Here is a 68,770-nt window from a genome sequence, read left to right on the forward strand (position 1 = left end):
AAGTCAATAACACAACCCCTTTTAATTCATTTTTTTTTTAATACTGCTTGAGCCATGTTTCTTTGTCCCCGAATTAAATTTGCAAGTTCATGTGTCCAGATGTTCACTTTTCCTTCTCTGAGTTAGTTTAAAATTCAGTGGTCCCATAAATCATAATTCAAAGACTTATTATGTCCACACATTTTACTGCCCATGTACAATTAAGGGAGATCTATGATCTTGCTAACATGCATTGCAAAAAGCAGGTGGGTGCCAGAATATTCATTCTCTCTGCAATAAAACTGGCTATCCTTCAAGCAAGCCTGGATTGATACCTCAGTGACTAGCCATGCAGGTGGACAATACAGCAGTGAGCTTTTCCTAGCAAAAAGATGGAAGGACTGGTTGTTGCTAGCCCTGTATTCCATCATTTATGATACTAAGTAGCCCTCCTGTTCTTCGCAAAACTATATGAAAGCATATGAAGCCCTAATTCATGGTCTTTAGATTGCTTGAGGCATTGAGTGCCCTTTTATGGGTAATTGCTAGCCTTACCAATAAACAGAATGTTGTACTTTAGTTTATCTTAATTGCAATCACAAACCATGACTATGCCCATCCCAAACCAAGCTCATCAACTCCCAAATGTCTGTAGATTGGAGTCGTCCTGGACTGTATCAGGAGAATAGAGTTTGATCTATCAGGCAGGCAACCACAGCATGGGGTTAAAAGGTCTGGGGACCTTGGTGCTCCCTCCTGGAGGCATCACCCTGAGCATATCATTTAACTTCTCTGGAACCCACTTTTGACTATTTCTGCTGACTATACAGGTGCCTAGATTGATGTCAAATGTTAGACATGACAAAGATATGATGGATTTTTATTAAGAGATGGGTCTTTTTTGACTGTTCTGTCCACTCTCCTTTTCCCTCCTGTGCAATTTTCCCTGTCCAAGTTAAGCCTCGAAATAGAGGGAATCAATAACTAGTATGAGAGTTTGTTTTACTGAGGCAATTTGGGGTTCAGTGACTTGCCCAGGGTCACACAGCTGGGAAGTGTTAAGTGTCTGAGACCAGATTTGAACTCAGCTCTTCCTGACTTTAGGGCTGCACCACCTAGCTGCCCCAACTATGAGTTTTAAGAGAAAAAAGAATGATTATCCTCTGTGTTTCATTTCCTTTCTGCTGGCAGAAAAAAAAACCACATATATTTCTGTCAATCTGTAAGCCCTGGGTGGGCTGGACTTCTTTCTATCACCTGCCAAAGAGGAGTGGGTAACCAAGAGGGGCTAATGGATACAGGGCTTCTCATACTCCTGGGCATAGCTTATATATCAGATAGGGCCTTCCTCACCTCTGCATATGGCTTGTCCTCTTGAATTTGGACCAGCGGGTCACTGCTTGCCAACAATTGGGCCACTTCGCTGGAAAAGCCCAACTTCCCCCAAGCATAATGCTGAACAGGGCAGGACAGCAGGAACACTGCAGGAAGGAGCAGAGGGTCAGCCCAGCCTTTGGAGCTTCATGGAAAGAAGTCAGGTTAGGAAGGACCTGGCCTTTCACGGGTCAGGCCCAGCACAACGTGCAGCTGCTTTCACTGGCTCTCAGCAGAGGGAGGAGAAGGCACTCGAATTGTTTAAAACATATTTTTATCCTTTGGGGGGCTTGGATCTCTTTGGCAATCTGCAGAAGCCCAAGGACCCTTCCTCAGAATGTTTTTAATGGCATGAAACACACAGGATTACAGAGGAAACAAATTATGTTGAAACAGTTATCAAAGGATCTTTTTCCAAAAAGTTCACAGAGCTCAGGTGAAGGAGCCTTGATTTATTTCCATGCCCTGTGGTTGAAGCCATATGGGCAGTGAACCAGTGATGCGCTTTGGAGCATAAGGTCTCCTCAGAGAAGGAGATTGTTCCCGTCTTCCTCAGCAGTCTCCCCAGTGTCCCATGGATGGGACAGGTGTGCAGCTGTCCAATCAATAACAGCAGAAGGGGTCACAAAACTGTGCTTGCTGACAACTCCTCCCTCAGCCCTCATTGTCCTCTCTGTCATTTCAGCCATACCACACAGTGGAAGGAGTCCAGATTTGAATACAGCTCTGGCAAAAATTCTTCCCAGCCCCTCAAGCAAAGCACGTTGATCCCTTAGATTCTAAATCATGAGACCTTAGGCTTCAGATTCCTTCTCTTAAAAAAAGGTAGTTGGACTGCACAGTCTGAAAGGCCCCCTCACTCTAATATATTCCATGATGATCATAACCTGGTTGTTCCCAAGATCATGTATGTTGTTGTCCCACCAATTCCAAAAGGCAGACCCTGCCCACCCACAGAAGGCAGAGAATGGAGAAGACCCTTGATTCTGGAATCATATATGAAGAATTCATGACTCTGGTATTGAGCATGATGGGGTGTGTGTGTGTGTGCCCCAGGATTTTTTTTTTTTTTACACATTATCTTTTTCTTTGTGAGAGTCAAGTCAGGAAGCTCTGGACTCGAGTTCTGCCTCTGGCAACAACTCCTGACTTCGGGCTCCTGGGGCAACTGCACAGACTCTTTAAGGTTGAAGAGAAGCTGCCTCCTGCATTGGTAGAGGAGTTTCCTCATTCTAGAGTGCCCTTACCCATTGGATATCACAGGTCCAGCCTCCCAATCTTTGGTTAGTATGTCACTTTTTCTAATCTCTCTTACTGTGGTTTAGTTGTTTATGACTCTTCATGACCCTATTTTGGGGCTTTTTTGGAAAAGATAGTGGAGTGGTCTGCCATTTCCTAATCCAGCTCATTTTACAGATGAGGCAACTGAGGCAAAGAGGGATTAGATGACTTGCCCAGAGTCTAGTAAGTGTCCAAGGAAGATTTGAACTCAGGCCTCCCTGACTGCAGGCCTACTTCCTGTACCACGGAGCTGTCCCCTCGTCGTCCTAATGATACTTTAAAAGATCTCATCACAAAGAACTCTGTCTTTTCAAATGACTTGTCTCCATTAACAGACACTCTCATGAGGTAGGGAGCTCCTTGTTTCCTGATGTAATTAAGTAGAGGCTGGCTAATTGCCTTTGAGGGGCACTATGGATATCCCATATTTTTAGGGCTGAAAAAAATCTTCCTTGTAGACTGCTCTCACCACCTGACTTTGTCCCACAGCTCACCTAGTCTGTTCAATTCAGCCTAGAAGTTGAGGCTCCAGACACCCAAGCCTTAGTTTATCCTTATGATCTTATCTCCCACTCCTCCCCTTTACAGACTTGGTGCTTGGGCCAAAGGCTTTGTTCATTCGGTTCTCACGCATGGGCTGTTGCTCAGACTTTATCTGCCATTATGGAGCTTTTAAGACCAAGAATGACCCCTGCATATCAGGATGGGATCTCTTCCTCTTAAAGTTTCCCTCACTGTGTACCCCTCCCCCATCTTAAATTCCAATCTGACTTTTTAATCCCAATTCAATGGGTTTCTTCCAAGAAGTCAACCTTGATTTCTTCCAGTATATAAATCACATTTCCCCCAGAATCTCACACTTACTGTGTATTAAGAGTTACAAGTGTCATCTTGCCCCTACTAGACTATAATTTCTTTGTTTGTAGGGACCATATGCTAGCAGAACCCGATTTTAAACAGATGATCCTTAAAAGGCCTTTCCAGTTTTTGAGAGCTTATGGTTTTATCTCTTCCCTCAGTGCAGGATCCTTCCCATTAATAACTACTTTAACAAATAGTTTCTGAAGATACTATTGAATATTTGAGACTGTACTGTCAATAGGAAAAAGGGCAGGAGTACTTGAGTTCAAGTCCCACCTTTAAGGCATACTGTTAGAACTTGAGGAATTCACTGAACATTTCAGCTCTAAGATTACAAATTATAAATTTGTAATATAAATTGCCCTGGTGGAAGGCATTTCTTCCAATTCAACATCCCCCTCAGAGACCCAGATGCTTCTGGGATCCCATCCCCTTGGTGAAGAAGCCTGATGAAGCCCCTTCAGCATGGCTCTTATCTGTATTCTCTTTTGAGTTCAAGTTGGCCCACAGGGGCTTCACCCCTGTAGATGCGGAGCCAGCATCCTGGCTAAGGCCTCTCTCTACAGATCCACATGAAGCCTCAGGAAGCAGAGTGGACACCACCTGCAGGAGGCTGGCGGGGCTCCAGTATCTGAGTCACCTTCACATCATAATGTGGCACCGAGGGCCGATTTCCTCCTCAGGATTCAAACATTTCAGGGTTTACTGAAGGAGGCAGGCTCTGGAGTGGAGTAGGGGAGGCCCAGCTTCAGTCCATTTAGAGGAAGGAGCTGCAGCTTCCTCCTTTGAAAATAGTCAGTGTGCTCTTGCTAAGGAGCAAGCCCCAGGACTGACCAGAGAATCAAACAAAAGTCATAGGACTGATTGTAACACACTGGCTTAGTGAGCTCCTGGAGGACACTGCCTTTGCCTCCTTTTGTATCTCAGCATCTGACACATAGTAGGCACTTAAGAAATGTTTACTGTATTAATATCTATATTAATGAAAAGCTTCCCAGTGCTGGGTTTCAACTCCACAAAACAAGTTCTCTCCTCTTCCCCCAACACAATCTTTCCCTCCTCCTTGTATGTGTGCTTTCCTTCCCGTAGGTTGTAAGCTCCTTGAGGGCAGGGGCTGGCTTTTTATTAATTGTATCTCCAGCACTTGGACCATTGAGTGGTGCAGCAGATATAGAGTGCCAGTGCTGGAATCAGGAAGATTCATCTGGTATAATGTCCAGACTATTCTCTGGAGGATCTCGGGGCCAGTCTTGGTCTTAGTGCAGGAGTGAAGGAGGCAGGAGAGCCACCAGGAAGATGGTCAAAGATGGAGTGTGTCTATTTCCAGTCCTCTCAGTCCTTAAATACCTCAGTATGATTACATCATTACAGCACACTGTGTGTGGACTAGAGAACCACCATCTCATTAATCACACTGTTAGCTCAGTGTGTAAATATCTTTGCATCAAGTATACTTTTCTCAGAGTTCCCCAATATCTGTGGTCCTCTACAATCTGGCTTCAAATTTTGGCTTCATTGTGTGACTCTGAAGCACTTAATCTGATTTGCATCACATTAATCAGATTAATCTCTAGAGGACCACACCTTAAATCAAAACTGGATTCTCAGGAATTAGCCACCCATACATAGTTCCCAGGCCAAATCCCATAGAGTCATTGTTTGGGTCCTGATTGTCTCAGATTAAACATACCCTGAGGATCTTCCCCCGCCAGATTCATCCATTTATTTAGGTTTTTTTGGACTAGGTGAAAGAGAAGATTCTTTGTCTCAATTGCTACTTGGCTGTAAGCACAGAATGGGTGACATTGCAGTCAAACTGAGCCCTGTAGAAGACTTTTAAAAAGGCCAGGCCTCCCACTGAATCCAGGGCCATCTCCAGTCCTGATCTCTATCTGCTCACTGACCCCAGATGACTTTGGAGGGGACAGTGAGGCTGGTGACCTTGCCCAGCCCCCCTCAGTTGAATCTACTTCACTTGCACATCATGGCATCAGTTCCCTTTTCAAAAAGGAAAAGCAAACAAGAAGTTATAAAATGAGCTTAAGAAGGGAATAGTCAACTGCTTCGGTATCCTTGCTTATGAGAACCTCAAATGGAATCGAGGGGGAAACTGGACAGCAGTGACCATGCCCAGCTCCTAGCATATAGCTGGGATGAGCTCTTGGAAGTTGGGTGTTGGTTAGTAGAGAAATTGATAAAAACTGATCCCTGAGGCAGACAAAGGCACTGATGGAGATCTGTTTAGTTTCATGTTCCCATCATCTAGGGAGGTGGTCCAGTCAGAAATCCAAGTTATGTTAGACCTCTGATACCCCCCTCCGTAGGGACCTCCAGCAGTCTCACCTTGCCATATCCTGTCCGAAATCCCAGTTGCATCCCTGAGATTAAAATTTTCCCTCTCAAATCTACTTATGGGCCATCCCATGGCTGCTGCTCTCAGTTGGGTCAGTCTATCCTGGCCCTCCGCCTCCGGGTATCTTTCTCCTTTCCCCCATGCCATCCAGTAGCCCTCCCCCCCCACTTCTACCCCATTTCTCCTTACAGCTAGCTAATCTTTAAGGGGCCAAGTCCCTTTCAGGATTTAGCCTGCCAGCTAAGGACATGTCCCATGTCTCATGGGGTGCTCCCTGTCCACTGGGTAATTGTGAGTTCCATGAGGAACTTGTCTTTCATATGCTTTCCCAATTCAATTTCATATATACCATTCCCTGTGACTATTGTATTCCATCATTTTGTAACTCCTCCCCCTAAATCTACCTTTTGCCAGAGAGAATGGCCATTATGAATTCTTCACATGACTTGAACCCCACTTTTGGTGCTGGTCATCAACTGGTGTCTCTAGCACATCAGTCAGCGCTTAATAACAGTGATTTAAGGTTGCAACGTGTTTTACAGCCTTGGGAGCTTGCCAGGTATGATCCCCATTTTACAGAGGGACACTGAGGCAGGGAGAGGGGAAGTGCATTGGCAGAGCTTTAGATCTTGCTCACTCCCCAAACTTTAGCTTAGCGGGTGATCGCGCTCCAACACAGACCCAGATCCTACCCAGGCAGTGACAGCTTCCCAGCTGCCCAGCTCAGTTTCCTTCTCTGTAAATGGGAAATGAAGATGGCCCCTGCTTCCCAAGGCCGCTGGGAGGTCAGAACGACCGAATATTGCTAACGCTCTTCGCAAACCTTATTAAATGCTATCCAGTGCTGCTTTCACCCTTGCGGAGTGGGACCGAGAGAGACGCCCCGCCTCCCTGCGCCTCAGTTTCCTCACGTGTGCTATGAGGCGGCCGGATTCTCTATAAGGTCCATCCAGCTCTAAACCCCAAACACCCCCGGAGCCCGGGACCGGGACGCCAGTCTTGCACCTCCTTCCCCGGAGATCGGCTCCAGCCCTTCCCCGCGCCCGGCCCTACCTTCCCCAATCCCTAGCCCCACCCCCCACCCCGAGGACTCTCAAGCCGAGCGAGAGGCTTTCCCCACCGAGTGCCCACTCCCTCCCTCCCTCCCTTTCTCTCCACCCCCGCCTCTCCGAGCCTTTAGGTCACCTCGCGGGTCGGCCATCGTCGCCCGGCTTCCAACACGTCTGGATTTCCCTAGAGCCGAGTGTTACGTCACCAGTCTGGTCGCAGGGCACTATGGGAAATATATTTTGTACTTAACCAGCCCAGGAGACTTTTTAAGAGGCGACAGGTAGGAGGAGGAGAGAAAGTAAGGAAGACGAGGAAGAATAAGAAGGAGGAAGGAGGAGGGAAGAAATAAAGACGGAAGAGGAGGGAGAGAGGAGGAGATGGGACTGTTCCAGTGGAGGCGTAGCTTTGGGGACCCTATGCCCTGACCTTGGGATTTCTGTTTGCTGAATGAACATATATTGTTCATCCCCTGTAAATGAAAAATGAAGAATCCTAGCTAGCATTTATAGCGTGCAAATAGTGTTTCATTTGCTTCTCATCACAACCGGGGGAGGTAGGTAGTATCATGTTATTACTGTATCATCCCTATTTTACAGATGGGGAAACTGAGGCAGTCAGCTGAAATGCATTGCCCGGGATCATGCATCTAGTAAGTGTCTGAAGCTGAATTTGATTTCTGCTCTTTCTGCCAAGATCAGAGGCTCTTTCCACTTTGCACTTAGTTGAAGGGGGAAAAAAGCATTTAGGAAATGTTGATTATGTTCAAAGCCCTGCGCTTTGGGGGTGTAAATTGAAAAAATATATATTGTTTGCCTTCTCAAGGGTGGTGGAGGGAAGGGAGGTAGAAAATTTCGACCTCACAATTTTAAAAATGAATGTTAAAAACTTTTAAATGTAATTTGAGAATATTTAATGAAATATTTTTTTAAAAAAATTAAAGTAATAGAATCCCTTTTCTTAGGAAACTTGATGGACCTGGAATCGGAAAGACCTAGATTCAAAACCCATCCAAATAACGATCAGCTTTGTAAACGTGGACAAGTCCACGTGGACGACTATTTTAAGTCATCTGTAATATGGGGCCAATATGTCCCAGAGTTTTTGTGAGGACCAAATGAAAGCATAATTGTAAAGCATTTTGCACATTTTAAATTGCTATGTAAATACTGATGAGATCCTGAACAGGTGTGGTAGGCAGAGAGAAACTAAAACATTGATATACAAATTAGTCCCTGTGACAGGCAGGAAGAAGATTCTGATAATCAAGATCAGTTTAGTTCTGTGATCCCATCCTCAGAAGGTAATCCAATCAGAAATCCAAGTTATGGCTAATCCCTGAGACTTAATTTTCCTTTTAAAACAGTTTATGGGCCATGGTTTTGCTAGTGCCCTCTGGGTCAGTCAGCCTGGACACTGTCCCTTCCCCATGCCATGTGGCATCCCTCCTATATATACTCTACTTCTGAAACCTACTTCTCTTTATAGCTAACTCTTCTGGGGTGCTAAGTCCCTTTAAGGATTTAGCATGTAATTGCTACAAGATATGCCCCAACTTCACGGGGTATTCTTTTCTCCTGGATAATTGTGAGTTCCACTAAAGAGCTTGTCTTTTATATGCTCTCCTACTCTTTCATATTTATTATTCCAGGTGTCTATTATATCCCATCCCGTCTGTCCCAACCTCTTCCCTTAAACCTACCTTTTGCCAAAGAGAAAGGCCTTGTGAATTCTTCACATGACCAAACCCTAACATTTGGGGCTTACCTTTATCTAGTGTCTACCTCAGCTACATCAAATACTGACTATTGATATTATTTTAATGGGAAAACCCGCATCTAGCAGGATGGAAAGGCCTGAGGGCCTTGAGCATGCAGCAGTATAGCAGATGGCATTGCCTCATCTTCTATGTCATTTGCACAGATCCAGTCATCCATTTCTAATGTGGACTTGAAGATGCTAATGTCTCTGAAGGCCAGAACTTTTTTAACGGGTCTTCAGGAGCTGTGGCCATGGCTGGAAGAGAAGCCGGGACGCATCCCCGTTGGGCTTATTCCCCAAGCTGAAGGTTGAAGCAGAGCTGCTGGTTTAGGTGGTGCTGCCTCTGCCAGGGCTCTGAGGCTCACCTGTCCTGGTCAACATCTGGTGGTTGGTCAGTAATTGGTGGGAGTGGTGGAAGAAGTGGGGCCCTTCTCTCCTTAATGATGAATGGGAGCCCAGCTGTCTGGAAGCAGTGCTGTTCTCAAGGTTCTTGGGTTCTGCCTGGAGTTCTCTCCCCGAGAAGAGATGGTGATCCATATGATGGCATTGCTTCGATGTCCTCAGTAGGGTACTGCTGCTTCAGCTAGGCCTGTTTGCCAACCCTCTGGTGTTTCCCAACTCCTCTTAATTCTAGTACCTTCCATTGATAATCTCCAATTTACCGGATCTTTATCTTTTTCCTACATAGTTATTTGCAAGTTGTTATTGTCCCCCCAGCCCTAATCCTCAGAATGTGAAGTCCTGGGAACTTCTTTTTCTTTTACCTTTCTTTGTATCCCCAGTTCTTAGCACAGATCTGGGCACATGGCAAGCACTACATAAGTTATTATATGCTTATTGACTTACTTGATTGTAGATAGCAGCAAATGGAGTTAGCTGTCTCCTCAACTACCAGTTAACTTCCCCAGGTGGAAGCAAACTGCCAGGTTGTTTTGGCAACTGGAAGCAAGACTGATGATCCGGAAGTAATGCTATTTCCATAGCTCTTGAGTCCAAGGAGTTGGTCTGTCTTTATCAAAGTCCCAAGGGAGGTGGTCCTTGAGGTGGGGGTACCTTGTGCAGCCCAAGCTGCCTCCTGCTTCTTTCTGGGGTTGTCTTGCTATTGTGAAAAGGGACTGAACCATCTCAACCAATAATATACTCAGCACATGCGATGTGCCCAGCCCTGTGTTAAGAATTTAAAAAAAATCAATCAATTAAACAAGAATTTATTAAGTGCTTATTATGAGCTAGGGATTGTGTTAGGTACCGGGGATACTTAGATTTTAAAAAGCTTTATACCTGCTCTCAAGGAGGTTATGGTTTATCTGGGGGTCTCCCACTGTTCCCTTAGACCAACCTTCCATTTTAAGACAAGCTAGTCTACCTCATCCCCCTTTCACTCTTTCCTACTTTGCAATTTTATGAAATGGCCTCACAAGCCATTCTCTCTGCCTTCTCCATGGAACCGACCCCTCTTGTAAGGATCAATTTCAAGCCCATTTCTCCCAGAAGCCGCCTTTCCTTGTCATGGGCAGAACCCCTGTCCATCTCTAGATCAAGTTAGATGTGGGAGGTTGGTTGGTTCTCTCCATATTCCCTCTCTGACCACTAGATGGCGGAGTGGACAAAGCCCTTGATTTGCCTGGGGAAGCCTCCTCTTCCAGAGTTCAAATTCAACCACAGAAAATGACTAGCTCCTGCAGCTGGACTTGAGTTCAAATCCAGCCTCAGATAGTTAACACTTCCCAGCTATGTGACCCTGGGCAAGTCACTTAAACCCAGTTGCCCTTCCTCCCCCCCCCCCCCAAAAAAAAAAAAAAAAAAAAAAAGAAAATTACTAGCTGTGTAATCCTGGGTAATTACTTTACCTTGTTGACCTCACTCCTCAGGGAAGAAAATGGCAAATCACACAGTGTTTCTGCCACAAAAGCCCCAAAGGAGTGCAAGAAGAGTTGGACATGAACATACATCTCCTCTCAGCTGCCAGTCCATCCTAGGATATACAGTCAATTCTCACTTATCTTTAGCATGGTATAGAGAAAACCTGCTCCTTATCTGGAGTTAAAAGGCTTGAATCCCGGCTGTTACTCATCATCCCGTGACCATCCCCAGAGCTATGGAGCTCGGTGACATCATTTACAAAAGTGCTGTGTGGTAGTGGGGGAGGGAATGTTGGGAAATCAGTCATCTGATAGTCTCTCTCTCCTTGTAATTCCTCCGGCACTTACTGACCCTGCCCAGTATTGCTGAGTGATCTTTTCTCGTCCCTGTACTGCTTTTTTTCGTTTCACAGGGAAAGCATCACAACTCGGAGGTGGTGAGTGGCAGCTAATAAATGGTAGAGCAGAGATTGAAGTCAGAAAGGTTGGAGGGACTGCTGAGATCAACCTGGGAATGGGCATCTCCCCTGTAGTATAGACAAGCAACAAGTACTCCAGTATTCTCCCAGGAGAGAATCCCTGCCGAGTGCTTGTGCAGTGCCTGATACATTGTAGCCATGAGAGATACTTTGTTTCTTTGTGATTTCACTTCAGCTTTTTAGTGTGTGTGTGGCTTTGGACAGCTAGAACAGTTGGGTGGGCACCAGGGGATGCTGGGACGCTAAAGTGCATAGAGCATTGGGTCTGGAATCAGGAAGATCTGGGTTCCAATCCAAGCTGTGTGACGCTGGGCAATTCCTGTTTGCCTCAGTTTCCTCATCTGTAAAATGAGCCGGAGAAGGAAATGGCAGATCACTCCAGTATCACTGCCAAGAAAACTCCAAATGGGATCACAGAGGGCCTGAAACAACAAGACTTTAGATCTCAGTTTCCCCAAGATTTTCCTGTAAAATGGCAGGGTTTGGGGCAGCTAGATGGTATAGTAGATAGAGCACCAGCTTGAAGTCAAGAGGACCGAAGTTCAAATCTGGCCTCAGACACTTAACACTCCCAAGCTATGTGACCCTGGGCAAGTCACTTAACCCCAATTGCCTCAGTAGAAAGAAAGAAAGAAAGGGAGAGAGAAAGAAAAGAAAAAAGAGAGAGAAAGAAAAAGAAAAGAGAAAGAGATTTTTAATAAAATGATGAGAGCAAGAGAGATCTTTAATAAAATGACAGAGTTGGACTAGATGGTCCATCATGATACATCCACTGTTCTTTGAATCTTAGGTTTTCTCCCCTTTTTCATCAAATCTCACTTATTCCACCACAATCCAGCAACCTAAACACCAGCTCCTCCCCATCTTACCTCTAAGTGCCAGTGTACAGAAATACACCCAGCTACAACACATGTGTGCTTATTGAGAAGGGGGAAGCCTTCAGAGGTGATTTTCAAGCATTTCTACAGTCTCTTAGCTCACACCAGAAGTTGCACAGCTCATCTCCTGAGTTTGGAAAACCCTTCTTCCTCATCTTTGCCTTGTAGAGTCCCCTGTTTCCTTCTAACCACAGGGCAGATGCTTCTTCCTCCAGGAAGACTTTCCCAATCTCCCCAATTATCTGTGCTCTTGTCACTTCCCAAATTATAGTTAGTTACCATTTATCTTGTATCTATGTATACATATTGTTTCTCCCCAGCAGAGATGTAAGCTGCTTTAAAAAACCAGATCCATTTTGCCCCCACTACGTAGCACAGCACTTGGCACATAGTAGGCATTCAGTTGTTGAACAGAATTTAATCTCTTCTGACTAGGGGCTTCCAAATGTCCGGTATGTGTTTTCTACTTCAATACAAGGGGATTCTTGGGCCCATCAGCACCATTACTGGGTCTGTATCCCAAGGAAATCATAAAGGAAGGAAAAGGACCCACTTGTGCAAAAATGTTTGTAGCAGCTCTTTTTGTGATAGCAAAGAATTGGTAAATGAGTAGATGCCATCAGTTGGGGAATGGCTGAACAAGTGGTATATGAAGGTAATGGAATATTATTGTTCTATAAAAAATGAACAAGCTGATTACAGAAAGGCCTGGAAGAGTTTTCATGAACTGATGCTGAGCAAACGAGTAGAATCAGGAATACGTTGTATACAGTAACAGCAAGATTATGCGATAATCAACTATGAAAGGCTTGGTTCTTCTCAGTGATTCAGGGCAATCCCAATAGACTTTAGATAGAAAATGCCACCTGCATCCAGAAAAAAAGAACTATGGAGATTGAATGTAAATCAACACATGATATGTCCATTATTTGTTTCTGTTTTTTTTTTTTTTCTCTCTCATGGTTTTTCCTTTTTGTTCTGATTTTTCTCTCCCAACATGATTCATAAAGAAAAGTGTATTTTAAAAAGTTAACAAAAAAAAAAAAAACTTAAAAATGCAGGGGGATTCTCTAAGCAAGGATTCTTAACCTGGGATCTGTGAAATTTTGTATTTAAAAACAAACATCTTTTTGATAACTATCTCAATATAACTGGTTTCCTTTTTAAATTATATGAATTTTATTTTGTGCATTTAAAAGCATGATTTTGAGAAGAGATCTATAGGCTTCCCCAGTCTGCCAAAGGGGTTCATAAGTTTAAGAACACCCTAGTTAAGAGCTGGAGTGTGTGACCCACCAGGCTTCCTCCATTTCCTCTTACACAAGTGGCCTGGAGACATCAATCCCCTGTATTAATCAAACTTAACACTTGTAGAATTCTGAGCCCTTTACATTCTCCCACCCTATAGCCCTCTCCTCCCTGCCTTCTGCCTATGACCACCTACCTCTTTCTAGCCCCCCCCCCCCCCATCTCCATTTTGCTCATTCCTCCACATGCCTCTATTCTGACTACCCCTGGATTTCCTGCTCACCTGTTGAATGGGTACCTCCATTCTTTGTCTTGAAGGAGCTGGTATGGAAATCACTTATACTCCATTCTGCTCATTCAGCCCAAGTCCCATGAAGTTCCATCCCCCACATGACGTCTTTTAAGCCAGTTGGTATTGAATAAATATTTAGGACTGGCTTGATGATTGATAGAGCTGTTGATAATTGACAAGCTGTAAATCAGTACATGAGAAGGACAAATGAGTGAGGACTCAATATCTTGCAAGACTCTAAACTCCAGGCTGTCACCCATTCCTCCTTAGATCCTACCTCTAACAAGGCCCTGAATTTTCTGGGGCAGCAGTTTCTGAACTCAACCTTGCATGCAAGATAGCTCTGATATATGCTCCTGTGGTAGCTGCCTTAGAAGAGAAGTCATCTGCAGGGACCCTGGACTTTTCATGGGATGCATCTTATCTCAGAAAAGGAAGGGAACTTTAAAATGCTACCACTTGGCATTTAAAGTCTTTCTGCCTTTCTAGCCACATGTGCCGTTGTTTTTCTTCTTATTACTAAAAAGCAGGATGATGTTGTATACAGAATTGGCTCTGGTGTTATGAAGAACTTGAGGATCTGCCTTTGACATTGTTTTAGGCTCAAATCTTCCAGAAACAACTTTGGTTTAACATTAATACAAATTCAGAGAGATGTCCAAATTGGCATAATCCCTCTTGCCCTCCCAGAGAGACATGACTTTGTTCCTTTAACATTTATAGGTATAAAAGAAAGAAAACCAAGAAAATCCAATTTGACAACCTACCTGGTCCTCTAATATCTTTCTAGTATTTTAACATTTTACTCCTCCCTATACACCTTGGAATCTGGAATAATAAAACTACTAGGATGTGATGACCACATTAGCACCCTGGATACTTTAAAATCAGCCAGAGTCAAGATAAGCAAAAGTCCTTGATTTTTATTCTTTATCGAAGGGAGAGGAGAGCTGGTGGACACAGGAATCTCCTCTTTCTTGTACCACTCAGAGTCACCTGGCTCGTCCTCCTCCAGATCTCTCTATAGGCCAACAGATCCAGCTAGCACAGAATGGTGGGGAGCAAATGCTAATAGAGTATTGTCCAATTGGTAATTAGCCTTAAGTGCTTAGTTATCCAAGTGCATCTGCTCAGAGATTCTGCTCTTTTCACTAGGATAGATGCTAGAAGTGTTAAAACTCAGTAACACCAGTCTATGCTGTTCCTCATAGAAGACACGAAATGTTCTAACTCTGACTTAGCATTTTCACCTTCCACCCCTCACCCCTGGAATTCTCTTCCTCCTCATCTCTGCTTTCTGGATTCTTCCAAAACTCAGGTAAAAGCCTTTCTTGACCTGCAATACTACTGCCTTTCCTCTGTTATCTCCACTTTTTCCTGTAAATATCTTGTTTGAGCGGGGTATGCTGTCTCCCCCATGAGGCCGTGAGCTAATCACACCTAATTATGTGTGTGTGGTGTGTTGATGATAGAGTGGGACTTTTCCTCCTTTTGGGGGAGGGATTGCTTTTCTTTGTATCCCCAATACCAAACACCATGTTGTTTTTTAAATTTATAATAATAAAAATAAATTTGTAATATTTATGATTTTAATCTTTGCTGACTTGACTTTTTCCTGGCTCTGCCAACGATTTGTGTAGGCCCTTCTCTGGACCTGTTTCCTCACCTGCCAAAGGCAGGTGGCCACGAGTGAACGAAATTGATATCCGGGTGAGTCAGACTGTAAAACACGAGCCACATATATACCCCAAGAAATGTTAAAGTTGCTCAATTTAAAAAACCACCCAGTTTTTTCCCACCCTAGTTTCCCTTCTCCGCGAAACATGCATAATCAGTCGGCTGCTTCTGCAACTTCAGCTCTTGTGAAGTCACACCAGAGCCACAGGAGGAACTTGGGTTTGGTTAGAGATTTCCCCAGGAAGGAAAGGGAGCAGACAGCACCTCCCCCCACTCTTGCACCATTTAAAAAGCTGCGATGGACACGCTCCTAATACCACAATAATAATAATAGCTTTCAGGTTCGCAAAGTTCTTCTGATCTTACAATAACCTGCGAGGAAGGCGCTTTTCTGACAGCTTGAGGAAACCAAAGCAGGGAAAGGGCAAGTGCAGGGTCGCACAGCCACCGCGTAGCTAAAGCTGAATTTGAACTCTGAGCTTCCAGAATCCACTGGCAGCGCTTGAGTCACCTACAGGGAAGGAAGGATGGTTCCTATCCTTCTTTAGGAAGAGGGCTGAAAACAAGGGATAAAGAAGGATTCCACTCTTCCCCAGACCCATGTGCTCATCCCCATTTTACAGATGGAAAAGTCGAGGCTCGGAGGTCACACGTCTAGGGAAGGCGTTAGAATGCGGATGCAGTCCGGAGCTACGGAGCAGAAGTCACAAAACCTGTGGGGAAGGGGGGGGAGGGAAAAGAAGAAGGAGGCACTGCGCAGACGCGGAACACCCGCCTATAGTAGGGAGGGCCCAGCCGAACGCTGTGATGCCACAAAGCCCGCCCCCTTTGCTGCTGCTCGCGCTTGCGCAGGCGTGACTTCCTCCCGGAAGTGGCGGGTCTCCGCGGAGAGAGCGGCAGAGTCCGAGTGCCTGGGCGGTCGTAGCGCCTGCTGAGCTAGTGGGCTCCCGCCCTCCCTTCCCCCACCCCTCCCACCATGTCTGCCTTCGACACCAACCCCTTCGCGGACCCGGTGGACGTGAACCCTTTCCAGGTATGGGGCATTGCCGCCGTCCCGAGAAGCTGGGGGGCTGCGGCCCGGGCCATCTCCGGGAGACGTGGCGCCCTAGTGACGGGCTCCGCACCCAATGAGCGAACCGGGAGCCCGAGGTTTGGCCAATCAGGGGTTGGAGGGCGGGACCAGCAACAGGTGGAACGGCGGCGGAGAGACGAGATTGGGGAGGGGAAGGAAGAAGGAGGAGGAATAACAAAAGTGCTTGGGAGGGGGACGAGAATGGTTCCCAGTTTGGGGGCGGGGCAGTGATAGTACTTTTTACAATACAAGGGGGTGGGGCAGGGAAAGTGGTTGCAAATGCTGTGGGGCCGCTAAGGAGTTGTGAATAAGGGCAAGGGGCAGGAAAAGTGGTTGTAAATGAGGGGGAAGAAGGAGCTCAGTATCGGCAAATGAGGAGGAGGAGCAGGAACTGTAGTAGTAAACAAGGGGGAGGGACAGGAAAAGTGTGTGTAAACTGGGGAAAGGCAGGGAACGTGTAAATCTGGGGAGGGAGCTAGGACTGTGTGCAAATGAGGGGAAGGGGACAGCTGAGTAGTTGTCCTTAAGGAGAAGGAGCAGGGGCTGTAAATAAGGGGGAGGGACAGGGAAAGTGGTAAACTGTAAACCAGGGGAAGGGGCAGTTAACATTGTGAATGAGGGGAAGGGGCTAGGGAAGTGGTTGAAAATGAGTGAAAAAGGACAATTAAATAGTTATAAATAAGGGGAAGGGGCAGGAAAAATGGTTGCAAATGAGGGAAGGGGCAGGCAGAATGGTTGTAAATAAGGGAGAAGAGCAGGGAAAGTTAATTGTAAATAAAGGGGAAGGGACGGAGAAAGTGGTTGTAAATTTGGGGAGGAGACCTGGCAAATGTGGAGGGGCAGGAAAAGTGGCTGTATGGGGGGAGGGGGAAAGAGGCAGGGAAAGTGTAAGAGAAAGAGCTGGAGTTGAAGAGAATTGATGAAGATAGTTTAAGGAGGCTCTGATGGAAAAGGATCAGGGAAGGTAGGGGAAGAGGAAAAATAGCTGTATATGTAAAGGTCAAAGGGGGATGAGAGCAGGAGAGGTGATTCTAAAGGACTTGGAGAGAGCAGGGAAAGTAGATGTGTGTAAGAGAGTAAAAGGAGGGAGCAGAGTGACAGTGGTTGCAAGGAAAATGGGCAGAAAGGAAAAGTGGTTGTAAGAGGAAGAGGCCCTGAAGGGGAATGGATAAGGAAAGTAGATACTGGGTGAGGAAGGAAGAGGAGCAAGGTCTTTTACTAAAGGGAAGGGGAAGGTAACTAACTAATGAGGGCCTTGTAGTGTTGTTTGGTAAACAGCTGAGACTCCCTTCCTCTCCCCCCCCCCCCCCCTTTCCTCCTTGGACATTGTGAAGGGAAATAGATAAAGAAAGGCTTGACTTCTGTCTATAGAGAATATTCTTCTTCCCAGACTGGTTGGGGAAATACACACCTAACCCCATCCTTATCTTAAGGAAGAAATGTTGGGAATTGAAGGGCAGAAATGGTGAGATTACGCTCAAACACAGACATGAAATCCAAGGCTTCCAACTTCATAGATTTGTAGTGTCTCTGCTGAATTTTGTACCTGTGGAATTAAGAGGTGGGAAGGGGTTATGGTTGTCTTTACACTATCCAAGTGGAATTAGGGAGGGAAGGGGAGAAGAGGAAGCCTGACCTGTTGGAACAATCGTTAGAGGTCTTCCTTTGAAGTCTGGAGAGGTCTTGTCAGAGTGTGGGGATTCTTGAGGTACAAGCTGGATTCCAAGACCTCTGTTCTGATCTTAACCTGTTATTTAATAGCTATGTGCCCTAAAGCAAGTTCCCCTGCCCCACCCCCACCTCCACTCTCTTGGACCTAGTTTCCTCATCAGTGGACTACATGACGGGGCAACCCCTTTCAGCCCTAATGTGGTAGCTTTGGGATTCTGAAGTAAGATGTACTTGCTTCACAGAAGGGATAAAGTGTTCCTAAGTAAGAGGAACATCTTCTTTGAAAATGCTTGACCTGGGCCATTTAAACTGGGGTCAGGGTCACACCAGATTTGCTTGGCTAGTGGGGAGTTTGGCCAGAATCAGGATTAAGGAGACAGAACTGTAGGAATTTGACAGATGGTCTTGAAGCTTACGCCTACAATTTACCTGGAGGTAGCCTGATCAGGATGGTGGCAAAGGGGACAACCTCGTGAGCTGGAATTTCCTCTCAACTAAAGTATTTTAGGTATGAATAATGGTTGTTCATTATTAGCAAACTAAAACCTTCCTTTTCTTTGCTGTTTAGAACCTTCTTTTGAACTGACTGAGCACAGAAGGGCAAAACTTGGTGGCCTCAAAGCCTACCCCAGTGCTTTGGACTTAATAAGTGTTTATTAAGTGTCTTTGGAATGGAATAGGAAGAAAGATTTGAACCAGTATCCAAATAATTGCTTATAGCCCTAGCTATAACCTACTTGTCCAAAAGGGATCTTTGTGGGCTGGAACCTGGGTTGACAAAGCTTCTTTTGGGACCAGTAGCTAAGGACTTAATTTGTCCATATGGCCTATGTTGATTGATTGTTCATTTATCTTAAGTTTCCTGCAGACTTTGCAGGACTCATTGTGTTGGTTCACAGGACTTTCCTCCTTTAGGTAGACATGAAGTGGCCTTCTGATTTAAGGAGGTAATAATAGGGAAGGCAGTAGAACTGTTGCTGATGTCCTGAATCCTTCCTGCAACTCAGCATGCCCTATGTACTTATTTCCCTCATTTCAGTTTCCAAGAATATCAAGTAATTATGTGATCCAAAGATACTCTAATGTGTGAATGTGAATGAAAGTCCTTGCTGCTGCTTCTGACCATGGGAGACTTAGCCAGTGGGAGGACACTCAAGTGTATATCATGACATGACTAGATTAGCTGTTTCCAGATCTTTCCAAGTGACAATCATAAATAAACTGCATTTTCATTGCTTATGAAAAGGGGGAGAAGCCTAGAAGCTAAAGAATGCTAAAGGAACCAGCCCTGCTGTCAGGAAGATCCAAATTCAAATCTGGCCCCAGATACTCGGTAGCTTTGTTATTCTGGGCAAATTTCTTAATCTCTGATTGCCTTAGTTTCCTCATCTGTAAATTGAGCTGGAGAAGGAAATGGCCAACCACACCAGTATCTTTGCCAAGAAATACTAAGAAATGCAAAGTACATAAAACATTCAGTACCTTGCAGCATAAGGTTATTTTCTGACATCTTATAGGAAATTTGTCTCCTAACCAAGAGCCAGTAAAATGGTTGATTTAAATGTATGTTCCACCCATTATTGCTTCTTACTGTAATTATCAGACTATAATAGAAGAATAAAAGTTGAGTTGGGTTTTACTGAATTTGTGGGAGACTAGGGTGGACAGGACAAAAGTTTACTTTTTTTTGGTCCTGTTGGGTCTAGAAGCAAGTGATTCCTTGATGTTCACCAGCCAGAACAGCCAGCTGTCCAAAGATGCCAAGGGATTATTTCCAGCCTTGGAGCTGGACAAGATGAGGAGCCTGAAGTCTGCTCCTTTTTCTTAGCAGTGCTTTGGAGGCATTATTCCAGGATCTCTAATGATGTGTCTATTCTCCAATCCCAGAAATGATGCTAACCACTCTGGAGGCTGCTTCTGCATTCAAGTGAAATATGGCACCATCCATTGTCATAGAAGTGTGAGGAGCAATGTCAGCCCACCAGGGTATGGGCAGGACAGGAAGCAGCCGGTCCCATAAGCAGCAGCATCTGCCTGGTGACCTTGTGTTCAGAGAAGAGGGAGACCTGTGCCGGTGCTCCACGGGTGGAGGTTAGAGAGGAAGCTCTGCAGGACAGGCACTTGCTCAGAGCTGTTCTCCTTCAGGCCCGTTCTCTGGCTGGGTGGAGGGTCTGCGCCCTTTCTGCCTGGTGTAGGGCCCAGGAAGCTTGGGTGTGAGTACTTGTTCATTTACTCAGGGTGGTGACACATCCTTCAAGGAAGGAACCAGAGAGAGAAGAGGGATTGTAAACTCTCTCAGCCAAAAAGGGAGATGGCCTTTCATGACTCTACTTGAACGCAGGAATGATTGTAATGATTGGAAACATCCAGGAAGAGGAACAGTTAGCATAGGACTCGGTCCAGGGTATGTTCAGAAGACTTGCCTTCTTTGGACAAAATGGGAAACTGCAGGTAAGGTGGTAACTTTCACCACCGCTGTGAGTTTCACTTCGCTGGCACACACTGATCCCTCCTTTAATTACAGTTTGTCTGCTCTGCACTTTCTGGGGAGGAGAGGACTTGGCCTCAGGCTGTCTCTGGGAGGCCTTCTGCCAGGTCAGTCTCTTGTTGGCTCAGAGTCTGGGACAGGGGGATGGGGGAATTGGGCGGTGGGGCATCGAGCAGTGGGTGTGGCCTGTTCCCCAGGTAAGCAGCCATTTGACCTGGCTGAGACTGACTTTGTTATAGGGCAGAGCTTCCAAATTTGGAGATGTATGAAGAGTTTTTAGGGATTTGGGGAATTTGGGTGGAAAAAAATTATAGCTTTATTTTCACTACTTCCAAGTTAAATTTAGACTTTCCTTCTATTTCTAATTAAAGACAAAAAAAAAAAAACAATCAAAACATACAGAGCATTCTAAGAAGATATATGTAGGCTTTACTAGATTACAGAAGTTCATGATATAGAAAAAGGTCAGCACTTCCTGATAGGATGATGAACTTTGATTTCATTTAAGGTTCAAGAAAAATGAGATCATCCAAGTAAATTCTGGGATTCTAGTGGGAAATTTCTGCTAAACAATCCTGAAAAACTTCCAGGGGCGTGGAAAACATGGAGGTCTGACAAAGCAAGTAAAGTTTTCAGCCCTAGCCTGCTGCCAAATAACATAATATTACTTGCTTACATTGCCTCTTTGCAGTTAAAAGGTAGTCTCTGTAGTGTAGCTATTCCTGAAGATTTCAAACATGTCTCCACTGTGGGAGAGAAGAGAAGAAATAGGATTTGGCCATGTGAACAGGGGTGCTGACATTCCCTATACCTTCATCCTGGTGTCTTAATCTTCCCAGAGGAGGTTAAGAGGCCACATTTGGTAGCCTTGATCTATAATTTGATGAATGGTCCTGGGCCTGGTGGTTTGAGTTTTAAGAGGGGTGAATGGTACAGAGAAATTGGTGTGCTTGGCCAGTTTGCAGAGAACTTGTCCCAAACCCAGCTTCTTAAATATAGTTCATGACCTTATATGAGGTCTCATAACTGAATGCAGGACTGTGAAATTATTATTATCAGTGAATATTTGATTTGTATATTTTATATGCCTATATACTCGAGGTTGCGTAAAAATTTCTTGAGCAAAAAGGAGTTGTGAGTGGAGAAAGTTTAGTCCAGGGAGAGCTTGACACCTGTAGTGTTTGTCCTGTCCTCTATCACAAACGCCAGGATTCTGGGAATTTTCAGCCCACTTAACCTTATCAGATGACCTTGAATGAGGATGCTTCCCTCATTATCTTCCATAAGGTGAGGGAAAGACCAAGCCCAGCATCTCCTTGGTTTGGGAAGTGAGAATGAGGACATAAAAAACATTTGCTTGGAAATGGCAGTGCCCATGAATTCCAGCTCTGGTTTGTCTTGGAGGTGGTTAATCCTGTACCAGGCAAACAGTAATATTTAGCTAGAATAAACAAGGTTGAATTGTCACCCTTCCAGAGAAGGGTGGTTTTAGATTTTGGTGAGCCAATGGTTCATTGAGTACTTTTTCTGCTAATTCAAGAAACATTTACTGAATATGGATATGTGTGTGCTGGGGGTGGGGTGGGGTGGCGGGGAATAAGATCCTGGCCTCTCATCTACTATAGGGAGATCATTTACAAGGACAACTGAAGCACAGTAAAGACTGTTATAAGTAAATGTCCCGAGAAAGGTACACAGGTCGGAGAGAGAATGGCTTCCAGATGAGGGAATGAAGAAAGGTCTCTAGGAGGAAGAGACCATTTGAACTAGGCATTTGAGGATGACAGAGAAAGAGGAGGCTGAGGACGAGCAGTGCTAGGCCTAGAGGCAGGAAAGTGTAGATAATGTCGTCTAGTCTGATGTGAGCATGAAAGCTGCCGCTTCTGTACTTAGCGCCTCAGCAATTTTAGTGTATTTGAATCTCACTACTGCCTGGATCCTCATCCCCATTTTACAGAGGAGGAAGTTGAAGGCTATTGAGGTCAAGTAACTTGCCTAGGATCTTACAGGATTCAGTAAGGGGAGTCTGTTGAGACAGAAGGGAGCTTGGGGTCACATCGGGAAGGGCTCTGGCTTTCATTGTAGGCTGTTATAGTACTGTAGTACTGCTCCACAGAGAAGGGGGCCACAGAAACGGCCTTGATCCTCTGATGCAACTGCAGGTGCTCTTGGGTTTCTGGCCCAGTTCACCCTCTGGGGCTGAGGTTTGAAGTCATTTTCCTTTGTTTCTTTCTTTTCATTTTGCTGTACAATGACTTAACTAACATGTTGGGTGTCTCAGGAAGGCCTGAAATTTCACAAGCTTCAAAATTATGTCGTCTTTCCACCAACCAGAATCCTTACCTTGCAGGAAATAATTGATTCCGCCATGTTTTTAACTCCTTCAGCAAGCTTTGTAGAGCATCAGCTGTGTTCACAACCTTGATATTAGTCCTCAGGTAGCATGTAGATTATAGAGAAGGAGAAGGCCAGGAAAAACTTAGAATACAGGAGCTACAAGGATGTGGACAGCACATTGGAAACAAGTCAGCAACAAGTGCAAAGCTACATGGATGCCATCCTTGAGGCCCTCTCTCCCTCCTCCCTTCCCCAGACTTGACCCTAAACAGGCTTGGATTTGGAGCAGGAGGGGCCCTTGGTGATCTTTAGTTCACTTCCCTCATTTTCCAGGGTTCAGAGACACGAAGTATTCACACAGTGGGTGACAAAGCTAAGCTTTTCACTCAGATCTTCTGACTCCCAGAAGCAGCACAGAGGAATGGACAGAGTGCTGGACAGCGTCAGGAAGAGTTCCAACCCTGTCTGACCCTGTGACAGTAACACATCCCTTCATGTACTGGCATCCATCTTTAAACCTGTGCAGTTAGGGAGTTAAACTGAATGATCATCAGAGACCTCTCAATTCAAGATCTTTGGACTCCCAATCTAGTACTTTTTCCAGGAATCCATGCTTTATACCAAGTCCCTGATAGCGAGTGGGGTCTCTGGAGTTAACTCTGCCCTCAGTGAAGTCTCAGTGAAGGAGACACCATTTTATATAGTTTGAAGGAGTGTTAAGTCGTTTTTTCAGTCTTGTCTGACTCTTTGTGATCCCAGCAAAGACACTAGAATATTTTGCCATTTCCTCCTCCAGCTCATTTTACAGAGGAGGCAGAAAGGGTGAAGTGATTTGGCCAGGGTCACCCAGCTAGGAAGTATCTGAGGCCTGAGTCACTGATGTGGAATTATTCCATATTGTGGAATACTCCCTTTGAGTAAAAGTTAATCACTCACTTGGGGATAAGTTTAGTCCTTTATTTTAACTTCTGGTTTAGGCCAGAAGGAGGTTGAGTCCTGGGAGATCCATTACAAACAAGCCATCTGGACCTCAGTCCCCAGAATTCATCCAAGAGCCTTGGAAGGACAAGCTTTTCAGTCTCCAAGTGATGAAGAGGTGACAGGCCCTTTAATGTGAAGCAGCTAGGCTTGCCACTTCCTAGTGCTGTGACTTGGGCAAGAGTTTTCACCCTTTGGGCCTGTTTCCTTGTCTGAAAAATGATAAAGCTGGACCGGATGACCTTGGGATCCCTTCAGCTCCAGAAGGGGATCTTAAGATTCTAGTCATTCGTGCTGTCCCCGGAGGTCTTCCCATGGGGCCCAGATTGTTGGCTCTCGGTGCTGGGGTGATCTCTCCCCAGAAGGTTTGGCCACGCCTGTCCTGTGGAAGCCCTCTCATATCTCAGCATCTGAACAATGTCAGCTAGAGAAAGGGGAAGCCTGACTGTTAGAGTCACTCATTACCCAAAGGTCCGGACCTAGTCCGTGCACTTTAGCACTTGTGACTGCTAACCCAGCCTGCTCCTTAGCCCCGCCCCCTCTCCACCTCCCCACAGACTCAGATAACTCGTTCTGGGGCAGGGAGTGTCCGATTTCTGGCCTTAACAAGATTGCTCATCCTGGCTCTGAAAGTGGAGCAGGTTTCACGGCTCTCTCCAAAGAGGCCATAGTTTTTAGAGTTGTCAGCTGGCCTTTGATCAAACTGAAATGGAGACGCCCCAGTCCCATCCCTGTATGTCTAAGAGGCCTCTAAGAAAGGGTGGTTTCCAGGCCTGGAGCTCCAGGGAGTCTTCATGTCCTAGCTCCAGCAGTTAGAGTGAAGCTGGGACCCAGCAGATGTGGGGCTTTTGCTTGTTCCTGAGGGGTAGATGCTGATGGTGGTCACTTCTCCCTGCTCCATCTTGAATGGCCGGACCAGGCTCTCTGCCAACTGGCAGCTGACCCGTATTCAGGTGTGGCATGAGGTGCTCTTCTCAGAAGCCTTTGTATAGGATGAGAAGATTGTCACCTTTAAAGCCAAAGAAATGATGGGATTGTAACATGTGATTGAGAAGCAACAGTCTAGGCAATCCCAGAGTGTGGGCCCTGGCACTCCACCTCAGAAAGATCCGCTTTGCTTTAAGGCTGTGATCCCTCTGGTTGCCTCAGTGTTCCCTTCATTCCCTGGAGCTGAGAAACTAGAAAAGAAAAAGGAGAGAGCAAATGTCCCTTCCAAAGTTAGGCCTGGAAGGGGAGGGGGGAGTCTGGTGCTTCCAGGAGCCTTTTAAACAGGAGAGTTTTATTCTTCAGGAGCTCAGTCTTTGCCGAGGCAGGCTGTGACAGAGCCAAATACCTTCTGAAGTCAAGAAACATACTCTTTCCAACTTTGTGGTATGAACTTGATGGAGTAAAGATAGGATGAAGCTTCTCTGGCTAGAATGGGATTTGAATGATGGGGAGGATCTGGAGCAGGTAGACACAGCCCCTATGAAGCCCTAAGGATGCTCAAGGGGGTTCTTGTTCCTTGTGGGCAGTTCTCCCTCACTGCTTTGCTCCCTGCCTGTCTCCTTTTCATGACTTGGAATCCTGGCATCTCTTGGTCTGGCTCCAAGCTTCTGTTCACTTGAGGATTTGGAGGCACCCATTGTAGCATTAAATTTCTTGATAGTTATCCAATTTTCTTTAGATTTCAGGTTTTTATTGGAATAGGAATAGGAGAGCAGGATGGTCTGCATCCCATTCCGGGAAGTAGGTACCATCTTAGCAGAACTTCTCTTATTTGATCTTCACAACAGACCTGTGAAATAGGTCAGACACTGTTTATTATCTTCGTTTTATTGCTAAAGAAACAGACTCAGAGAGTTAAGTTGTCCCCAGTGTCAAGCTGGGGACTTCAGCTCTGGTTTTCAGGCTCAGTTTAATTCAAAGAGCATATATTAAATACTTATTGTGTGCTGGATCCAGAACCAGGCACTGTAGATACCCAGGAACAAAGTCAATACCTGCCTTCAAGAAGCTTGCATTTTACTGAGGTAAAACATGTACAATGTATATTCAAGTAAGATTGGGGGGGAGGGGTTCAGGAAAGGTCTCATGTAGGAGGCAGCATCTGAGCAGAACCTCGACTGAAACTAGACAAAAGGTAGCGAGGGAGAACATTCAAAATACAGAAGACATTTTGTTCAAAGAAAGGCATGAGATCTGGAGGTAAAATATCATTTGTGGGAGATATTGAGCAGGCCAATTTGCCAGGCCATAGACTGTGTGCTGGGGCCCAAAAAGTGGTCAGATGGGTCCAGATTATGAAGAGCTTTTACTACCAAATAGCATTAGTATTTTATCCAAAAGGTCATAAGGAGCTTCTGGAACAGGCCCTATGGTCAGACCTGGGTTCTTAGGGTCACCATTTTGAGAGCTGTGTGGAGAATATGGAAAGGGGAGACCACTAATATATAAAGGAAGCTAATGGAGTGAGAGGGGATGAGGAGTTGGACTAGGGTGGGAAGTAGCCTTATTGTGAGAGGTTTTGAAGGTATAATCTACAAGACTTTGTAAATGACTGGATGTGGAAGTTGAGGGAAAGAGAAAAGTTACTGATGTGGAAGGATCCAATAGTCCAGTAAACATTTATTGTCTACTACGTGGCAGGCATTGTTTAAATACTAAAGATGGTACTGCCCTCAAAGAGCTTACAGTATAAAACACAAAAGGATATAGGAACTGTCAGGGGTGGGTACCTGGCACAGGGCTGTCTTTTTCTCTGGAGCTGAAACCAGACTGGGCGTCAGGTGCAAAGCAGAGTGAGCTGAGGGGACAGTTTCTTTTGTGTATAGAAGACGGCATTGGGAGGAATTTGGTGCTCCAACCTTCAGCCTTCCAGTCAGAGGAGAGAGCAGGCTTGGAGAGGTGGGGTCAGGACTAGAGTTAGCCCAGGGCGTGAGCTTGGAGGTGATGAACTTATGCTAGGAGGGGCATCTTGTTTGTTTTGGACATGTTGAGTTTATGATGTTTGGATGTGATCCAAGTCGAGATGTCCAGTGAGCCATCTGTGAGACGTGTCTGGAGAGAGAACCGGAATCCTCAATCAGAGGGAGAGGCTCTTCCTGAGACCTGTGAAAATACATGATGGCTCCCTCCCTCCCTGTGGTGGGCAGAGGGTCTTCTCAAGAACTAATATTTTATTTCATGGTGTCAGGAGTGGGATTAGATGGAACCATCGGGCTCTGGTCAACGGCAGTGCCTGTGCTGGGGGGTCACATGTGCCTCCTTGGGGGCTCAGGGCTTCCAAATGAGATGACATCTTGTCATTAACAGTGGTCTTCAAACTTCAGCTCTTTTCCCTTGCTACTGGACTTCATGGGACTTCTTTTCCCTAGGATCCGTCTGTGACCCAGCTGACCAATCCTCCTCAGGGTGGCCTGTCTGAATTCAACCCTTTCTCAGAGAATTCCCGACTGGTGAGTGTGCCCCGACTTCCCTCTCTCCCTTCAGGTTGGTGCCCCTCTCCACATATTTTATGGTTCCCTCTGGAGCCTCTGTACCTCCTGTTTTGGGGTAGTGGGATAAAGAGGAGGCAACTCTGAGGGCATCTATGCTCTCAAAGAAACAATTGTTAAGTAATGTATAAGTCATCTTGGAAGTTCTGGTAGATTCTCAGTAAGGATTGATGGGGCTTTTTCCATTGCAAGATGGTTCAGGCTCTTGAACCTTGGGTACTTGAAATTGCCTTCTCCAGAGTAAGAAGGATAAAGGATCGAAGGAACGGTAAATCTGGCCCAGTGTTGCCCTTATGTATTCTAGACAAGAAACTGGGGACAGCCTGTAGCTTGAGAGCTGAGATCCCCTGTCCAGAGGAGATGTTTAAGTCTGTTCCAAATCATGGTTCTTCCCATCAGAGCCTCATACATGTGTGTGCTGCTGCTTGTCCCTTCCAGAAGTCCTGGTACCCATCTGCTTCAGTCTCTGCTTTGTAGAACTCCCTTTGTGCTGGGGTTGTCCCTTCCTTGGAATCAGTTTTGTCTTGTTTCTTCCCTTAGACTCATGCAGCCACGACAGTCCCAGCCACCCAGGCCACGGGGCCCTCCCAGCCTGCAGTCCTCCAGCCCTCAGTGGAACCAACTCCCCAGGTACCGTTTTGAAGCAGCTCTCGGCGCCTCTCCCCTCGGAAGCCCTGCCTGGGACAGGACGGGGCGGGGTGGGGAGCACCCTCAGGGTCTAATGTAGGCCTTGCCAGGCCGAGGAGCATGACCTCAGGTTTTCCCAATTCTGTTCCATTGGGAAGACCCCCCCATGGGATCCCCAGATTATCCCGAGGCTTCTCTGGAGAAAGTCAGCTTGGTCCTTTTGGTCAGGGGTTTATCTTTGTTCACCCAAATGGGAATCCCAGGGCCAGGGAGGGCGAGACTCTGCACATACGCAGAGTGAAATATCATCAGGGTTTGGGCCTGCCTCCCGTCTGAGCACCCAGTTTCTCCTCCATTCTTCTTGCTCTCCAAGGCAACAGAGAGTCACTGAGTGGTAGCGTCAGACACAATGTAGTTGTATGTTGCAGCTCCTGCATAGACAGGCGACAAGTACCCAATTACCAGGTCCCTGGCTGCCAGGGCTCACAGAGAGTCAGATGCTGCCAGGAAGAGAGAATGCTCTGAAGGGCAACCCCAAGCAAAAGCTTCATCAGTAGGCAACAAGTGTAGATGGGAGAGAGCGGGCATTCTCCTCCAGGCCCTGAGCCAGGGCAGGCTGAGCTGGGCATGCTTGGGGACCCCACTTTCCCATTGGGTCAGAGCTGAGCCAGGTCCCTCAGCAGTTCCACTTTCCCCAGAACCCGATTCTCTGCATTGTACAGTAGAAAGGGTCCTCCCTTCCCTCTCCTGGGAACGTTTCTTTATGTGCCCAGTGAAGGAGTTGAGCCTCTTCTGCCCCTGACTGCTGGCCTGGTGAACCATCCCTGTCTCCCTGTGACTGCTTTTATTTAGCTCTGTGGGAGACCCCAGGGGAAGGGGGGGTGTGGAGAAGGAAGTATTTTGAGTGTGAAATCCCCTGAATTTTGATTTGAGTTCTGACCCCTTCTGGCCTCCATGCCTCGTCTGGAAAGTATAGGGCCCTGCCAGCTCCTAGGACCCTATGTAGTAGATCCTTGGAAACCGAGTCCTGCACAAAGGCAGAGCTCTCATTGGTGAGAAGTGCATCCCTCAGCCTTGGGGCAGGGCCCTCACTGCTCAAGAGCCCTGGGCAAGGGCCTGCTTCTCCACACTGGCTGCAGGCCCCAAAGCTGGCTTGGCTCTGCTGACTCCCCCAAGTCCCCTGTCCTGGACTCCTGGGTGATAATCACAGCTCTCCCAGAGCTGCCAGGGACCTACTACATGTGGTGTCTTCTCTTTTCAAGATCTCCTGTGGGACTGGGGATGGACTGGAACATGGGTTCCTTCTTTAGGAAGCCCTGGCTTAAATAACCACCGGACCCCGAGGGGCAAATGTCTAACTCTTTCCAAAAAGGAAAAGGACAGTGTGGTTCTCTGCCTTTGGCCATCGGGGGATACCCTAGTTGACCATGTATTGAGCAGGGTATATTCATGAGATTCAAAGGCGGGGAGGTCGACTTGTCCCTTCTTCCCTTTTACCATCCCTGCCTACAGACCTGGGTAATAGACTCTGACCGCAGCTTCCCAGACTTCCTGCCCAACGTGTAGAGGAGGCAGAGCTTTGAATCCCAAAGTCCCTGCAGCTAAACAGAACTGAGATAAACCAGAGGCAGTTTGGGGATTGCATCTGTCCTCAGACCTCCAGATCTGGTGCTTGGCAGGGGAGCCCAGAAAGCCCTGGTGTTCATCTGCATACAATCAGCCTTCCTCATCGAAGGTGTCTGGTTGGGGTCTACACGGCCCCATCCTCCTGGGACTGTGCTGCTCCTTAATGAATTGCTTTAATCTTTGGTCATCTGGCAAAAATTTGTCACCTGTGTCCTGCAGTTGTGGATGTAAGTGGTTGGGGGTGGGGGTGGAATAGTGGAAGGTAGGAAGCAGGCCTGGGAGAATCTCTCTGATCTGGAGAGTCTTTGGGGACCTGAGACCAGGGCTGATATCCGACGTAGGGCTGTCTTTGGAGGGCCACAGAAGTTCCTTCTGACCATCTGATCAGCCCCTGGGCATCTGCTTCTTGTAGGCTCTGGCCTCTGCAGGCCAGGCTGGACTGCTGCAGCAGCAGGAGGAGCTAGAGAGGAAGGCCGCCGAGCTGGACAGGAAGGAGCGTGAGCTGCAGAATGCTGCAGCCAACTTGCATGGTGAGGCTGCTGCCCTGGGGGACCCCATAGCCCCCTTGAAGCTCCTGCCTGTCCTCCTTCCCTAGAAAGTCTCCTGGGCAAGGGGCAGCTAGGTGGTGGTACTGTGGATAGAGCAGCAGCCCTGAAGTCAGGAGGTCCTCAGACATTGAGCACTTCCTGGCTGTGTGATCCTGGGCAAGTCACTTAACTCCAGTTGTCTCAGCCAAAAAAAAAAAACAAATTGAAAGTCTCCTGGGCAACTTGAAAGTCTCCTGGGACCTGAGCAGTGTGACTTTGGGTGGGGGGTGGGGGGTGGGAGTGGAAGGGGGCTGTTATCATCTGTCAGAAGGGGGACTCTTTATTCAGGAGTTCAGAAAGAAGGGCTTTTGTCCATTGTTTAGATTAAAAAACTAAACATCCCAGCAGCATCCTGGGGTGTGCTCTGGGGAAAAGGCCAAGAATGTGGTGGTATAGGGGGCCGGTGGCAGCTCATCCGAAAGGGGGTGGATGCTCTCAGCGCCCCTGCTCTGTGCTTCTGGCTCCCTCACCGGTGACCGAGACAGGACCGCCTCCCTGCAGTCATGACTGTGTCCTGGACAAGAGGCTTTGAGGCTGGTGGATGACAATAATCATGCTTGTGTGGTCTGTTAAGCTTTGCAGGGCCCTTTGTGCCTGACAAGTTTTTGGAGACAGTTTCTAAAAAGTGATCTTTGAGTCCTTCCCTTCCCTAACACACTTTTGAGATCGGGGGAGCTTGTGGCTACCCATTTGGTTGCTGACTATTAAGTGCATCCTGAATGCTGGGCCCCTGGGTTCTCCTGTTCTTCCAGGCCCAGGCAGAACAGAGCCTCAGTTCTCCTTTAAGAGTCTCCTCCACCTTCTTCCTTTTCTCAACAGTGAGGCCGAACAACTGGCCCCCACTGCCCGCCGGCTGCCCCATCAAGCCCTGCTTCTATCAGGATTTCTCTGCAGAGATCCCCGCTGATTACCAGCGAACGTGTAAAATGCTGTATTACCTCTGGATGTGTGAGTATGTGCGCAGGCCAGGAGGGCCTGGGCTTGGGAGGCTTCCCAAGGGATTCCTTGCTCACCCTGTGGCCACAGATGGCAGCCCCTAGTCTGAACCACACAAGACACCGGGGGCTTAGCCTGGAGCCGGGCTAAAAGAGTTCCGCTGATGTTTGCATTTGTTCTGTCTGGGGGAGCAGAGAGGAGGAAGCTTTTTGGTCATTGAGATGCCTTGTGTCTGACATCCCTGTGCTTTCCCTTCTTCCTCTTTTCCCTGTCACTAGAGTGGAAAGTGACCCAGGGCAGTTAAGAGCTCCCACTAGTCCTAACACAGCATCATGGGAAGCACCTGGCTTTCTGTGACTCAGGACGCAGCCCTAAGTGCAGAGGCTCTCCGGGGCCGACCTTGTGCCTCCAGCCGGGGGACTAGAGATGGCGTCTAGCCCTCCCTTCCTCTGGGGAGTCTGTAGCTCTCCTGGAAATTTGCTTTGGAAGTTGCAAATGGCTTGGCCTCTTATCTCTTGCGGATGATGCTCCCTTTAGGTCCCCAGTCTCAGGAGTTCATGAAGAATCAGGATGGAGAGCACCGATACCCTTTTGCCCAAATGCAGCTAGGTGCCTTCTCCCCATTACTCAGATATTTAGTAAGTCTTTTGCTAAGTGCCTACTGTGTGCAGAGTACAGTGCTGAGGAAGCAGTGCAGGTTGATGACAGAATGCTCCCCCTGCTGGGCACAGGACAGGGCTCCAGATGAGGTCTGAAAGCAGAGACTGGAGGCCACTCATGGGATGTGTCAGGAGGTGAGCAAAGCCCTTCTGTGCTGGCGTTGGATGGGGCTGCCAGCCTTCCTTGCAGCTTTCACCGGGGTGTCCCGGAGGGCCTTGGGTTCCGTGGAGTCAGGGTGCTGTGGGGCAGCGTGTGACACCCAGAGAGGGAGAGACCATGCAGGTGTGAAGTAGAGATGGGCAGGGACGTGGCAGAAGGGCCCACAGCGCTGGGAGGAAACAGCAGAGGCCTGAGCGCGCACAGCGAGCCGGGGAAGAGGGGGCCATTTTTCTTCCCAGAACAGCCTGCCCCCAGCCGTGATCTTGGTCCCCTCTCCTCCCGTCTCCTCGGCATTGTCCCTTCTGGCGTCTCCCCTCACTCTCCTTTGCTGCTGCTGCCTTCGCTGCCGCCGCCCAGGATCTCCTGGATCTCTCCTCCATGCTGAGTTGTTCTCCCTGGGAGACTCTGGCCGCTAGTCTCCAGCCACATTCTCCCAAAGCAGCCTCTCAGCAGCCCGGGATTTTGGCCTCTTCTCAGCCCTTGTTGGTCTTGATTTCTCTGCGGCCCTTGGTAGCTGTGGACAGATCTCCTTTCCCTGGATGCTCCATCCTCCCCAGGCTTGTGGGACACTTTTCTCCCCTGCTTTTTCCACATCTCCTATTTCTTTCTCCATCTCCTTCCATGGGTCTACGCCATGCCTTCTGACTGGGTCAGCCCCACCAGGCTTCTCCTGCATCTAAGTGATTTCATCATCTCTGTGCCTAGTATCTGTCTGTCTGTCTCCCCCTCCTCCCCTCCCGCTCCGTCTGTTTCTCCCTCTAATCCTGTATTGTTAGCTGCCTGCAGCCATTGCAGACTGGATGTCCCGTGGACATCTCCAACTTTAAATCATAATCTTTTCCCCCCAACCCACCCTCTTCTTCATCTCCCTCTTTCGGTTGAGGATCCCACGCTCTGTCCCCTCCCCTGCTTTACACCTTGCCAGTGTTCACCTCTGGGTTTCTGCTTTGCCTTCTCTGCCTGCCTTGTCCCACCAGTCCCACTCAGGCTTCTGTCCCCTCTCACCCGGCCTGTGGCCATTGCTTCCTTCCTGCTCTCCCTGCTTCCCCTCCAATCCCTGCTGCCTGGGTGCCAGTCTGACCGTGCCCTTTCCCTGCTCAGTAAACTGCGGGGACTTCCTGTTACTCCCAGCACCAGATGCAGCTTCCCCCGGCATTGAGAGCAGTTCCCAGCCTGGCCCCAAGCCTCCTTTGCTACCTTATGTCTCTCACTCTGGTCCAGCCACACTGGCCTGCTAGCTGCTGCTGGCCCGTGACAGTCCGTCTCCCACCTTCAGTACAAGCTTTCCTCCAGACCCCGAATTCCTCCCTCCTCGCCTCCATCTTGAAGGACCCTTCATTTCCCCCAGGGCCTCTCTCCCTCCCGGATCATCCCGGGTCTCTGCCTAGGCCTCCAGCTGGACACCTTGTCTCTCCTGGTAGGGCTCCGAGCTCTTTGAGGGGAGGGACCGTCCTGCTTTTGTCTCCCTGTTCTCAGAGCCAGCACTGTGCCTTGCACCTCTTAGGCCCCTAGTCAGGACTCGGTGATCGACTCACTGAATTGTGATCTTTGCCTGGTTACTAAAAAGAATCCTGTCGGACGCTAGCCCGTCTGCCGACTTGATTTCCCCAGTTCTGGAGCCCAGTTCCTTCCCTGAGTGAATGGACTGGTCTGACCCCTGACCTGGTGTAATCTTTCTTGCCTCCTTCCCCAGTGCATTCAGTGACTTTGCTCCTGAATCTTCTTGCCTGCCTGGCCTCGTTCTATGCTCACGATTATAGGGGGGTTGACTTTGGCCTCTCCATCCTGTGGTTTGTGCTCTTCACCCCCTGTGCCTTCATCTGTTGGTACCGACCCATCTACAAGGCCTTCAGGCAAGTGGGGGCTGGGGCTGGGCAGGGAGGGGGTCGGGGCCTGGCAGGCCCTTCGGGCTGCTTTGAGCCAGGGCTGATGGAGCGGGGCTTCGTCCCCTCGGGCTTGGCCTGGTCTCGGCTCACTTTGGTGCCGAGGAAGCCGTGATATCATCTCTCTCCTCTCCACAGGTCTGACAACTCCTTCAGCTTCTTCGTGTTCTTCTTTGTGTTCTTCTGCCAAATCGGCATCTACGTCATCCAGCTGGTGGGCCTCCCGGGCTGGGGGAACAGGTGAGGCTGGGCGGCTCCCACCCCTCTCTCGGTGCTGTGGTTCCTGGCTCCCCTGCCCAAAGCTAGCTCTGTTGTCCCCAGACTTGCAGCCTGCCTCCTGTCACTGGGTTTTGCTGCTGCCTTGTTTTTAAAAGACTCGTACGAGAGCGCTGCCCTGCCAGACTGAGAAGGCCTCCGTCTGGAACAGAGCTGGTCCTTTGCTTTGGGTCATAAGCCCCAGTCCCTTCTCACAGGACCAGGGACTTTGGGCTGGGCAAGCCTAGATGCTGCCTTCTCCTTCCCCTGGTTCCTGTGAATGGAGGACTCCGGGGACCCCAAACTCAAGGAAGTTTGGTCTTTGACATTCCCATGTATCAGTGGCTCGTGGCTAAAACCAGACCCTGAGAAAAGATCAAAATTGATGCTTTCTTCCTGCTTTGGTGCCCACAAGAAATTTCCAACGAAAAAGTCAGGCCTGCCACTCTGCTCAGTCAGGACCTGGATTGAATGGGTCTGTTCTGCCCTCTCCCTTCAGCAGCAAATCCTGAGCTAGTAGGAGAGTGCTCTGACTCCCTCATTCCTTCTCCCCTTCCCTCCTGTTCTCTTTTCCTGTCTCTCCTTCTTTCTTCTTTCTCCTCCTCTCTCTCCCTTCTCTTGTCCTCCCTCCCCAGCTCTCTCTGTAGTTCTTTTCCTGGCCCACTTTGCTGCTTCTCATTCTAATTCTTTCTCTTTCTGATTAGAGGCCTCCATGGGTCCTCAGTACCTTAGTAGAATCCCTGGGAGGAGGCGAGGGGGAACAGTGATAGTAGTTCCTGCAGGGATGCTGGGTTCACTGGAAGCCGAGAGATGCAGCTTCCTGTGGCTCGCTCACTGGCTGACCCTGCCTTGGGTGTTGCTCTCCCTTCTCCGGGCCTGTCTCTAGGGCCCGTTCTTCCCAGCTCAGTGGTTCTGTGATGTTAAGAATATCTTCTAGCCCCTCAGACCTCAGTCACCTTTTTGCTCCTCATGCCCCAAGGATCATGGGAAAGGCAAATGGAGGGCTTCTCCAATTTAGGGCCACAGCAGCTGCAGCCCTGAGAAAGGCTCCTGAGTGATGGCAGGCCCATCCTTAAATCTTAAATTCTTGGCAGTGATAGTGGCAAGCAGGGTTGCTTCTTTGCTTGTTAGATTGAGCTGACAAGCATTTATTGAGTGCTTGTTATGCACTGGACACTTGGCCAATGCTGGAAATAGAAAGAAAAGCAAAGATAGTGCCTGCCCGCAGGGAGCTCATTCTCTGAAGGGGAGACCTCATGCAAACAGCTCTGCCTGCCTAAGAGATACGTTACATGTAACCTGTGTGAACGTCCTTTCATTCTGCATCTTTGCTGTAGAAATGGAAAGCAGTCTCAGACAGATGGCACTCCTAGCTTTAGAGGGACTGGCAGAGGATTCTGATGGAAGGTGATTTTTTTTTTTCAGTAACTAAGATTTATTAAACACTAGGTGCCCGGCACTGTGCCAAGCTGCTAAGGGAGGAGGTGGGATTTTTTTGCTGAGACTTGAAGGAAACCTGGGAAGCCAAGAGGCTGAGATGGGGAGGGAGAATTCTGGGGCATGGAGGTCAGTCAGGGCAAATGCCAGAATTTGGGAGGGAGAGAAACAGCCAGGAGGCGGCTGCTTGGGCATATGTGGCCAAGGGAGGGCAGAGTGATGAGGCAGGATTTCAGGCTGAAGTTGAAGATTGCAGGCCGCGTCTCCAGCAGGGGGGCTATATGAAGAAGCTTGTTCCTCCCAGGCTTGAGGAGGATAGCTTCCCACCAGAAGGGCCTTTTCAGGATGGTGGGGAGTCTGAGGCTTTCCAGGCAGAATTTTGGGTCACACAGCATCACTCACCCTGTGCTTCCCTGCTCAGAACAGAATGCTTAAATGTAGCAAAATGCACGGGATTACAAAGGAAACCACTTTTATTGAAATGCAGGCATCAGATTGGGTTTTTAAAAAACATTCAGGGAATCTTGGAAATCTCTACAGCCCAAGGTTAAGAACCCCCCAGTGAGATTGCATACACCTGCTTCTGGTAGCATGGATAAGCTCCAAGGAAATCCATCACGGGAGGGCCCAGAGCAAGACAGACCCCTTGCCGAGGAAGGAGGAAGATGGGTAATTGGAAAACAATTCCCTTCTGCTTGAACAATGCTCAAAATACCTGGCTCCTTGCTCCAGATCCGTCTGGGCCAGTCTGATGACGCCTGCTTTTTTGGAGCAGCTTTGGGCCCTGGGATGAGGCTGGCCCCGCGGGGCTTCTCCCCCGAGTTCCCAGCAGCTCACTGTCCCTTCCCCTTTTCAGTGGCTGGATCACTGCTGTGTCCACAGTGAAGGCTGACTCGCCCATCGCCGTGTCAGTCATCATGATGGTGGTGGCTGGCTTCTTCACCCTCTGTGCTGTCCTCTCCCTCTTCCTGCTGAAGCGGGTAAGGCTTGTGTCCACAGATGAGAGGCAGAAAATGCAGAGGAAGGAAGGAGATGAGAAGGAGGAGCAGCAGGATGGGGAGGAGCAAAAAGGGAAGAGGAGGAAGAGGGAAGGGGGAGAAGGGAGATGGGAGGAGGAAGAGGAGGAGCACCAGGATGGGAAGGAGCAAAAAGGGAAGAGGAGGAGGAGAAGAGGTTGAGGAGGAGGAACCTGGCAAGACAAGCCTTTGTTTATCCCTCCTCACATCCCCAATTAAAAGGGAGATCCACTTCCGATAAGAGGGTTCTCAGGAGTTAAAGGAGCAGAGATGGCAATACGGTCCCTGGGGCAGAGCTCTCACCATCTGCTCTGGTTCTCTGGCTTGCTTTCCCTCAGGTGCACTCCCTGTACCGACGCACGGGCGCCAGCTTCCAGCAGGCCCAGGAGGAATTCTCCCAGGGTATCTTCGCCAGCAGGACCTTCCGAAACACAGCAGCCGGTGCTGCCCGAGGAGCGTTCCAGGGAAATTAGCCCCATCTTTGCCAGCCCTTTTCTTTCACTCGTCTCGCTGCCTCCTCCTGAGATGCACTTTCTGGGGTACCTTGCTTACTTAACGGTTCCAGCTAAGAGACAGAGATGGGTCTCACCTGCCACTCATCCCATGTTTCTCAGCAGCCAGCTTTCCCTCCTGGAGGGTCAGTTTTTTATACTCACACACCCACACACACCCCGAAACACAAAAGTTAGCCCAGGTCTGTCTTGTCTTTTGTGTTGCTAGTAATTTGGTGGAGTTCCTGTCCTCAAGCGGTGGGGTTTGGTTGTGGGGGTCCCCTTATTTGTGATAGGTTGCCCCTGGCTGGGCTTTTAAATTTCTGTGGCTCGGGGAGAGGATCCAGGGCAGGGCAGGGGGGGGACTCTGGCACCTCCAGCACAATGCCCCCTTGTACAGGTGGCCATCAGGATGTTCAGTGGCCCCCAATTTTTACAGTGGGGAAGGGACTAAGGGGGAGTCCCCCCTTTGCCACTGCCTGTCGGCTGAAAAATCAATGTATTTGTGACTTCAGAGAACCTGTGGCAGGAGGGCAGTGAGGCTGGGTTCAGGACACTAACTCATTGCCCAGATTGGAGAGCAGCTCCATCTCCGGCCCCTGCCAGGATTTCGCTACCCCTCCCCTGGGAAGGGAACTGGAATCCCTGCCCATGAGCAACAAGTGCCTTACTGTCATTCCCCTCCCCCAAAGCTCCTGAACTTGGGGTTCCCCCCATCCTCGGGGACTGAGATGCTTGAAGGCCCTTCAGGGGGCTTTGCTCCGGACTGGGGGGTGTGGAGGGGAGAGGGGAGTCGGGGCATCCATTCTCTTCCCAATCCTGAGGCTTTGGGCCTGTGGGCAGCTGATTGGCCCATTGAGCCCACAGACCCCGCTTCTGCTGTGGTCCCTTTACTCTCTGTCCTAGCTTCTCTCCCCATCACTCCTTTCCGTTGCAATGGAGCACTGGACTTGGGAAGAACCCAACTTCCAGCTGTTCTCCCAGAAAACTTAGCAGGGCTCTAGACCATGGTCCAGCCCTCCAGGGTTTAGCTGGAAGACTGCTGGACCCTTTTTGTCCCCTGGCTCTAGAAGCAAAACTAAGGCCAGTCCTGCAGAGCCTGGGGGCAGGAAGGGAGTGGGAGGAGGGAAGGAGGCACCTGTGATCTCTCCTGACCGACTGCTCTAATCCAGTCAAGTTGGGGCTGGTCTGGGCTTTGTGACCGACACCCCCAGCCTCAGTGCTGTTTGCCTGATCCCTTTCTGGCCTCAAACGGTCCTAGCAATAGTGGCAATGAATGAGATTTTGACAACTCCCTACTTTTATTCCCAAGATATTTTTTTTCCTTTCTGTGTACAAATGTATGTTATGTCTTAACTTTTGTGCTTTAAATAAAAACAATACAGATATAAAAAATGGACCATTCCTAGTGTGCAAACATCTTTTCTTGGGAGCCCGAAAATGATGGGGCAAAGGGGGTGGGGAAGATTGCCCAAGGGTGGCTTGAAGGGAGATGCTCAGGTGCCCAAGAGAAGCATTGGGGTTTAAAGGGCAAACACAGGTCCTAGCGGACACCAGCTAAGTTAGAACCGGCTCACAGAGCTGGTGTGAGGATCAAACCTCCAAAATCATTAATGCCGAGGAAAAGGGGGCCGTGCTGCCTCCAATCTACACCCCCTCTCTGCCAGAAACTAGCCAGGGAAAGGCTTAAATAGCGGGCAGCCGTTTGCCGGATGATGCTCGATTTGGCCTGAATTTGCCTTCCCAGTTGGAGAGGAGCGGGAGCGTAGAAGCGCTGGGGAGCTCCGGGAACCGCGGGCTTTACAAGAGGGGGAGCGCCTCTGCACCGTGCATTTGAGCTTCAGGGACACCGCTTCTCTGGGATGGAAACGGAAATGCCGTTTTATTTGATGTTTTAGGTTCTTGAAAAGATGAAGAACGGGTGGCCCGGGGAGTGGGGGGCCAGGGCCGAGCGGGGTCTGGGGCCCAACTCTTCTGTGACCTCCTCATCCCCAGGAAAAGGGAAGGCCTGGGGGGCGCAGGCAATCCAATGGGAAGAGCCGTGGCCCGGCCGCGGGGCCTCAGTTTCCTCGCGTGTAAAGGGATGGTCCCGAGTTCCTCGCGCCCCGAGAACGGCCGCCCTGCACTGCTCACGGCCGGCGCTGGGGGCAGCGCGGAGCCGGGCCCGCAACCAGGAAGCGGCGGCCGGGCCTGCGCTGCCGAGCGCCGCGCACGGCGGGGGCCGGGGCCGGGGCCGGGGCCGCGACCACCATGGCGGGGCCCGGCTGGGCGCCCCCGCGCCTCGACGGCTTCATCCTCACGGAACGGCTGGGCAGCGGGACTTACGCCACAGTGTACAAGGCCTACGGCAAGGTGAGGGGCGGGCGCGGGGGAAGGAGCCCTGGGAGAAGAGGAATTTCTCAGGGGCTTCCCGGAGCCCGGCTTGGGCTACGCCTCGCTCCCGCCCCAAAGCAGGCCGGGAAATCCTGGCCCAGAGCGGCCCATTCCGAGAAACGAGATCAATTCAGTGGCCCGGAGCTGCGCTGGGAGAGGGAAGGGCGAGGGCGGAGGGCTGGAGGAGGGGCTCCCCGCCTGCCCCACGAGCCCCGGACCCTATGGCCCCAGGCCTCCAACCCTCCTCGGCCTGGCCGCTTTCTGAGCTCCCAGGTGTGGTGGGTGGGAAAATGCTTTGGAGGCTTTACTCCCCATTTTCTTTTCAGTTCCCTTCCCCGAGCCCCGTGAACCGTGGGAACCGAGGCGGAGAAAAACAAACCACAGCAGATTCCCTCCCCCCACCCCCCCACTCCGGGAGCTTTCATTCCCACAGCAAACCTCCCTCCCTGCCCTCCGGGAGCTTCCGTGCCCCGGGTGCCCCCCAGCGTTCCCCACCCCACCCCCCGGACAAAGTAGACAAATGGGGAGTCATTAGCGGAGACCCGGGAAGGCTTTCCCTAAAAGGGGCACGTGGGCCGGCCCTGAAGGAAGGCTCCCTCCTCTCCTCCGCCCAGTTCCTCCTCCCTGAGACTGGGAAAGAGAGCCCGAGTTCGAGGCTTCCCCAGGGCGTCCTCCGGACAGTCGCCTCTGCCTCCGGGAGCTGTCCAGAGTAGACGGGCGGGCTCCTCCTCCTTGGGGTATTTCCGTGAGAGGTCGGGGTGGGGACGGTCCTGCACTGGATCCCCACGCCTCGCATGCGTCGGCCCTTTGGGCCCCTTGGAGCTGCTAGGACCATCCAGGCTCCTGAGCGGCCTCCCGTTATGACCCTTCCCCCATCTGTATTCCGTCCTTGTGTTTCCTGTGTACTACAGCCAGTATCTCCCCTCTCGGTGCCTTTGTCCGGCTTGGGATCGGAATTCCCTCCCTCGATTGTCTCCTAGAAAACCAACCTCTGGACTAGCTGAGTGACCTTGAACAAACCACTTAACCTGTTTGTTTCAGTTTCCGATCTGTAAAATGGGGATAAATGACAGCACTGAGTTGTTGTGGGAATCAGAGATTTGTAAAGTCTTGGCAGCGTTTCTGGCACTTAATAAACATCATATAAATGACAGTTATTACTATTTCCAGCTTCTTTCAAGGCTTGGTTCAAATGGCACCTCCTACTAAAAGCATTTCCAGACTTTCCCGGTGGTTGGTGCTCCCATATGTAAAACAAAATGTCTTATTGTCTCTATAAAGTTTTTATTTTTCCTATGTGTTTATGTGGTGTAAGTAGAACATAAGCTTTTTTTCCCTGAGGCCATTGGGGTTAAGTGACTTGCCCAGGTTACACTGCTTGATGACCCAGAGCACGGGATGAGGGGAAACTGCATCTCTTGGTCCCAGAGGCCGCTCCCTAACCAGGCCCGGTTTATATTTGCCTCCCTGTCCGTCTCCCAGAAGGACACCCGGGAAGTGGTAGCCATCAAGTGTGTGAGCAAGAAGAGTCTGAACAAGGCATCCGTGGAGAACCTGCTGACTGAAATTGAGATCCTCAAAGCTATCCGACACCCCCACATCGTGGAGCTGAAGGACTTCCAGGTCTGGGGATGGAGGTGGAGAAGGAAGTGGTCGGGGCTCTGGGAGGGCAAGGGTGGCCCCGCCTGGGACTGCTGCGGGGCCCGGCCTGGGACTGCTGCGGGGCCCCGCCTGGGACTGCTGCGGGGCCCGGCCTGGGACTGCTGCGGGGCCCGGCCTGGGACTGCTACGGGCCCGGCCTGGGATTTCTACGTGGCCCCCTGGGACTGCTACAGCCCGGCCTGGGACTGCTACGTGGTCCCCTGGGACTGGTGTGGGGCCCAGCCTGGGACTGCTATGTGGCCCGCCTGGGACTGCTGTGGGGCCCGGCCTGGGACTGCTGCGGGGCCCGGCCTGGGACTGCTACAGCCCAGCCTGAGACTGCTGCGGGGCCCGGCCTGGGACTGCTGCGGGGCCCGGCCTGGGACTGCTACAGCCCAGCCTGAGACTGCTGCGGGGCCCGGCCTGGGACTGCTACAGCCCAGCCTGAGACTGCTGCGGGGCCCGGCCTGGGACTGCTACAGCCCGGCCTGGGACTGCTACGTGGCCTGGCCTGGTACTGCTACGTGGCCCCCTGGGACTGCTGTGGGGCCCAGCCTGGGACTGCTCCGGGGCCCGGCCTGGGACTGCTATGGGGCCCGGCCTGGGACTGCTACAGCCCCGCCTGGCACTGCTGCGGGCGCCCAGAACAGGCCTGGTTATTAAGCTTATAATGATAAGGGCTTGAAAATGAGATGATAATGGTAAAATGCTTCCCCAGCACGGTGCCCAGCCCAGAGCAGATACTGTAGGGAGGGTAGCTGTGCTACTAAAAACAATTCTTTATTATTATGTCCCCACCACAGCTCTCTGAGGAGTTACTATTATTATTATCTCCGTGTTTTAGCTAAGGAAGCTGAAATAGAGATTAAATAAATTGCTTGGGGTCACACAGTGGATAAGTGTCTAAAGCTGGATTTGAATGCAGATCTTTTGACCAGCCTGTATACACTGTGTTGTCTCACTGCCTCTGGTTGAGGGTAAAGCCCTGATCTAGGCAGGAAGGCCTGGATTCAAGTGTCTCCTCAAAAGCTATTGCTATCAATCCCTGAGTTTTGTGGAGAATAAGGAGAATGATTGTGCCCACCCCCTAGGGATGCTGGGAGGGCTGGGTGAGATAATGCACGAAAGTCTTTGCCAGCCTCTCGGGCACAATGACTGACGCTGTTGCCCTCCTCCTTGTGCCCCCCCAGTGGGACAGTGACAACATCTACCTCATCATGGAATTCTGTGCCGGGGGCGATCTGTCCCGCTTCATCCGCACCCGCCGCATCCTGCCGGAGAAGGTGGCTCGCATCTTCCTGCAGCAACTGGGTAAAGGCTTTGGGGAGGAGGAAGGGGGCAAGGGGGCATCACAGGCAGGGATGGCCAGGAGAACGGTCCTCCCGGGCTGGCAGGAGGCAGCAAAGAACCCAGAGCTAGAACAGGGGCTTTCGATGGGGCGGGGGCACAGAGGGAGCAGTTGAGAAGGCCTCGAAGGACCAGGTAGGAGCCAGGGTGTCCGGATGGTGCTCTGCCTCCCCTCCGGGACTGTGGGCAACAGGAAGCTCATGAGGGGGAAGGGGCCCAGGGAGACCCTCTGGCATTCAGTCCCTTGTCCCCCACTTTCTGCACTTCAGCCAGTGCTCTTCAGTTTCTGAATGGCCGTAACATTTCCCACCTGGATCTGAAGCCACAGAACATCCTGCTGAGCTCCCTGGAGAAGCCTCACCTCAAGCTGGCCGGTGAGTGGGGGCCGATGCAGGAGAGGGCGGCCCCTCCCTTTTCCTCCTCTCCCCTCCCCTCTCCTCCTTCCTTTTCTCCCTCCTCTCCCCTCCCTTCTCCTCCTTCCTTTTCTCCCTCCTCTCCCTTCACTGGAGCAGATCATTATTGGCCCGAACTTCATCTGTGGGGACAGAGAGCATCAAGGAGGCTGCCACAGACCCTCTCCCTGGCATCCCTTGGGAACAGTTTTAAGGGAGTTGATTGTCCAAGTTAGGGGGCAGGCCAGGGTTAGAGTTCCATCTCTAGGACCAGGGGTCATTCTCAGGCATGGAAGTGATCGCATTTTTCCATGTTCAGTTCCCCGGCCCATCGGGGTTGGGAGACTCTGGCCAGACGGTGGGGGGTGTCTACGCAGAGGAGAGGAAAGCCTGGTTTGAATCCCCGCTCGGCCCCTTCCTCCCATGGGGATCTCGGAGGAGCTGCTCTCCCTCAGTGGATCCGGTGCCCTCCACAAAGGAAGGGCCAGGTGTGGAGGCCTCTCTCCCTCTTCCTCTCTCAGTCTGTGGTCCTACGAAGTCTTATTCACTTCAGCCTTGACCTGGCGGAGAACTCCCACCTGCTTTGGGGTGTCTGAGCCTCTGGGCCCCACGCTGAGGCTGGGATTGTGTCTGGGCCTGTGTCTGGGCCCATCCTGTCCAAGGGGGCTCGTGGTCAGTGATGTGGGGAAAATAAAAAGATGTCACACTCCGACATCTAGGAACTGATCCCTAACCCTGGCCACAGACTGACCCCTAACCTTCAGGCTGACCCCTGACTCTGACCACAGATTGACTTTTTTAAAACTTTTTTTAAAATTTAATTTTTTTTGGTTATGTTTTAAATTCCAAACTGGCTTCTTCTCTCCCCACCCTGCACTAGAGAAGGCCACCATTTCTCTCTCTCTCTCACACACACACGGAGACATCTATATAAATTTATATCCATAATATGGCTATGTGGATATATATATCTGTATCCATACATACCTACACACACACACACACACACACACACACACACACACACGTAAAACCATACTGTACATACTTCTGTTTATTAGTTCTTTTTCTGGAGGTTGATAGCATCTTCCTACAAGATCCTTTGTAATTTACTTGACTTGAATTGCGTTGACTTGAATATTTCTAATACTCAGAATAACTTAGTCGTTCACAGTTATTCTCACAGCATAGAATGCTGTTTCTTTGTACGATATCCTCTTATTTCTGAACTGTTCATTATTCCTAGCTCTTCCACAACCTCAAAGTGAAACATTTCCATGAATTCCATTCTAGCTTGAAATACAGCTTTTAAAAAAATGATGAAAATCACTATTATGCAGGTCTTTCCACAGGTTGCCAAGAGCACCCTGCTCAGCATATTTTATGGCACGTTAGAATTCTATCATAGCCAACACCACAACTTGTTCAGCCATTCCCCACTTGATGGACATCCCTGCAGTTTCTAGTTCTTTGCCACCACAAGGAGAGCTGTTATAAATATTTTACAGTATTGGGGTTCTTTTCCTTTTCCCCAATCACCTTGGGAAACAGAACTAATCGTGGTATTGCTGGGTCAAAGGGCATACAATTTTATAACTCTTTGAGTAGAGTTCCAAATTGCTCTCCCAAATGCTTGGATCAGGACACAGTTCCATCAATAGTGTCTTAGTGTCCCAATTTTCCCACATCCCCTGGAATATTTAATATTTTCTCCCCTTCTGTCACATTAGCCAATCTGACAGGTGTGAGATGAAAGCAAAAGCTGTTTTAATTTGCATTTTTATAATCAATAATAATGTATTTTTTCATATGACTAAATATAGCTTTGATTGCTTCATTCATTCTACCTGTTCATATCCTTTGACCCAGATTGGCCCTAATTTGAAACACAGATTGGCCCTAATCCTGGCCACAAACTGGCCCTAATCTAAACCACAGACTGATCCTTAACTCTTTTTTTTTTTAATATTTTATTTTATTTAATAATAACTTTATATTAACAGAATCCATGTCAGGGAAATTTTTTTACAACATTATCCCTTGCACTCGTTTCTGTTCCGATTTTTCCCCTCCCTCCCTCCACCCCCTCCCCTAGATGGCAAGCAGTCCTATATATGTTAGATATGTTGCAGTATATCCTAGATACAGTATATGTTTGCAGAACCGAACAGTTCTCTTGTTGCACAGGGAGAATTGGATTCAGAAGGTAAAAATAACCTGGGAAGAAAAACAAAAATGCAAATAGTTTACATTCATTTCCCAGTGTTTTTTCTTTTGGTGTAGCTGCTTCTGTCTATCATTGATCAATCAAAACTGAGTTAGATCTTCTCTTTGTTGAAGAGATTCACTTCCATCAGAATACATCCTCATACAATATCGTTGTCGAAGTGTATAATGATCTCCTGGTTCTGCTCATTTCACTTAGCATCAGTTCATTTAAGTCTCGCCAGTCCTCTCTGTATTCATCCTGCTGGTCATTTCTTACAGAACAATAATATTCCATAACATTCATATACCACAATTTACCCAGCCATTCTCCAATTGATGAATCCAATTGATTAGCCACTACAAACAGGGCTGCCACAAACATTTTGGCACATACAGGTCCCTTTCCCTTCTTTAGTATTTCTTTGGGGTATAAGCCCAGTAGTACCATTGCTGGATCAAAGAGTATGCACAATTTGATATTTTTTTGGGCATAATTCCAGATTGCTCTCCAGAATGGTTGGATTTGTTCACAACTCCACCAACAATGCATCAGTGTCCCAGTTTTCCTGCATCCCCTCCAACATTCAGCATTATTTTTTCCTGTCATCTTAGCCAATCTGACAGGTGTGTAGTGATATCTCAGAGTTGTCTTAATTTGCATTTCTCTGATCAATAGTGATTTGGAACATTCTTTCATATGAGTGGTAATAGTTTCAATTTCATCATCTGAAAATTGTCTGTTCATATCCTTTGACCATTTATCAATTGGAAAATGGCTTGATTTCTTATAAATTAGAGTCAGTTCTCTATATATTTTGGAAATGAGGCCTTTATCAGAACCTTTAACTGTGAAGATGTTTTCCCAGTTTGTTGCTTCCCTTCTAATCTTGTTTGCATTAGTTCTGTTTGTACAAAGGCTTTTTAATTTGAAGTAATCGAAATTTTCTATTCTGTGATCAGTAATGGTCTCTAGTTCATCTTTGGTCACAAATTTCTTCCTCCTCCACAAGTCTGAGAGATAAACTATCCTATGTTCCTCTAATTTATTTATAATCTCGTTCTTTATGCCTAGGTCATGGACCCATTTTGATCTTATCTTGGCATATGGTGTTAAGTGTGGGTCCATGCCTAATTTCTGCCACACTAATTTCCAGTTATCCCAGCAGTTTTTATCAAATAATGAATTCTTATCCCAAAAGTTAGGATCTTTGGGTTTGTCAAACACTAGATTACTATAGTTGACTATTCTGTCTTGTGAACCTATCCTTTTCCACTGATCCACTAATCTATTTCTTAGCCAATATCAAATGGTTTTGGTGACTGCTGCTTTATAATATAATTTAAGATCAGGTACAGCTAGACCACCTTCATTTGATTTTTTTTTTCATTAATTCCCTTGAGATTCTCGACTTTTTATTGTTCCATATGAATTTTGTTGTTATTTTTCTAGATCATTAAAATATTTTCTTGGAAGTCTGATTGGTATAGCACTAAATAAATAGATTAGTTTAGGGAGTATTGTCATCTTTATTACATTCGCTCGGCCTATCCAAGAGCACTTAATATTTTTCCAATTATTTAAGTCTGACTTTATTTGTGTGGAAACTTTTTTGCAATTTTGCTCATATAATTCCTGACTTTCCTTTGGTAAATAGATTCCCAAATATTTTATGCTATCAACAGTTATTTTGAATGGAATTTCTCTTTGTATCTCTTGCTCTTGGATTTTGTTGGTGATGTATAAAAATGCTGAGGATTTATGGGGATTTATTTTGTATCCTGCTACTTTGCTAAAATTATGAATTATTTCTAATAGCTTTTTAGTAGAATCTCTGGGGTTCTCTAGGTATACCATTATATCATCTGCAAAGAGTGATAGTTTGGTTTCCTCATTGCCTACTCTAATTCCTTTAATCTCTTTCTCGACTCTTATTGCAGAGGCTAGTGTTTCTAATACGATATTGAATAATAATGGTGATAGTGGGCAACCTTGCTTCACTCCAGAGCTTACTGGGAAAGGTTCCAGTTTTTCCCCATTGCATATGATGCTTACTGAAGGTTTTAAATATATGCTCCTTACTATTTTAAGGAAAAGTCCATTTATTCCTATGCTCTCAAGTGTTTTTATTAGGAATGGATGTTGGATTTTATCATATGCTTTTTCTGCATCTATTGAGATGATCATATGGTTTTTGTTAATTTGATTATTAATATGGCTAATTATGCTAATAGTTTTCCTAATATTGAACCAGCCCTGCATTCCTGGTATAAATCCTACTTAGTCATAGTGTATTATCCTGGGGATGATTTTCTGTAATCTTTTTGCTAATATTTTATTTAAGATTTTAGCATCAATATTCATTAGGGAGATTGATCTATAATTTTCTTTCTCTGTTTTCAGCCTACCTGGTTTAGGTATCAGTACCATGTCTGTGTCATAAAAGGAGTTTGGTAGGACTCCTTCAATCCCTATTTTTTCAAATAGTTTATTTAGCATTGGAGTTAATTGTTCTTTAAATGTTTGATAGAATTCACATGTAAATCCATCTGATCCTGGGGATTTTTTCTTAGGGAGTTGATTGATAGTTTGTTCTATTTCTTTTTCTGAGATGGGACTGTTTAGTCTATTTACTTCTTGCTCTGTTAATCTAGGCAAGCTATATTTTTGGAGGTATTCTTCTATTTCATTTAAGTTGTCGAATTTATTGGCATAAAGTTGGGCAAAGTAACTCCTAATTATTGCTCTAATTTCTTCTTCGTTAGTGGCGAGTTCTCCCTTTTCACTTTTAAGACTAACAATTTGATTTTCCTCTTTCCTTTTTTTAATCAGATTTACTAAGGGTTTGTCTATTTTGTTGGTTTTTTCATAGAACCAACTCTTAGTTTTATTAATTAATTCAATAGTTTTTTTACTTTCAATTTTATTGATCTCTCTTTTTATTTTTAGAATTTCAAGTTTAGTGTTTGACTGGGGGTTTTTTATTTGTTCCTTTCCTAGCATTTTTAGTTGCAAGCCCAATTCATTGACCTTCTCTTTCTCTATTTTATACAAATAGGGCTCTAGAGATATGAAATTTCCCCTTATTACCGCTTTGGCTGCATCCCATACATTTTGGTATGATGTCTCATTATTATCATTTTCTTGAGTGAAGTTATTAATTATGCCTATGATTCTGTTTTACCCAATCAGTCTTTAGTATGAGATTATTTAGTTTCCGATTGTTTTTTGATCTACTTTCCCCTGGCTTTTTGTTGAATGTAATTTTCATTGCATCATGGTCTGAAAAGGATGCATTTACTATTTCTGCCTTACTGCATTTGAGTTTGAGGTTTTTATGTCCTAATATATGGTCAATTTTTGTATAGGTTCCATGAACTGCTGAAAAGAAAGTGTATTCCTTTCTGTCTGCATTACATTTTCTCCAGAGATCTATCATATCTAATTTTTCTAGTATTCTATTTACCTCTTTGATTTCTTTCTTATTTATTTTGTGGTTTGATTTATCTAATTCTGAGAGTGCAAGGTTGAGATCTCCCACTATTATAGTTTTGCTCTCTATTTCTTCTTGCAGCTCTCTTAATTTCTCTTTTAAGAATTTAGATGCTACACCACTTTGACCTTAATTCTTGAGGGCTCCCAGTTTGTAGCCAGGGCAGTAGCTGGGAAGAACAATGAGAGGAAGCAATGAAACCGGATAGAATGAGGTCCTGGGTGGGAAGGGAGAGATCCCTGTGGGCTGCAGCTGGGGAGCTTTCCTGGAGGAGGTGATGTTTGAGCTGGGCCTGGAAGGGCACAGGATTGGGGTAGATAGAGAAAAGAAGCTGCCCTTAGGGGTGGGAGCGGTATGGACAGTGGATCAGTGGAGGGCTACAGGACGTGATATTGGAGTGGAGGGATAAGCCCAGATTACGGAGAGCCTTGCATCATCAGCCTCACAAATACTGTCGGCTTGGGGGGGAGGAGTGCTTCCCTGCCAGTCATCCCCCAAGACTTGGCCCTTACTCTGACCTGGTCTCTCCCCCCCCCAAGACTTTGGCTTTGCACAGCACATGTCCCCATGGGATGAGAAGCACGTGCTCCGAGGCTCCCCCCTTTACATGGCCCCCGAGATGGTGTGTCGGCGGCAGTACGATGCCCGGGTGGATCTCTGGTCCGTTGGCGTCATCCTGTATGGTAAGGAGGGCTTCTCCCAGTGGGGCCAGGGGGACCCAGCAGAGCCTTCCAGAGTCACACTCCCCTTCTCCCGTTCCCCCTCCCCACTGCCCCATGTGTCCAGGGAGAGGAGAAAGAAGCAGTCGGGTCATGGAAAGAGAAGGAATGAATGATGGAGCTGGGCAGGGGGCACAGTGTGAATTGTTGGAGGGAGGGCATCCTGAGCTGGTGCTTAGGAGGTGTAGATTCTAGTTTCGGGTCAGACTTGTTGGATGACTTGAGGAAAGACCCTTTGCTCAGTTTTCTAATTTAGAAAATGTGCTGGGCACCTGTCAGATTGGCTAAGATGGCAGGAAAAGATAATGATGAATGTTGGAGGGAATGAGGGAAAACTGATAGATTGTTGGTGGAGTCGTGAATGGATCCAAACCATTCTGGAGAGCAATTTGGAACTATGCTCAAAAGGCTGTAAAACTGTACACAAACCTTTTGATCCAGCAGTGTATCTGGGATTATATCCCAAAGAGATCTTAAAGGAGGGAAAGGATGTGCAAAAATGTTTGTAGCAGCCCTGTTTGTAGTGGCAGAAACTGGAAATTGAATGGATGCCCATCAATTGGAGAATGGCAGGGTAAACTGTGATATATGAATGTTATAGAATATTGTTGTTCTATAAGAAATGATCAGCAGGATGATTTCAGAGAGGCTTGGAGAGACCTACATGAACTGATGCTGAGTGAAATGAGCAAAACCAGGAGATCATTGTACACGGCACCAAAAATACTGTATTTATGTATTCTGATGGTTGTGGCTCTTCTCAACCATGAGATGACTCAGGTCAATTCCAGTAGACGTGATGGAGAGAGCCATCTGCACCCGGAGAGAGGGCCATGGGGACTTCCTATCACCTTTAGTCCTAGCAAGGAAGAGAGGGCCCAGGAACTTGGAGCTGGGATGTCCCTTTTTTTTTTTCTTTCCTTTTTTTGCACTCAATACTATTTTTTCCCCAATTACATGTAAAGATAGTTTTCTTTTTTAGTAGTATTTTATTTTTTCCAATTACATGTAAAGATAGTTATATTTTCCTTTTTTCAGTAGTATTTATTTTTCCAATCCTGTGTAAAGATAGTTATCCTTTTTTTCTCATTAGTATTTTATTTTTCTTATCACATGTAAAGATAGTTTTCTTTTTTCAGTAGTATTTTATTTTTCCATATATATATTCATATATAAAGATAGTTTTCTTTTTTTTCTTTTTATTTCTCAGTAGTATGTTATTTTCCCAATTACATGTAGTTTTCTTTTTTTTAGTAGTATTTTATTTTTCCAATTACATATAAAGATAGTTTTCAACATTCATTTTTGTAAGGCTTTGTGTTCCAAATTTTTCTCCTCTTATTTCCCCAAGAAAGAAGCAATCCAATATAGACTATACATGTGCAATCATGTGAAGCACATTTCTACGTTAGTCATCTTATAAAAGAAGAATCAGAAAAAAGGGGAAAACCACAAGAAAGAAAGAAAACAACAAAAAAGTAAAAATAGTCTGAAAGCTCTGCATTCAGACTGCAAAGTTCTTTCTCTGGATACGGATGCATTTTCCATCACAAGCCCGTTGGAATTGTCTTGGGTCATTGCTAAATCTCTCTGATCATTGCAAGTGTTGCTGTTACTGTGTACAATGTTCTCCTGGTTCTAGAGCTGGGACATCTAAGTTGGGTTGACCAGATCCTCAGTTTTCCCCCTCTGTGAGATGGGTCTGTCACTTTTTTCCTATATAGTATCTCCTAGTAATATGTGGAGAAGGGATTTAGCTTTCCCCTTTGGAACCCCTCCCCAACTGCTCCCCAACTTCCCTCTCTCTCCCCCTCATGCCCCCTGCGGTGAACCAGAGGCTCTTTTTGGCCAGCCGCCTTTCGCCTCCAAGTCATTCACAGAGCTGGAGGAGAAAATCCGTAGCAACCGAGTGATTGAGGTAGGTCCAGAGCCAAGCAGCGGGGTGCTGTGGGGTCCTGAGGGACTTTCTCAGCCAGAAAGCGGGTGGTCCGTGGGCTGTGAGATCTCAGGCCCGAGGTCCTGCGGACCTGGCCCCGCTCAGGGCTGTTAGGGCAGACACAGAGACCCACGTCCACACCCGGGGGGTCCCTTTCCCGATGCCCCAATCCTGCTGCTCCCTTGTCCCCTGCTTACCGAGATCCCCGTCTCCCCAGCTTCCCACTCGACCCCAGCTCTCCCGAAACTGCCGGGACCTCCTGCAGCGGCTCCTGGAGCGAGACCCCGACAAGCGCATCTCTTTCAAGGACTTCTTTGGTCACCCCTTTGTAGACCTTGAGCATATGCCGTGTGGCCGGAGCCTAGAGCAGGCGGTAAGTGGGGGAGGTGAGGGAACCTCAGGCCCCGGCGGCCCCTGGCCCTGCCTCCCCTGACCTTCTCCCCCGCCCTCCCAGACTGCCCTGGTGGTGGAGGCCGTGAAGAAGGACCAAGAAGGGAATTTCTCGGCTGCCCTGTCTCTCTACTGCAAAGCCCTCGACTACTTTGTTCCAGCCTTACACTGTGAGTAGGCCCCGGGCCCAGCCCCAAACTGCCCTCCAGGAGGGGCAGAAGCCGGCCCCCTCCCGAAAAGTCTGTGGGCACTAACACTGCAGCAGAAGGGATTAGGGCAGGGGGAAGGAAGAACTTTCTGCCGGAGAGATAGTGAGAGATTGGGGCTGTCCTGGGCTGGCCCCTGAGGGAGTGGCCAGCATGGAGGCCCACCCAAAGCCAGGAGGAACCCGAGGTTCCTATAGCTCATTCGGGGTGGGCAGGGGCGCTGAGGAGAGGGCTTGCCCGGCCCATGTGGCTCTAGGACTTGTCTATGGGGCCTCCTGGGGGACTTAGAGCCCCCCCCATGACCTCCTCACCCTCATTCCTCTCTCAGATGAAGTGGACGCCAGGCGCAAGGAGGCGATCAAGGCGAAGGTCAGTGAGAGCTCAGGGGGCAGTGAGTGCCAGCCTCAGATCCTCCCACCCCACGGAACCCTTAGAGAGTGGGACTCTCTGCCTCGGCTTCCTGCTCTGTAACCGGGGCTTAGCCGTGTGAGGCAGACCCTTCCCACGCTGGGACGCCTCCTCCTCCCGAGCCGGGGCTAGGGCTTCTTGGCCCTGGGTGTGGGGAGAAGGCAGGCCGCCCATCCCCATCCCCGCACCGGCCCCGTCTGATCCTTCTCCTTCTTGTAGGTGGGACAGTACGTGTCTCGGGCCGAGGAGCTCAAAGCCCTGGTCAACTCCTCCAACCGGGCCCTTCTGCAGCAGGGCACGTGCGCCCGAGACCTCCTCAAAGGTACCCCTGCCTTCACGGCCCCCTAAGCCCTTCCTCACCACGGCCCCGTGACTGATTTGTGGCAGCAGCTCCCCGGTGTGCAGCTCTCTGGCCCCCTGGTGTGTGGCTCTCTGGCCCCCCGCTGTGCAGCTCTCTGGCCCCCTGGTGTGTGGCTCTCTGGCCCCCCGCTGTGCAGCTCTCTGGCCCCCTGGTGTGTGGCTCTCTGGCCCCCGCTGTGCGGCTCTCTGGCCTCCCGATATCTGGCTCTCTGGCCCCCCCGATGTGCGGCTCTCTGGCCCCCCGGTGTCCGGCTCTCTGGCCCCCCGGTGTCCGGCTCACTGGCCCCCCTGGTGTGCGGCTCTCTGGCCCCCCGGTGTGCGGCTCGCTGGCCCCCCGATGTGCGGCTCTCTGGCCCCCCGATGTGCGGCTCTCTGGCCCCCTGGTATGTGGCTCTCTGGCCCCCCGCTGTGCAGCTCTCTGGCCTCCCGATATCTGGCTCTCTGGCCCCCCGGTATCTGGCTTGCTGGCCCCCCGGTGTGCAGCTCTCTGGCCCCCTGGTGTGTGGCTCTCTGGCCCCCCGCTGTGCGGCTCTCTGGCCTCCCGATATCTGGCTCTCTGGCCCCCCGGTATCTGGCTTGCTGGCCCCCCGGTGTGCGGCTCTCTGGCCCCCTGGTGTCCGGCTCTCTGGCCCCCCGGTGTGTGGCTCTCTGGCCCCCAGTGTGCGGCTCGCTGGCCCCCTGGTGTGCAGCTCTCTGGCCCCCTGAGGTCCTCATGCCTTTCCTTCTCCCGCCATCTGTAACCATGCCCCTCCTGAAATAGCCTTGGGTTTATTACTTGGGGACCCAGGAACCCCTCAGTAGGATGTAAGCTCCTGGAGGACAGGGACGCCAGGGCCGAGCGCCAGCCTCCCACAAAGTGGGTCCTGGAACCCCCGGTTGGAGGGGGACTGACCTGCCCCCTGTCTCTCACGGATGTCAGACCAGAGACGTGCTCAGGCCTTCTGACTCCGTGGCTTGCTCAGTCTTCATGGCTTGAATCCCTTGGCCTGGGGGGGAGACGGTCAGCTACCTGACTGAGGGCGCCAGGAACCCAAAGCCTAGACGTGCTTATGGAGTAAGGGAGCAGACAAAGTCAGAGCACTTGGAGGCCGTGTCACGCAGGGAAAGGCCAGTGCTTAAGGGCCTCCCTGCCTCCACGGATGCTTCGGTGAGCCAGGCTTAGGCCTGGGCGCTCCCTGAGAGCCGACTTGTAGCCCCCCTGTGATTGGGGGGAGGGAGGGCCCGGGGCCCGGTGGCTGCTCTGGTTCTCCCTCCGTCCCCCTAAACTCTGCCCCTGCTGTTACAGAAATGGCCCGAGACAAACCCCGCCTCGTCGCTGCCCTGGAGGTGGCTTCAATGGCTATGGCCAAGGTGAGTGCCCTGGGGACGGAGGCTGGCGTGGGGGGGGGGCCTTCTCTGGGACCCCTGCCCCGCCCACCGTGACCTCCCTAGGGATCCTAACGTCTCTTGTAGGAGGAGGAGGGCCAGGATGATGGAGACGCCCTGGACCTGTACCAGCAGAGCCTGGGGGAACTCTTACTGCTTTTGGCAGGTGAGTGAGGGGGCAGCGCCGGCTGTGGGCAGCCCCTCCCCGCCCCAGGCCTGCGTCTCACAAAGCCCCTTTCTCTTTGCAGCTGAGCCCACGGGGAGGAGGCGGGAGCTGCTGCATGCCGAGGTAGGTCTGGGCACTGGCGGTCCCTTCCCCCCTCCACCTCTGCTCCCCACGGGGCTCAGACAAAAACACGGAGCCGGCAGGTGGCAGACCGTGTGGTGCCCACAGAGACCGCCCAGGAGGTCAGAGATGGGGACTGGCACGAGGGGGCTGAGGGGGTCCGAGAAGGCAGCCCCTGCCCACGGTGAGACCCTGGTCTCTCTCCCTGCCAGATCCAGACCCTGATGGGGCGCGCGGAGTACCTGAAGGAGCAGATCAAGGTATGGGGTGTTTTTCTGTTTTGGGGCGTATTTCTCCTGCTGACCGTCTCTGGCTGTCTCTGTGCCCCTTCTCCTAGTCTTCCTCCCTGGCCCCCTCGCTGTTCAGTCCCTCTCCCATCCCGGTATCCGGGTCTGCCTCTGTGGGCCCCATCTCTCCTTTCTCTCACCGCCCCAGATGAAGGAGACTCGATGGGAAGCCGAGTCCGCGGACAGAGATGGGCTGTCTGAGTCTGTGCGGAGCTGTGAGTACTGGAAGCTTGTCCCCCCAGAGGCCTGGTGGGGGGAGGCGGCTTGGGGCCCCAGGAGCTCCCCATCTCTGCCGTCCGGGGGGAGGGGGCCTTGGGGGGAACCTCGGAGTGACTCCTGCTGCTTCTCTCTCACACAGCCTGTACCCTGCAGTGACCGGGGGCCTGAGAGGCAGCCCTCCCCCTCGTGTCTGTGGGCCCTCTGGAGTCCCGTGGCCAGAAGCAAGCCTGGAGGAGGGTGGCAAGGGCAGAGGGGCCGGCAGACCATCCTGGGGATGAGGGTCTTGTAGGGAGGGACTCTAGGAGTCTGCTTCCTAACCCAGAGAGGGGAATGGAGGACCCCGTTTCTGACCAACAAGGTCCTGTCTGCTGGAGTCCTGATCGCATCCTCGTGTTCCCCGCATTATAAACCCTTAGAGTCAGGCCCTGGCCGGGCCAGGAGGGGATTTCCTGGAAGAAGAGTCCCTCCTGTGTCCTGGAGCCCTGACCTTATCCTCTCCCACCGCCCCGGGTAACACCTTCCTTTGCTGGTGGGCTGAGTTCCCTGACAGTTATTTCTAAGCATGGCTAAGGGGCTTCTCTATTACTCCCCCCATTTCTTTTCCCCCTTTAATCCTCAAACTCACTAGAAGAGCAGAAATGCCCAACTGTGATTGTCCCCTCGACATTTCTCCTTTGACGGTTAGGTCTTAGGGGCTTGGTTGGGGCCTAGTGGGCTTGGCCAACTGACCTCACTTGCTGACCCAGGAATTCTTCTCAGAGGGTAAAGGGCGGACCTGGTTTTGGGGTGGTGATGGCGTGTCCTGCGCAGGACGTGGGCCCCCTACAGAGCGCCTGCTTGGGGGCCCTCTCTCGAGCCCTGAGCTTGGAGTCTCCCCTCTGGACTGGTGCTCACGGCCACAGTCGGCGTGCACCGAGACCCCCACTCGGGGTCCCCTGAAATCGGAGCAACTTTCCCAAACGGCTCCTTGTGTCAGCTGCGTCCGAGACAATCCTGCTTTAACAAAATAACAATCCTTTAACTTGAAACCGCCCTCGTCCTCCCCGGGAGAAGTCAGTTCAGCTGCTTGTCTGTGGTGGCGGTGGAGAAAGTGGCCAGGAGGTGGCAGGCTGATTTATAGAAACTGGATCCCATCTGGAAGCAAGAGATTGGGGGGGCGGGGGGGAATCACGTCCCCATCCAAATCCATTGCGTGGATAAAGGAAGTGCTTGGGGGTGCTTGGGCTGCTGTGATTGAAGCTGGCTTTTGGTGGGGCTGGTTTCAGATGGAGGTAAGCTAGCCCAGGCACAGGAGTCAAGAAACCCACCCTTGATTGGCTGCGGGATCTCCAACAAGACCCTTTGGACTTCAGTTTGCTCATCTGTAAAATGGGAGTGATACTCGGTCTATGCTACCCTTCTCCTCTGCCAAAACCATTAAAAGGACTGATTAAGATGAAAACCCCCAGAAAATATAAAATGCTTTGCTAGTGGGAGGCAGCATCACTTTCTTTGGTTTGGTTTAAAAATAAAACAGAACCAATTCCCCAGAGAGAGTTCTGTAATAATAATGTTTATGTGGTGTTGGAAGGTTTCCAAAGGGCTTTATATATATTACTGTGTTTGATCCTCACGACAATCCGGTGAGGTAGGTGCTATTTTTACTCCCATTTTGTAGATAAGGAAACTGAGTCCGGAGAGGTAATAGCTTAATCTGGGATCACATGGCTAGTCAAGTATCTGTGGCAGAATTGCCCTCCCATCCACGGTCTGGTTTAAGAGAATATATTGTTTTCTCAATTAAATTATTTTCTAAAGTCATCTGTGCTCTCGTCATCCTCCTGGGATTTCCCCCTTGGCCCAAGGAGAGAGGGAAGGACCCGGGTGACTTCTGGCTGAAGGGAAAGGAGTTAGTTGGTGACTTTGGGGGTGGCAGCAGTGGGGTAGGAGAGACACTGGAGCTACATTTTCCATAGTATCTCCATAGTTTTTATATTGGATCAGCTAATGCTGGCTAGTCCCTACTAGGGAAAACAAGTCATGTTCAGTTTTTAGCTGTTCTGGCCTAAAAGAAGGGACCCACCAAGATGGATACATTTTTTTTTTTTTTTTTGGTTGAGGCAATTGGGATTAAGTGACTTGCCCAGGACAACACAGCCAGGAAGTATTAAATGTCTGAGACCAGATTTGAACTCAGGTCCTCCTGACTTCAGAGCTGGCGCTTTCTCCACTGCGCCACTTACTGCCCCAAAACATACACCCAATCCTTGCCACTTCCCTGACTGGAGTTCATTCCCGTACACAGCCTGGTAGCCCTGGTGCACAGTGGTGATGCTTGTGGCTCCCTGTGCCAGCTTTGGGTCTGGAGGGAACCATGTCCGAGAGTGAGATTCCCCCCGATTTGTGGGGCCCTGTATGTAACAGGTGTAAGGTCCACGCCTTACTTAGGCCATCCCAGATCTCAAGCCCAGCCCTAAGTCCTCTGGAGGAATCATGGCTCCAGACACCGAGCCGAGTAAGCACAGCCTAAAGAGCATAGAATTTGGAGCAAGAGGATCCCTGCTCCACTCTGCTTGTAACTTGAGGTGTGGGTGGATAAGAAATAGACTGGTTTGGCATTCAAAGCCTGCACAATCCGGCTTCGGTTTACCCGTCCAGGCTTATTCTCCACTCACTCCATGAGTTCTAGCCGAACTGGACCACCAGCCTTTGCCCATTCTGCTTCCCTCCTCCATGTCATCCATGGCAAAGGATGTCACCCCTCAACCCCCAATGCTTGCAATACACTTCCTCACCTCTGCCATAGCTGCCAAGATTTGGCTCCCACCCCACCTCCTATTTGGGGGTCTCCTAACCTGAACTGCCCAAGTTGACCTTAGTAGCTTTGCACACATTTCTTATTTGTATATGGGTTTTTCCTCTCCCTCCCCCCATTCCAAGAATGTAAGCTCCTTGAGGACAGCAAGTGTTTTTTGTCCTAGAACAATGGGTGCTTAATAAATACTCATTAGGTGAATAACCTTCAGTATTCTCCCCTGTAAGGGTTGTGTGTTTGTGTGGCTCTCTAAGGTCTATATGAAAAGGCTTAGGAAGTCTCCCTACTTGCCACCCTTCCCAGGTGGGCCCTTCCCAGACCCCCAGAATCTACCCTGACACTGCTGAGAATGGATGGCACAATCTCATATTTTATTTTAGTTTGAAGAAGGGTCCAGGGCTAGGGGGTTCTGTTGACATTTTTACAACATAAATAAACTTCCGACAGGTTTATTTCTATACAACGTCTTTGCAGAGAGGGAAGCTCCCCTCCCAGCCCTGTACAATATTCACATGGGGACTTGCCCAAAGGAGGGCTGGGCTGGTCCCTGGTTGGCTGGTGGCCGTTAGGGGAAAGGCTGATGGGAGGCTGCTCGCTCAGGATTCCTTGAGTTAGCCCGGAAGACTAGGGGGTGGAGAAAGCAGTCAGTGAAGGAACCCTGCATTTATGGACATGAGGAGAGATTAGGGAGTGAGAAGAGTGAGCTGAGCTCAGTCCTGCAGGAAATGATAGCAAGGGAGAGAAGACCCCACTGAACAGATGAGGCTGTTTTGGAAAAGGAGGGTGGGGATGGCCGGTGGTGGAGGCCAAGCCTCTCCCCTTTCACTGTCAGGGTCTTCCTCTGATCATGTGGCTCTCTCAGGAATAATCGCCATTCCTTGGTCCCCTATGTGGGGGAAGAGAACAGGGAGGCAGAAATTCAGTCCTCCTTCCTACCTCCCAACAAGGTGTCTCCCTACATTCAGAAACATTAGCGGGAATCTGGTTTTCACATTTCCACCTGCATTATTTTTGTTGCATTTTTTCTCTCTGTGGGCAATCTGTAGAGACCGATTTCCAACAAGTGTAGAGAAAACTTCCCGACATTCTGAGCTGTTCTTGATAGAATGGGTTTCCAAGACAGGCAGTGAGCTCCCCATCCGGGTGGGATGAGCAGTAGTCAGAAATATTGCTCCTTCCGGTTCAGGTGTGGATGACAACAGTGTCTTCGCCCCATTCCCACTGAATTTCTGCTCCGGGGACAGAGGGGGCCTGGAGAGCGGTAAAGGGGATTAGGGGTGGAAGGAGGTCCCTCCGGCTCCTCCCCCTTTATAGATCCATCCTCCAGGTTCTGGCTTCTCAGATACCAGGAGTTCTGCAGTCCCTGGGGATCTAAGAGGGCACAGATGGGGTCTGGACCTCAGGCACTAAGGGGAGCGCTTTGGAGACCCAAGTGGGGGGAACACCTAGAGTCCCAAGAGGAGCCACATCACCAGCTCCAGGAGGCCCAGGGCCAGGGCGCCCTGGGAGAGCCCAGGCTCCTGCCCCAACCCTGGCCGCAGCGGCTCAGCCCGGGAACGCCCCCACAGAGTCTCGCTGGGGCCGTGGGGCGGAGGCGGCGGCGGCCTCGAAGTCTCCTCCTCGTCCTCATACTCGTCGTCCTCGGCCTCGGAGGCGGCGGCGGCGGAGGCCGCGGGGCCGAAGCACAGGCGGCCCATGTTCTCCTTGAGCACCTGGCAGAAGGGCCGCTCGGCGCCGTCGCACACGCAGCGCTCCAGCAGCGGGCCCCCGGCGGTGGCCAGCAGCGCCCCGATGGCCGCGCGGCACGCGGCAGTGCAGCGGCGCCCGTTGAACAGCTGCCCGCAGCGGGCCAGGTAGGAGGCCAGCGTGTCCCGGCAGGCGGGCTCGGCCTGGCAGCGGCGTCGGGCAGCCGTGCAGCCCAGGCCACCGCGCGCGGGCCGCGGCAGGCACGGCTCCAGGGCCGCCTTGAGACGGCGGCAGCGCGCGTCGGCCCCGCACTCGCAGCGCTCCAGGGCCGGCCCGCGCTCCGTGCCGTTGAGCTGCAGCAGCGCGCCCACGCAGTGGCTGGGGCAGCCGCCCGCGCCCCCCAGCACCGGCTCGCACGCCGCCTGGCTCTGGCTGTAGGCCGAGCCGCACGCCGGCTCCCCCTGGCAGCGCAGCAGCGCCTCCCAGCACGGCTCCCCGGGCGCCGGACCGGCCACGTCGGCCAGCAGCGACGGCGAGAGCAGGAACAGGAGCAGGAGCGGAAGCGGCAGCACTGGCCAGCCGCCGCTGTCCCTCCGGCCCGGCAGCGGCCTCATGGCCCCCGTGGGCTCCCGGGCGCCGCCATGCGCTCCCGGGGCCACCTCCAGCCCCGGACGCTTACGAGCCGCCGCGAGCCGCACGCTCCAGGGTCTCAGTTCCCACGGCAGGCAGTCCTGGACCCGGGCTCCTCCTATCAGCGGCACCGAGCTTCTGCCTCAAACTGTGGCCACCCCGGGGCCCGAGAGAAGGACTCGCGGGGGTTAGCTCCGGATCTCCTTGTCCCTTACGTCCAGTCTGCTTCGTTCTGCTTCTGCTGCCTGATGTGCAGTACTTCCCTGGGTCCCTGGTCCAGGCTTTCTCCCCGGGGGTTGCTCTGGTCCTGGTTGGTGGCTCTCAGCTCCCGGGTCCCGGGCCCTTCCGTGGGGCCCAGCTCCCTCTACTCCCGGCCGCCTAGTAAGAGATTCCCCAGCTTCTCCTCCTCCTCCTCCCGCCCGCCGCCGCCTCCCACCTTCCCGCGGCTGGACCGGGGGTGGGGACAGTGCTGCATTCAAGGCCCGGCAGCCCCCGGGCCTATTGTTCGGGTCCTCTCCCCTCCTGCTGCCAAGGGGACTGGCCTCGCAGACGGCCCCCACCTCCCCGCCCCGCCCCCCTATCCCTCTCCGAGACTCTGCAGCCGGGAGGAGGGACCAGCCAGTGTGGTCCCTGTAGCCTCCCCCAGAGACTGATGAGACGCCAGAGACACCGCAAGTCCCGGGAACCCTTCCACGAAAGGGGGGGAGGGAACCCCGAGAAAGGACCTAGGGAGTGGGAGCTGAAGCTGTGCCAGAAAAGAGCGAGCGACCCCGGAGTCCTGGTTTCCAGCCTGGAGCCTCCTTGTCCTTCTCGAGGACACTTCTATGTTCCTTCCCAGCCCACTGAACATCTCTGGAGAAGGCCGGGAAGATGTGTGTGAGCTGGAGGAAACTGAGGGATGGAGCAGAGTTTGTGGGGGAGCCTGGAAGGCTTCTTTCCCCGGGGGACTACTTCCTCCTCCTCTAAGTGAGGCCCCGAGGGGCCGGAGCTGGATAGCCGAGGGGGCGGGGCAGGGCTGCTGGCGGTTGCAGGGTTTAGAGTCTGAAAGCGGCCGCGAAGAATAGAATCGCATTTTCTGGCCGGGTTCACTCCCTTTGTCCCCGCGGGGGTCCGCGGGGAGCCGAGGCCCGAGATTGTTCATGCCTTGCCTCCGGTCAAAAGCGCCTTTCTGCCCTGGGCCCCCCCTCTTCACAAAGAGCACTTGAGAAGCAGCGGCGGAATGGCGTTCCCTCCCCCTCCCCACCATTCAGATGGAAAGGACCCTGCCGGGCCAGTCTGGGCCTTCTGGGGGAGGGGCTGGGGCGGGGGCCAGCTCCGGGCTGCGAGGCCCGAGAGGCTTCACAATGCGGAGGGGAAAAAACTGAAGGGGAAGGGGGGAAATGGAAGGAGGAGGGGAACAGCTCAGAATCCTCTACAGACCCCCATTCTACTCAGTCTCGAAGACACTCCCCCCCAGCCCACCGCCAGACCCCATGCACATGTTTGTACACATATCCACATTCACACACACTTGACACACACTCCAGAAGCATCTACCGCCGGTGCCGAGTGGTCGCCTACATTGTCATTGACTCGGTTCTCGGACGATTTATCTGGCTGGAAATCAGCCCTGCTCCTCCCATCGCAGACACAGACTGACTGACTGCGGGCCAGACCGAAGCCTGCCGGGACATCCCGAGGCTTTACTGGCTGGGCGCTGATTCCGATCGTGGGCATGGCCTGGCCCTCAGCCCTCCCTTTACTCATCCCCAGCTTTCCCTCCCCTCTTCTTCTTTCTGCCCTCCAACCCCAGCCCTTTCAGTCGTCCTCCCTCCATGACAACCTTCCTTCCCCAGCTTTCTAGTGTTTCCCGGCTCTTCACCACTCATTCTAAGCCTTTTTCCTTTTCTCTCCTCCCCCCCTTTCCGACTTTATTCTCTCCTTAGCCCCAAATCCTTCTCTCCTGCTTCTCTTTCTTCCTCAACCTCTTTTCTTTCTCCTACTCATCTATCATCCTTTTTTTTTTTTTACCCTGAACATACTTTATTTCAAAGCCCCTGAAACATCTGAATGCACCCCGACTACCAGAAGGCAGATGTCCGCAGGGAGGGTCAATCCCAGCTGGAATTAGCTGCTTATGCCCTACATCTCGATGGCTGGACTATACTTGTTACTGGAAGGGCTTGTGGGGATGGGGTATACAGAAGAATTACTTATGCAGAAAAAGATTGACATGCAGAAAAAGAAAACCAGTTTTGTTTTTTTTAATACACAAGAAAGTAATGACCTTTGATGTCAGGTTAGCAATAATTCGAAATAACCATGTGACAAATTCACAATGACTATTCTTTTTGGCAAAAGGGAGTTTTATTAGGCAAGAGGTTACGGACAAAAGAGGTAAAATAGAAGTGGCAAATATGAAAAAGTTGGGAGAACATATAGTTAGAAAGGGAAAAACAAGTTCCTCCAGGGGAACTCAAAATTAACCAAGAGAAAGGAAAAATCCATGAGGTGAGAGTAAACCATTGCCTGGCAGGTTAGATCCACAGAGGAGTTTAGCAAACTAGCCAGTTAGCTGTAGTCAAGAAAAAGGTGCCATTAAAGGGAAGGCACTGAGAGAAAGCCCTCATAGTGGGCTTAATCCTGAAAAAGATTCATAAGCAGATATTTTATAGAGGAAATACATTCTTGGGGGTTTCTCGGGAAAGTAAAGTGGAACTTAGAGGGGATCAAAGAGCAGCCATATGGAATAGCTGGAAGACCAGATCCCAGACTTGTCTGCTAATCAATATCTCAAAAGATCTTTTAAAGATACTCAAAGTCAGGAGGACCTAAGTTCAAATCTGGCCTCAGACACTTAACATTTCCTAACCATGTGACCCTGAGCAAGTCACTTAACCCCAATTGCCTCAGCAGGAAAAAAAAAAAAAAAAAACTTTCAGAAGTTGGGAAATGGACAATGGAGTTTGATAAAGAGTTCCTTCTTCACAATCATTTTATGCAAACAAGATAGTCTGAGAATTGGTTATATCTGCTAATAGCCATTTGGGCTTCTTCCTGACAGGGAAGATTGAGTTCACATTGCCTTGTTCAATTTAATAAACACACTTTAAAAAACAATGTCACAAGTTGGTTTCAAATATAATTTTTATTTTTGTACAAGAATGATGTTTTAACATATTTATAACACAATTGCATATTATATATGTAACATTTAATATCTCAATATAATTTGTAATAAAATAAAAATGTAATTTTAAAGATTTTGTGGTTTGTCGAATCAAATCAAGAATTTATTATTTACCAGGCACTTTGCTAAATGCTAGGGATACAAACAAGCTAAATACAGAATTTTTTTTCCTTTCAGAGGAAAGGCCTTAGCAAGGTCTTTGTAGATGGTAAGATTTTAACTGACATTTCAGGGAGGCAGTGAGAAAGAGATGAGGAAGGAAATGCCATTGTCAATGCCCAAAGTCAAGAGAGGGAGAGCCCCGAGTGAAGAACAAAAAATAGAAAAATCTTGAAAGTGTAAGAAAGGGCCAAATTATAAAGGATTTTTCAAAGCCAAACAGGATTTTATATTCGACCCTGGAGGCAATAAGGAATCCCTCAAATTTATTAAAAAAAAAAAAAAAGAATAAGATAGTGAGACCTGTACTTTAGGAAACTCACTTCAACAGGAGACTAATTAGGAAGCTGTTGCTATGGTCCAAATTGATTGGATGTTGACCCAAATGACATCACTATGTTGCTGTTGAATTACACCTGTCCGACTATGGCTGATCAGATCAATATGAGCTCAGAAGGCTGTGCCTCTGAACATTTGGGGTAGTTTTGTGCATCTTTGGGGCTAATTAATTCTCTTTTGCTCAGAGAGCACAGCACCTTCTCTGATGAAGGCATGCCCTGCTAGGCGGTCTTGCACCAGTCTCCCATGTCATACAATGATTCTAAAGTTCTTAAGAGGGAACTTGAGAGTCTCCTTATTTTGCTTTTTCTGACCACCTTGTGAGCGCTTGCCCTGTATGAGTTCTCCATAAAATAAAATTTTTGGCAAGCAAACATTGGGCATTTGAACAATGTGCAGAGAGTTGGAATGCTTGGCACGAGGTCATGAGAACTTGCTCCAGGCGGTGACAGTGTCCAAGGAGAGAAAAGAGCACAAATGAGGGATTTTTAAGGTAGAATGAGCAGGATTTGGCAACAGATTGGCTAGGGGGCAATGAGTGAGCATGAGGAGTTGAGGATTATGTCTAAGTTGTGAGCGTTGGTGAAGGGGAGAATGGAGAACTTCCTCAGTGATAGCCTCAACACTAAAGGAGAAGTTGAGAAGAGGGAAGTCTTCGAGGAGAGGGAAGATAATGTATTCATTTTAGATATGTTGAACCTTAGATGTCTATGGGACAATAAGATGTGAGGCTGGAGGTTAGAAGAGAGCCTTTTGTTGTTCAGTTGTGTCCTTTTTGTGACCCGTGGACCATAATATACCAATGCTGTCCATGGGTTTTTGTTGACAGTTATTTTCTTGGCTGGAGTGATTTGTCATTTCCAGTGGATTTAAGATACATAAAGGTTATGAATTTCCCGGAGTCACATAGCTAGTAAGCTTGTGGGGCCAGTTTTGAACTCAGGTTTTCTGACTCTGGGCCCAGTGCATTATTCACTAAACCATCTAGCTGCTTCTTAAGAGAGAGATTAAGGCTGGATAAATAGATACGAAAATTATATGCATAGATGGGATAAGTTAATTCATGAAAACTGATGAAACACTCAAGCTAAAGTTTTAGAGGAAGAAGAGAAAAAGGCACAGGAGGGAGCTTTTGGAGGTTAAGGGCTAGTGGGTGTGACCTGGATGGAGATCTGACAAAAATCTAGAGAGAAAATCATATCAAGGAGAAAAGGGAAGTCAAAAAGGAGGAAGCCTGAGAAAAGGACATTGGCAATTAAACTATCACTCATAACTTTGCAGAGAACAGTTTGAATGATGGGATCAGAAGCTAGTGAGAATGAGGGAAAATGAAATGCAGACCTCTATTTGAGCTTACTTCTCAGGGAGTTTAGCTGGGAAAGAGAAGAAGAATAGAAAATGGAATGATCAAGGGAGGGTTTTTTAAAATTAGAGGAGACATAGGCTTTTTTTAGGCAGCATGGAAGCAGCCAGTAGACAAGAGACAACTAGAGATTAGCAAAAGAATGAGGATGGCAAAGGGGGCACTATGCTGGAGAAGATGGGATGGAACGCGAGAAAGGTCATTGACAGTGGTGAAGGAAGAGGGCAGAAGGAATGTGAGTGAAATGAGATAAGAAAAGAAGAGAAAAGGGAATTCATGGTGAATGGTCACAATTTTTTTCCTCAAAATAAGGGGCATGATTCTCAGCTGAGAGGGTGGAGATGGGGGAGCCATAGGAAGTTTGAAGAGGGATAAAAAGTTTGGAAGAACTGCTGTGGTGAGTAGAATAGTGTGAATAGATTAAGGAGGTATAAAATCATTGCCTTGCTGCAGCCAGGGCCCAGTTGAGAGTAGCCATGTGTGCATATTCATGTATGTTTGTCTATGTAGTTTTTCTCCTGCATTGAAACTCTACAGAGAGGACAGCTCCAAAAAAATTGTGTGTGTGTGTGTGTGTGTGTGTGTGTGTGTGTGTGTGTGTTAGCTTTGGGCTTTAAGGATGCCATCTTGGTGGTATTCTTTGTGCTAGACAAATCCCTCTGCCTATAAACCTGACCTCAGGCTGGGGAGAAGCCAGAGTCTAGGCAGATAGATGGTGTGAGATGTGTTGTGCTCAGTGTGTGGCACGAAGCATTTAATTCAGGAAACAAACAAGATAAATAACTATATAGGCAAGGCCTGGGCTAAGTGCTGGGGATATATATATATATATATATATACACACACTATATATATATATATATATATATATATATATATACACACACTATATATATATATATATAAAACACAGATCTAGCTCCTAGGTTGGCAGCAAAGGATCTGGAAGGACAAGAATGAGGTAGTGATGATCCAAAAGAATCTGAAAAATCCAAAAGAAAGTGAAAATGAAAGGTCTTGGAAAAGACCCGGGTGGAGAGGACATCATGGAGTCGATGGTGCTAGAATTGGACATCCTAAGAAAGCATCATGGGACAAGAATGGAAGGCAGCTCCTTTTGAAATCCAGCTTGGCCACTATTTTGCGACTGGAGGCTTTGTTTCACGCCTCTGGAACATGGTTCTTTTGATTATAAAATGAGTAGATTGCAGTCTATAGCTAATCCTGATGAGACCTGATTTGTCAGCAAGGGTGGGATTGGGATAAGGCTCTTCTAGAGCCTCTTTATTAAGAACAGTTTGCTGAGAAGGGAGAGGGGGACATTTGGATATGAAGTAAAAAATATATATATATATTTATGTATATTAACCATATATATATTTATAAAATCAATTCAAAATAGAAGCTTTTTGGAAAAAAAACAAAAGAGGGCCTTGGATAAGATGACCCCTAAGGTCCCTTTTAGCTCCAATCTGTTGCCAAATGTCATTTCTACCCTCATAATATCCTTTATTAGTGTCCCCTTCTCTCTACTCACACAGACTAATCTAATCTAATTTTTTGCTTAGATTATTGCAACAGCCTTCTAAATGGTTTTCCTCCTCCCTCACTCTAGTTCATTTTCCCCACTCTTCTGCCACTCTTTGATCAACAATCAAATTCTCTCTTTGGCTGCCAAAATCTTTTACAGACTGGGCTCTTCCTGCTTTTTTAGTCTTGCACTTCCTTCTCTTCTGAGCACTGGATAATTCCATGATATTGATCTCTGAGCATTGGATTTGACTACCCTCTAGAAATGTTCTCTATCCTCCCCCTCAGTGTCCTTGTCTTCCCTCAAGACCCAACTCAAATCCTACTTTCTGCACAGGCCCTTTCCCAGTCCTTGCCTCCTCCAGCTCCAAGATGACTTTCCTTCTATTATATAGAAGTAGTACATTTTTATCTTTATTTAATGGCTCCCCATTAGACTGTGAATTTCTCAAAAGGAAGGCTTTTTTTTTTTCATTTCTTTGCATTCCTAAAATTTAGTCTAGTACCCGGTACATTAGTAGGTGCTTAATAACTGTCTGTGATCCTACAATCCAGAATTTGAGAGTTGGATCTCAATGACCTTACAATCTGATTCATACAGTAACAATTACAATAACTAGTATTTATATGGTGCTTTAAGGTTTGCAAAGTAACTTTACATATAGTAATTCATTTGAGCCTCAATGGAAGGTAGATGCTTTTATTATCCCCATTTTACAGATAAGGAAACTGAGGCAGATGACGATGAAGCAGGCCATCAAGTGACCTGCATAGGATCACACAGTTAGTGTCTGAGATTCGATGTGAATTCACAAAAATGAGTCTTTTTGACTCCACACATAGCACTCTTAGTTCTCAGCTATCCCAAGTAGGCAAAGGAACAGAGACAGGGAGAAAAATTGACAGTTTGACCCAAACAAGCCCAGGGGAACCACAGGTGATGCCAGAAGCTGGTAAAAATCATCTTGGCAGATGAGCTAAATCAGATTGATGATAACCAATATCCCTAAAACCCATCAGCGATTCAAAGACTTCTTCTGGAGGAATGAGCAAATGAGAATAATTTGTTCCAATGGCAGGTTTTGTGAAGTGCCTAGAGGTTGGTTAGACATCAGAGATGCTAAGGTCATTCACTACATCTCTGATCGTTGCCAGTTATCTTCACTTTTGTCTTGCCACTGGACTTTGATGACTCAGGAAGACAGAGTGAGGCTGTTGACTTTGTGCAATTCTACCTCACTTAAATCTATTTTACACTCAAATCAAGACATTACCCCATGATTCATTGCTCCTCTTTAAAAATGAAGGACCAACCACAAAATAGGAGAAGTGGAGTAGTATGAAATGACAGGGCAGGTAGTGTGATCTCCAGTTGAGGAGAGACTCTATATATTATTCCGGAGGAAATGGGGAGTCATTGATAGTTTTTGAGTAGGGATTAGGCAGGATGTAGTAGGAAGGTTTGTTTTTGTCTTGCTTTGGCAGTGTGTATAATATTCTTAACAGAAGCTTCCTAAGAGCAAATATTTTTTCCATTTTTGTTTTAGTAGCCTCAGTGGCTGGTACACAGTAATGCCTTAATAAATACCTGTTGGTAGATTGTCGAGTGAAGTGATGAAGTTGGGAAGACAAGTCTAGAAGGTAGAAAATAGGTCAATAAAACAGTATGAATAGAGAGAAAGATGCAATAAAATACCATAGAGGGAAGACAAGTCATTGGATGAATGGTGATGGAGAGATGAAATGATGACTTCAAAATGATATTGCTGGAATCTGGGAGAACAGCCTTGCCTAATAAAATATAGACATTGGGATGGGGTGGTTTTCAAAGTAGGGAAAGTGATTAATTCTGGTTTTTTGCACGTTTTGTCCTAGAAATTTAGAGTTCTTAGAGGGACCTTAGGAGTCATCTGGGTGAAAGTCACTTTGGCTGAGAATTTGACTATGCCATTAGTCAAATACTCCACGTCTAATAAGGTTTTGGTAAAGCCTCCTCTTACCACCCTCCCCCTCCATTCAAAATTCATAAATTTTATATATATATGCATATATATATATATATATTTTCAATTTTAAAATGTTTGAGCCATCACCTAGGTTCATGTCTTGCTGCTAATATTGTTTAGGTGACCCTGGGAAGTTAATAAAACCTGTCTGTTTTCAGACTATTCTCTCTCTCTCTCTCTCTCTCTCTCTCTCTCTCTCTCTCTTTTTCTCTCAAACTCTCTCTCTCTCTCTCTCTCTCTCTCTCTCTCTCTCTCTCTCTTTCTCTCAATCTCTCTCTCTCTGTCTCTCTCTCTCTCTGTCTCTCTCTCTCTGTCTCTCTGTCTCTCTTTCTCTCTTGTCTCTCTTTCTCTTTTTCTTTTTTTGCCATTTCAGAAAGCATTTTTTATTTAGAGAATTTATATAGCTCTACTATGGGTCAAAAACTTTGCTATGTGCCTTTTTAAAAAAAACAAATATTATTTTTAAAAGGTTTTTATTTTCAAAACATATGCATGGATAATTTTCAATATTCACCCTTGCAAAACCTTGTGTTCCAAATTTTTTCCCTCCTTCCCTCCCCTAGATGGCAAGTAATCCAATATATATTAAACACCTGCAATTCTTCTATACATATTTCCACAATTATTGTGTTGCACAAGAAAAATCGGATCAAAAAGGAAAAAAGAGAAAGAAAA

The 68,770-nt window shown here is 48.8% G+C and overlaps 3 protein-coding genes across 5 annotated transcripts in view; 2 read left to right on the forward strand and 1 right to left on the reverse strand.

The window, feature by feature from the left end:
* The window catches only part of MPI (mannose phosphate isomerase), an 11,511-nt gene extending 4,371 nt beyond the window's left edge, over positions 1-7,140 (reverse strand). Inside the window, exons 1-2 of the mRNA XM_051982234.1 lie at positions 7,034-7,140; positions 1,333-1,460 (exon numbers count right to left, since the gene is read on the reverse strand). Of these exons, the coding sequence (XP_051838194.1) occupies positions 1,333-1,460; positions 7,034-7,049 (144 nt within the window). The 5' untranslated portion in view covers positions 7,050-7,140. The remainder of the gene's footprint in view (positions 1-1,332; positions 1,461-7,033) is intronic.
* An 8,802-nt stretch (positions 7,141-15,942) lies between these two features.
* On the forward strand, positions 15,943-38,190 carry SCAMP2 (secretory carrier membrane protein 2). Its single transcript, XM_051982235.1, has 9 exons — positions 15,943-16,125; positions 26,995-27,075; positions 27,655-27,744; positions 29,780-29,897; positions 30,774-30,902; positions 33,403-33,562; positions 33,731-33,832; positions 36,141-36,264; positions 36,639-38,190. Exons 1-9 carry the CDS (start codon positions 16,069-16,071, stop codon positions 36,771-36,773), a joined length of 996 nt encoding a protein of 331 aa, XP_051838195.1. The 5' UTR covers positions 15,943-16,068; the 3' UTR covers positions 36,774-38,190.
* An 815-nt stretch (positions 38,191-39,005) lies between these two features.
* ULK3 (unc-51 like kinase 3) lies at positions 39,006-56,219 on the forward strand. Of its 3 annotated transcripts, XM_051982231.1 has the most exons (16): positions 39,006-39,143; positions 40,647-40,787; positions 41,996-42,116; positions 42,422-42,526; positions 48,783-48,926; positions 50,798-50,880; positions 51,116-51,271; positions 51,353-51,458; positions 51,823-51,863; positions 52,122-52,224; positions 53,548-53,612; positions 53,715-53,793; positions 53,876-53,916; positions 54,126-54,173; positions 54,349-54,415; positions 54,559-56,219. In XM_051982231.1, exons 1-16 carry the CDS (start codon positions 39,042-39,044, stop codon positions 54,573-54,575), a joined length of 1,419 nt encoding a protein of 472 aa, XP_051838191.1. In that variant the 5' UTR covers positions 39,006-39,041; the 3' UTR covers positions 54,576-56,219. The 3 variants fall into 3 exon arrangements, with proteins under 3 accessions (XP_051838191.1, XP_051838192.1, XP_051838193.1); XM_051982232.1 differs by lacking the exon at positions 48,783-48,926; XM_051982233.1 differs by lacking the exons at positions 53,876-53,916; positions 54,126-54,173; positions 54,349-54,415; positions 54,559-56,219 and having other exon boundaries at positions 53,694-53,771.
* The last annotated feature ends 12,551 nt before the right edge of the window (positions 56,220-68,770 follow it).

This window comes from Antechinus flavipes, chromosome 2 (assembly GCF_016432865.1).
Source record: "Antechinus flavipes isolate AdamAnt ecotype Samford, QLD, Australia chromosome 2, AdamAnt_v2, whole genome shotgun sequence".
In the NCBI taxonomy this organism is placed as follows: domain Eukaryota; kingdom Metazoa; phylum Chordata; class Mammalia; order Dasyuromorphia; family Dasyuridae; genus Antechinus; species Antechinus flavipes.

Excerpts from the sequence above, each read along its gene's own strand:
- SCAMP2 (XM_051982235.1), top strand. The coding sequence starts at position 16,069 with ATGTCTGCCTTCGACACCAACCCCTTCGCGGACCCGGTGGACGTGAAC. Across the intron at positions 30,903-33,402 it reads GCTGTATTACCTCTGGATGT|TGCATTCAGTGACTTTGCTC; the intron begins GTGAGTATGTGC and ends CTCCTTCCCCAG. Across the intron at positions 33,833-36,140 it reads CTCCCGGGCTGGGGGAACAG|TGGCTGGATCACTGCTGTGT; the intron begins GTGAGGCTGGGC and ends TCCCCTTTTCAG.
- ULK3 (XM_051982231.1), top strand. The coding sequence starts at position 39,042 with ATGGCGGGGCCCGGCTGGGCGCCCCCGCGCCTCGACGGCTTCATCCTC. Across the intron at positions 39,144-40,646 it reads TGTACAAGGCCTACGGCAAG|AAGGACACCCGGGAAGTGGT; the intron begins GTGAGGGGCGGG and ends TCCGTCTCCCAG. Across the intron at positions 42,117-42,421 it reads CATCTTCCTGCAGCAACTGG|CCAGTGCTCTTCAGTTTCTG; the intron begins GTAAAGGCTTTG and ends TCTGCACTTCAG.